The following is a 58,481-nucleotide window of genomic DNA, read 5'->3' as shown; positions in this document are numbered from 1 at the left end:
TTAAAAACTGCTCAGGGTGACACATAACCAGGAACCTATTGGTAGTTTTAACCTTGACTTCATTATGTTGAAGAACACAAGAGACATGTGCTGTAAGATTATTGTCTATGTATGGGGAATGACTTAAGGGGAAGCTATCCGCCTAATGTATTTTAACCCCTAAATCAAGCCTGTCTTAATATCCCATTCCATTCCATATATGACCTTAAAACTCTTTATTTTCAGGGAATGTGATTGGTTTAGATTTTATAGCAGTCCTCTTTCACTTTCCTAGGAACATATTTGCATCATGCATGTAAGTTGATGGTCCGTCACTATCTGTCCTTTCTTGTCCCTTTTTAAAATGGTACGAGCGTAATCAAAGGGATCGGAACAGCTTTTATTTAGCGTAAGCTGGGTTAATTTCTCAATTCTCACATTTTTTCTCTGTGAGATGATCTGGATATTGCTATGAAAACACTTCCTTTTTTAGACTATGGGGAAGGATACCATGTTTCTCTTTTTCAAAAAAAAAACATATACCAGATCTCTGGCAAGCCTATAATTGTTTGTATTCAGAAGAGACATTTAACATTTGCTTTCATTGAAACTTTAGGAAAGATAAAAAGTGTACTTCTCACCTTTTTAGAAGCTGTTTTGAAAGTCTGCTGTTGTGGAAAACTGATACTGATTATATAGGATTGTGGGAAAGGAAATAGAAAGAAGATTGGCATCATAGTTTTATTTGGCTTAAATGATACGGGAAATCCCTTGATAGCAGAGGTCAGACACATTCATATATTTTCAAGGCCAGCAGCCAAACACTTAGATGGCTAGTATTTCATTCAATATGTGAGGCCTAGTGAGGCCACACTTGGAATATTGCTTCTAGTTTTGGTCATCATGATACAAAAAAAGATACTGAGACCCTAGAAAGCATGCAGTGAACAGCAGCAAAGAAGAAAAAGGGTCTGGAAGCTTAACCATTTTATGAACAATTGAGGGAACTAGATATGTCAAAGAGAAGGATTAGGGGTGACATGATAAATGTTTTCCAATACTTGAAGGGGAGCCACAGAGAAGAGGGGATTGACTTATTCTCCAAAGCAGGGGTCTTCAAACTTGGCCCTTTTATGACTTGTGGCCGTCAACTCCCAGAATTCCTCAGCCAGGCACGCGTGCCTTTCTGAGGAATTCTGGGAGTTGACAGCCACAAATCATAAAAGGGCCAAGTTTGAAGGCCCCTGCTCCAAGGGCAGAACAAGAATCAACAGGTTAAAGAAAGATCCTACTTGGAAGTAAGGAGAAATTTCCTAGCAGTGAGACCAATAGGCCAATGGAACAGCTTGCTTCCCAAAGTTGGTGGGTTCTCCATCACTGAAGTTTTTCAAGGAAAGATTGAAAAACCATTTGTTGGGGATAGAATAAGGGGTTGACTTTAAGTAATTCTAAGAAAAAAATGTCAAAATTGGCTTCCCTTAATCTCTCATGCTGCCCTCTGTGTGCAGTCTCCTTTTCTCTCCTTTCATTCTACTCTATTTGTCTTATTCTCATTCTTCTTTTGGCTTCATACCTTTTAATAGTTCTGTCTTCTAGCTTCATTGCAGACTTGTTAAGTGCTACAATTTTAGTTTCATTCCTCCTCCGGCCTTATCTAACCCTTTTTTCATCACAACAGCTTAGGCAATAGCTAGCAGAAAAGTCAGGAGAATAGAAGGATAAGAATAAGAATCTTTTACCAACAGTTACGTCTATCCTCCCCGTCTTAAATCAGGAATGCTGTGATAAGAGCTTTCATTCTAGCCATAATCAAGTCTTTTTTATTATAACGTAAATATTTATTCAAATATTTAAGAGCATTTAAAAATTATTGTCTTTGGGATTCAGTTTTTACTTCATCTGTTCCCCTGATTGTGTGAAACTGAGTTTAAATTACGAATGCTAATCCATTGAAGTAAGTAGGACTGGTGCAATGAATGTCATTTAAATTTTATCAAATTATTGAAAGCTGTTGTGAATCTATTAGCAAAAACTGCCTACGTTAGCTATGAGTTTTCCTCTTTCCTAACAATTTCCACCTGCTATTTGCAATAGAATCGCAAGCCTCAAAAGAGACGACCTAAATCGGGGTTCTTCAAACTTGGCCTTTTTATGACTCATGGAATTCAACTCCCAGAATTCCTCAGCCAGTGTGCCTGGCTGAGGAATTCTGGGAGTTGAAGTCCATGAGTCATAAAAGGGCCGAGTTTGAAGACCCCTGACCTAAATCTTTTCAGGCCTTCTATTCTGGACTAGGGTTCTCCCAAAACAGGGTCCCAAAGAATGTGGAGTACAAGGCTCCACTGAAGCCATAGGTATGTTTACTCTGCCACATTGTAGAAATAGCTGCTTTGGTTAAACATTTCTTTTGTAAAAAATGCATTTTTATCAACAAAAATTTAATAATTGACTCTCCATTTGACCTTTAAGGACTGAAAAAGAATCTGGTGGCAATTTTGACATCAGTTTCTGTGGGCCTCTTAATAACCACTCCAAGCAAAATGAGTGTTCCAGGATGTAATACTGGCACAAATCTCTGAATTAAAAGGAGAAATGGAAAACGAGCATGTTCTCTTAGCCTAGCATTTGTGAATTCAAACTGTCAGCTCTCAGACTGACAGGGGTGTCATTTTCAAGACCAGCCTGTGAGAGTGACAAAGTAATTCTCACACACTTCATCAACTTTTGTAACATGAAAGTAGTTTTGTGTATGGGAATGTTTCCCTCTTAACTCAGAATGTATCTGAATTTGTTCCAGCAAGAATTAGAGTGTTTATCTGTACCAACAGAATAAATAGACTCTTACTTCAATGGGCCATACATGAGGAGTTTGGCATCCTTACAAAGAATTGTTATCCTCTAGCCAGGCTATGATTTCCTTATTCTGTCATAGTCTCAACAGCCCATTTTCCTCAACAAAGTTTTTGGTGCTCCCCCTTTATTATTATTTTTAAACCCTTTGGAGATTATCCCGAGATCTGTTTCTCAAAATAGTACTAAGCATTGAGAAGTGTGTTGCAAATATTCTACCACCACGTTCCCTCAACCCTTGGAAATCTCTGGGCAGAGAAAACATTAGGTGAATTGCATTGCTGTAATATGAAGAAAATTTCTACATGATGTTTATCTTCCTCCCAATAACCTCTTTTTGTTATATAAAAGATAGTTGTCCATTTATATCACAGTTACCAGGGAGAAAAAGTCTTAACTAATATGAAAATATGCAGAAGAGTTCATTTGAGGAGTTTCATTAAAGACAGATTCTTTATCTCTGGTTTCCATTCAGGGGAATGCTATCAGACAAATCCAATAACTGAAGAATTGTAAACTTGATGAATATTACCATGTGTAAGAGTTTTGTAAATATGAGATTTGGATTTTAATGGTATTTATTAACCTTATTTTTTATTATTTTGCAACTGGGGATGGGAAGAGAGATGTTATCTCTGTAAAAGAAAATGGGCAATTCATAAAGAACTGATGTTTTCTTTATAAAAAGAAGGAATACAATCTATGAGTAACTCAAAATGGCTGAATAGTCGTTGATTTAGGGCCATTTATGTTTGATTTAGGTGGCATGGGAGGATCTGCCTAAAGCTAAATTGCCAAGGGATGATTATATAGCCTTGGAATTTGTGGGGTGTATATCACATGCTGTGAAGCATTGGTGAACCTTGGATAGACCTCAAGAAGTGTCCTCAAGTGTTAGTTGAAGTGGGAGAGACATCACCAGCACCAAAAAATAAAAAAGCAGAGATTCTTTATTATACATGGAGAGTCCTCCATCCATACACAAGTGATTAATGGGAAGTAATATTCAATAGCCCTGGAAAGACAGGTGAGACAAGGGTATAGAAGGATGGAGCACTTTCTGTCTAATATTACCTAATAAAATCTAAGATTTTAGATTGATGGGAAGAAAACCCAGTTCGGTATCCTACTTCCCATGGTAGACAATAGGTTTCTTCTCTCACTTTGAAACGTGACATTCCAGTAGAAGCTTTATGATTCAGCTGCTGGAGGAATTATCTTCCTGAATTCAAAACCAACTGAACTAATGGTTGTTACACCTTGGGAGTGTGATTTCCACTGAGAAATAATGAATTCACATCAATGATTTTAAAAGGAATTAGAATACTGCACCAATATTATAAACATAAATGTAGATGGCGTGGATTCAGATTTTTCCACTGGATTCCTTGAGGTTATCACCCATGTTAATTTATTTGCATTTGGATGAAAATGGAAGAATTTTCATACTTCATCAAAACTTCAAGCCTAATTGTGCCCCTCTAGGGTTGCAAGAATAGGTTTTTCTCACCTGAAATGTTTTAACCAAAAATGCCAAATATGTATGAAATATGGGCTCTTTCACCCTTGCGAAAGGCTGGAAGAAAGAGTGAAATAGAAACACTGGGAAACAATATTTTGGAGTATGCACAAAATGCACATTTCTCCAATTAAGGTGTATGAGGCGGTGCTGTTTTGAGATAATGTTAAGAAAGGAGGAGAGTTATAGATTTCTGTAGATTAGTGATAGGCTTCACCATTGCAACCCAGTTGGATCATGGATTGGACAGGTGGACTCTAAAGATTTCAAGCCTGCTTTGTGCGATATTTGGCTTTGTTTTACCCTCCCTACTCTAGATCCCCCATATTAAAACTACAATGTACTGTAGATCAGATATGAAAGGTGAGAAAAGGATCGGCAATCTTGTGATACCACAAATCAACACGGCTTTTATTATTGATTTTTCCCTCCAAGTAGGGCATTACACATTTCAGAGTTGGCTCTGTGGAAAGGATATTCATGCCCAGACATCGTACCCTGTCTCCCTTTGCGAACATGAGTATTATAGTTTGCAGATGATTCAGAGATGAAGAACTTTTCCCTGCAAGGAGGAAAAAAGCGAAAGATACATGAAATTAATCTCATATAATATGTAGCATCTACTATGTTTCTTCTGGGAACTATCCAATGCATGTAAAATTAATGCCATCTGTGCTAGTAAGGATTTGCTCTCAGTTTATATTCTAGTGCAGGGCTCTTCAGACTTGGCCCTTTTATGACTTGTGGTCTTCAACAGGCACACTGGCTGAGGAATTCTGGGAGTTAATCACAAGTCATAAAAGGGCCAAGTTTGAAGACCCCTGCCCTATACCATTCCCACCAACACTGACAGGGCAATTCACTAAAAGCAAACCCCATTCCTCTCTAGCACTGATGGTGTTACCTAATTTGGGTAATGAAATGTCTGCAAGAAAACAACCAAGCTCAGAGAACACCAAGGACTCCTCATTAGCCATTTGGCTTAACATTTTATATCTTTTTTTTGATACTGTATACTTGAAATTTACATCGTGGTGTAAGTTTCTAATAAAAACAGATATTCTAGTGTCTGAACTGAATCTGTTTTGAAGTTTGATCTGCGGTGATCCTTACATGTGCTAGACACTGCTTAATTCTTTGGCAAGTGGGATAAACATTGCATGCTTCAGCTGATCTATAACTACAAGTCGCATATGCCGCAATGCTCACAGTGGAAACATCATGATTACTTAGAAGATCACTTTTAAAGCAAAATAAAGTAGTGTTCATAGCAGTGTCTTAAGATTATTTAAGTTTTGGACTCCATAGTCTCTTGGCTTAAAATTTATATCTAGTTTACCTGTAAGAAACTGGTTGTTCTGCAAGCTGCAGACACATGGGCATGGGACCCAATGTAAGTGTTGCAAGAATGTCAACATTTGTGCCCAGTTCTATGTCTGACTGACTTTTGAGAGTGGCTTGAAAGAAGGAAGTATCCAATTCTGCTTGGAAATCAACAGTCAGTGCACTTCTGTATTGGGAGAAAAAAACAGGTCAGTACTTACACCAGTGGGACACTTTTCTTTTTTTTGAAGTTTGCTTTCTACTCTACAGAAATATAAGAAGATTCCTATTGGATCAGAATAAATATCAATCTGGTATGTCCCATACTGGGGCAACATGGTGGCTCAATGGTTAAGACGTTGACCTTGTCAGCTGGAAAGTTGGCAGCCCAAGTTTGAGACCTGAGCACCATGGGACAGGGTGAGATCCCATTGTCACCCAAGCTCCTGCTTACTTAGCAGTTCAAAACCATAGAAATGCAAGTAGATAAATAAGTACCACTTCAGTGGGAAAGTAACAGTGCTCCATGATGTCATCCTGGGCACACAACCGCAGAGATGTCTTCAGACAGTGCTGGCTCAATGGCCTTGAAGTGGAAATGAGCAACACCCCCTATAGTCAGCAATCTGCAGGGACTCCTTTTACTTTTTATTTCCCATAATGGCCAATTGGAGATCACCAAGCAGAACACGAGGGTATCAGTCTTCTCTTATTGTTACCCAGCAACTGATATTCAGAGAAATGACGTCTCTGATCTAGCCAGTCCCATAAGGCCATCTTCCATAATATTTACTATTGTAACAAGATATAAATTATATAGATTGGATTGATTTGAATATAAAGCTGGAGAAGAAGCAATTAAAAAAACTATGGGCCTCATAGCTGGCTACCTTGTTACAATGGTAAATTTTCCTTGGCGTGACATTAAATACTCTATACATTTCCCCATCTGTTGGACAAAGGCTCCCAAATTCCCATAAAAACATGGTGCTTCAGCAGGAATTCTCAGAGTACGGGTCTAGGTCATTTGAAGGATACCATATTGGCAAAAACGTCCATGATAAATAATAAGGATATCTCAGCAGAAAAAGGGTGGCCAGTCATTTGAGTGGGTTTATTTATTTATTTATGAGACTTATATACCGCTTTAAGTGCAAGCACTCTCTAAGCGGTGTACACCAGTAAGCAATATATATTTACATTGCCCCCAACAATCTGGGTCCTCATTTTACCTACCTCGGAAGGATGGAAGGCTGAGTCAACCTTGAGCCGGTGAGATTTGAACCGCTGACCTGCTGAACACAGTCAGCTAAAGTGGCCTGCAGTACTGCACTCTAACTGCTGCGCCACCTCGGCTCTTTTGCTATCAATGACTATGTAATAAGTATAACCAGAGAACAGAATATCCCTCCTATAGGTTTTCATGAGTTGATATAAAGGCTTGGTTTCATGAACTTTGTCAAATAACCTTCATGAATTTTTCCAAATAAACTATTTCAACTCCTCCCCTCGGGACATCGTTACATAGCATTGCATGCTAAAACAACTAGATACAGAAACAACACAATTTTTTTCCTCATGTCATCACTACTGAACACTTTATTCCCACAGTACGGTCTTATGTCTAAGTATATTTACCCATATAGGACAGCTATATTGCTTTTATCCTTCTCATCTGTTCTACTACCTTCTCTATTGATATCACTATTATGATTATTATCTTTGTTATGATTTTTACTACTTCGTTTTTTTTGCATGTACTCTGAGAGCTTCTGCAATGGAAACTAATTCCTTGTGTGTCCAATCACGGTTGGCCAAATAAAGTTATTCTATTCTATTCTACTCTACTCTACCCTACCCTACCCTACTCTATTCTCATGGTTTAGAGGGGAAATTGGTTCCTATTCACATACCTTGTTTTAATACTTGTATCAAATTCCTGCTCCCATATATTCATGTTGACATCAGCTGAAATATCTAAGCCAAGTCCAACTTGTAGAGTAATCACAGCTTGCAACCCAGATTGAAGTGGAACTGCCTGGAGCAATAACATTCTGTTACTGGATTGTTCAAGTGTTGTCTTGGATATAGTGCAATCACTAAAGATATACAGCCATTCTAAAATAAATCTACTTTCAATGGGTCTTACTTCCAAGTACAGATATAAAAATGTCCAAAGTGGGCGATTCTTAATGACGTAAAAATTTTAGAATTGTCATAAATATCTTATAGAACTAATACCTGTTGATGATCCACCAACAGCAGGTTCCCTTTGACCACGTTCATAGGCTTTCCTGAGCTCATAAACATTTTTGACATTAGATCTGAATATCCATCAAAGAAAGTCACTGGCCGCAGTGGGACATCAAGCAAAATGGCAGACATGCCAGCTTTAAAGTCCAACTGTTCCTCAGCTGCATCTTCACCCAACAATCCTTCAAGCCCTTTTGCTTCAACAACCACCTGTAGCGTGCACAGAAGAATAAAGTGTGATGCACAGTTTTTTTCTATTTATGTTTTGGTATGCTTTTAAAGGCTGGGTAATCTCTTCCAAATTTCTACCAGGTAAACCCATTAAAGACCATTTAGGTCTTCTGCTGATGCCCGCTAGCTTCTCCCCCCCCCCAGAAGTGACACTACTGGTGACAAGCATATGAAAGGCTTTGGTAGAAAGCAAGGATATCTTGCTTCAAACAGCTATCTGGGATCTCCAAACCTGTAGACTTGTGGACTTTAAGACTTGTGGACTTCAATTCACAGAATTCCCTGTGGCTGGCTGAGGAATTCTGGAACTTGAAGTCCACAAGTCTTAAAGTTGACAAGTTTGGAGAACCCTGGTCTAGACTTATTGGATTTCAGCTCCCATCATCTAGGACTACTCATCATGGTGGGTAGTTCATAAAAACAGAAGCCCAAAATATTTGGAAGGCTCCAAAAAAAAGAAGGTAGATCCAAGAAAAGTGTCAGATCAGGAGTATAAACATTGCCACTAAATTATGACATTTAATATGATAAAAAGGCACATTTTTCCAATCTACTTCTAGAATATCATCCTCAATATGCCACTCGGACCAATGTAAATTGGCTTAAAAAAAATCTTCATCACTGTTCCATAGCTAGTGAAGCACTTTAAAATGCAATTGATAAAAATAGTAACATAATTTTAAAACTGATTGGATGAGATCTAGGCAATCAATTGTCTACCCGGTTCCTAGTTAGTATGGACAATCATTCAGTAGATCATTCTGAGAAATCTTGAAATGACTTTATGGATAGAAATATATCCTGTAGAAATTTAATGGGACACTTAAGTAGCTATCAGAAGGTGAAAGGTTGCTAGCAGAAGTCTTCAGAATTGCCTTGAACAGCAGAAGAGACTTTGATCAATTACATAAACCATCAGACCTGAGCTGCTTGGAACTGGTGGCCATGACTTTCAATATCGAAATTAGTGGTGCTCTTTTGAAGTAAACCAAAATCTGAAAACAAGAGTTCCACGCCAAAAGTAGAAGATGCATCTTCAGTGGCTAAAGGGGAAAAGGAGACAGAATTCAATATGAAGGCTGGTGTGAGGCCTTATGCAGCAAATAACATCATTTTTTCAAAAGCTTTTCTAAAGAGAGAACCACATAGGATGTATATACTGTAGTCAGTGGTGGGATTCAAATATCTGAACGAACGGTTCTCTGAGTGGATGCAGGCCTGGGCTGACATCCATGCACTTCTGCGGGCCGTTCTAGGCCTGGGAGGCCTCCTCCATTTATAGATTTATGTATCTTTTAGAAGTTCTGTCTCTCTAGAGTGGATGAACGATTGACAGGAGCAATGAAATTTGACAAAAAGGCTTTAGGGGTGTGTGCAGCCCATGGCAGAGCGCTTTACTAGAGTATTGAAATCCTACAGTTGAGTGATGAATGCAGACATGTGAATCCATCTCAAGTACAATATAAAAATCTCTCACTGTGGAAGTGATTTTGCATAAAAGTACTATATAGGATTTCTGAACAGTGAAATCTTGTGGAGGGGGCTGCTTTTGTTGACATGCAGAGAGAGAGAGAGAGAGAGAGAGGGGATGATGAAGACAGATAGATAAATAGACAGACAGACAGATAGATAAGGATCTAAGCACGGTGAGGCTTGATTAATACTTGGGAAGGAAAGTATCAGAAAATTCCAGGTTTAGGTTAGATTGGGTTGCAAAAAAAATAATTGGAAGAAAATAATAGCAAGATAAAATTTTATTTAATTGCTAAGAAAATTACCCAGACATGTTCCATGAAATCATCAATACTGTAGTTGACTTCAGTTTAAAATAAGTCCTTACTTTAGTTCAGCTTCTTCTTGAAATGTTATTGTGCATATATTTGGACTTAGTGGTTTAGTTAGAGCATTTTTGACAACATTGATACAGCAGGCCTCCATAGATATTTTTGAATATCAAGAGGATTTTCTGTCAGTTTTTTTGAGAGACATGATTAATTAATACCACATTATTCACCTGCTAATAATCCTGAGAAAGAGATGGAACTGCCAACTTTGGGTGAGAAGTAGTGGTAATTATTTATCCTTGGATCCTTCAAGACATCTTTGATCACCTGCCTGGATCAAAAGGAGAGGTGGAGAAAAACAGAAGGAAGCGATGGATGAATTGTAGCAGACAATGTCAAAAAAGACCAGCTGCACTTATTAATATTTTGCCAAAACGTTCTGTGCTCTAAATCCTGATCTCTTTATAAAAGAAAATTATGTTTGGCTATATCAGTGATGGCGAACCTTTTAGAGACCGAGTGCCCAAACTGCAACCCAAAACCCACTTATGTATCGTCAGGTGCCAGGTGGGTGTGGCCCATTGGGTGGGTGTGGCCCATTGGGTGGGTGTGGCTGTGGTGGTAACGGCAGACTGGGTGGGACTAAAAAGTTCAATCAATCAATTCCAACTTTCTGAGATCTTTTTTTTTCCTGCAAGAAGTTGAAATTGATTAATTGAACACACACAGTGTGTTTTTGCACACAGTGTTTTTTGCACACAGTGGTGGAGGCCTAAAGTAAAAGGTTTTATAAAACCCAGTTGAAGGCCTAGGACTGGGGGATGGCGCGTGTGCCCACAGAGAGGGCTCTGAGTGCCACCTGTGGCACCGTGCCATAGGTTCGCCACCACAGGGCTGTATCATTCTCATTGTACTAGACACTACAGCATATCGTAAGAGCCGAGGTGGCGCAGCAGTTAGAGTGCAGTACTGCAGGCCACTTTAGCTGACTGTGTTCAGCAGGTCAGCGGTTCAAATCTCACCGGCTCAAGGTTGACTCAGCCCTCCATCCTTCCAAGGTAGGTAAAATGAGGACCCAGATTGTTGGGGGCAATGTAAATATATATATACATTGCTTACTGATGTACACCGCATAGAGAGTGCTCGCACTTAAAGCGGTATATAAGTCTCATAAATAAATAAATAAATAAATATGTTTACAAGTTTGAAGACCCCTGGCTTAGAGTCTCAAATTCTAAGGAAATGCAGCTATGGGAATAGCAAATATTTCTACCATCTCAAAGAATGGTTGTCAGCAGTGATGTAGAAATATGCCATTGGACTAGTTGATCAAAGATATAGCCTAACATAAAGTTGATTCATATGAGATTTTTTTCTCTAGGCAGCAGAATTATCCATGAGACGTTTTATTGGGTTTAATGTAACAGATTGAAGGAAAGGGTGAAAAGAAATAATACTGGATGTCATGGAGAGGTAATATTAGATATAATTTTATGTAATGACATTCAATATAGTTTACCTGGTTGGATGATTATGAGAAGATATAATGCCTACAATTTTGGACAATATAAATCTTTGCATTTCTGGTGGAAGGTGTCTGCTGGCCAACAGGATATTGATGAAGTCCATGTGTGAGGGATTATTATCCAAGAGGACCTCCGCAGCTGCCAATCTTGAAAATTTTTTATACTTTCTCTGAACTTGATGGAAAATGCGTCTCATTGCCATTTTAACCTGGTGCCAGAAAACAGATACAAACCATAAAATTTTTAGTGCAGTGACAATAATTTGATTTGAATGGCAACTTTTCTGCCATTCAAATGAGCTTAAATCTTGACATTCTATATTTCAAGATATTGTTAAATTCTAGTTTCTACTAGATTTATGCAGCATGGTAAAGGATAATCAGAGCATTATTTATTAGATATTTTAAAATCCCCTTTTTTTGGTTTGATTCAATCAAAGCATGTATATATTTAATCATCCCACCTCCTATTTTCCCTACATCAACAGTCCTATGACTGAGTGGCATGGTGTAGATGCTTGTTCTCAAACTTGGAAGGTTGAGAGTTTGATCTAAATAGTGGCATATGTTTCTCTCTCAGGGGGCAAAGAGAAAATATCTGCTGCGAACTTCATGTAGGTATCAGGAAGGGATTCCAGCCAGTAAATGCTCAGCTCCATCCAGTTGCCCTGACCCCATTCCAAATCAAGAGATTACAGCAGGGGTGTCAAACTGGCGGCCCATGGGCCGGATGCGTCATGCCAAAACTGCGCCCATCCCGGCCATGGCAATGGGGAAAAAGTTGCGATACGTCGCAACACGTCACGTGACGTTGCAAGTTTGACACCCCTGGATTACAGGGTCGTAAAAAGAAAAACAAAGAGTCCTATGACTGGTTCAGATGCACAATGAAGGCCATGTATTATCCAATTCTAGCAAAGCTATTTTCTGAAGTTCTACAGCAGGGGTCTTCAAACGTGGCCCTTTTATGACTTGTGGACTTCAACTCCCAGAATTCCTCAGCTAGGCATGCTGGCTGAGAGTTGAAGTTCACAAGTCATAAAAGGGCCAAGTTTGAAGACCCCTAATCTATTGTAACCTATCTTTAGATTCAACCAGTAGGAGAAACAGTCAGAAGTCCAATCAAAAAGAATTTGCCATAGATGGAAGGTACTGTGGAAATGATGGAATTAATTTCTGATGCAAATCAAATGATCCAATTACTATATATAGGTCCTGGACTTCCTGGCAGAGAATAGCAGCAATGTTTCATTAAAACACTGGTTTTAAAGATTAATTCTTAGCAAGGTTCATTTTAGCAATAGGATATCCCATACCGTGCTTGTGATGTGCTTTGTACTGTATCTCTTTAGAGCTATCACTGCTGCAGCTGAGATGGTGGATGAGCCTTCCTCTGCATAATACAGGAAGGTGGGGATGGATTCTGGGAGCCGAGCGCTTTTCAGAGACCACAGGTGCATCATCTTCCCCCAGTCCGTCTTGGAGCCATGAAGTTTTTTCAAGATGGTTTCCTTTGCAAAGCTGACATCCTAATTTATTTAAGAGATGGAAAGAACGAATCAAAAGGAACCGTTGTGACACCAGTTAAAACTCAAATTGGCAGTCCAGAGTGGAAAGGAGAATATCAACTCACCTCCAGGTCACATTGATCCATCTGACACAATTTGCCCACAAGACTGCCAATGATTATGTTTCCTGTTTCCCAAGTGACTTTATTTAGGTTTTTCTTGTTTAGTCTGTCCTATAAGAAAGAGAGAGAAGGGACAGGACAATGGATGTCTCTTCATTCAAGGGTTTATTAAAGAGGATTGTCATCTTGAATGGAAGCGAACAACTGAAGAATTTGAGGGTTGTTGTTTTTTTTTTGCATTCATCATTTGACTGGGATGATGGTACTTGCTGTATCAAAAGTCTCCAATCTGGAGGCCCTCCAGTAGTACGAACCTCAATTTTCAGAAGGAGAGGTGGTCATTTGGAAGATGCCCAAGTTGGCAACAGCGTGCTAATCTTGACTTGATTCCCAATTGCTAAGTACAGTTGAACCAGATTAGTACTTGGTTCGTAGACCACTAGTGCAGGGATCTTCAAACTTGGCCCTTTTATGACTTGTGGACCTCAACTCCCAGAATTCCTCAGCCAGGCATGCTGGCTGAGGAATTCTGGGAGTTGAAGTCCACAAGTCATAAAAGGGCCAGGTTTGAAGACCCCTGCACTAGAACATTCAAAGGCCTTAAGGAATACTGAGAAGTTAAAGAAACATCCCAGAATATAGCAAGGCAAATCTGACTTTCTGCTAAGAAAACTACATGGATGTATCAATGGAGTTGCCAAGAGCTCAAAGGAGTCTTTATCTTTATAGTTCAGAAAAACGATTTTATGGCAACAAGCACGCATAAATAACGTAGGCTCAACCTGGCAGGAGATCTCAGGTGGACCACACAGCAACTATTCTATTCAACAGTTTTATACAGCAGGGGCCCCCAATCCCTGGGTCACACAGTTGGAGGTGAGTGGCGGAGGAGTAAACCCTACTGTAAACTGCACATGCGTGGGATCTAGGTTGCGTGCTCCTCCTCAAACACACACAGAAACACCAATCCGTGGAAAAATTGTCTTTCATAAAACCAGTCCCTGGGGTAACAAAGTTTGGGGGCCACTGTTATATAGTATATGATTTGGATGAAAATGTGGAAAAGTTGAATATGCCATGGAGCTTGAAAATGTACCTAGTACTATAAGAACAGAATGAAAATTTGTAATGAATTTGGCAAACTGAAAACACTGGGAGAAAACCAACATCATGAAATTCAAGAAGTGTATCTTTGGATTATAATACAGATCTATGCTAGACACCATATTTCAGATCAGTGGTCCCCAACCTTTTGGGCACCAGGGACCGGTTCTGTAGAAAACAATTTTTCTATAGACCAGTGTGTGTGTGTGTGTGTGTGTGTGTGTGTGTGTGTGTGTGTGTGTGTGTGATTTTGCACATTACCTAGATCCTGTGCACGTGCAGCTGAAACTTCACTCACTTATGTAACTTAGTTCATAATGGAACTAGTTCCTAGTTTCTGCAGCCCACAGGTTGGGGAACCCTGTTTCAGACTGAACACTGACATAATGGAGGATATCCAGAGCATGATCAAGATGGCGTGAGATATAAAAATATCTGATGAGTTAGATGTGTTTGGGTTGGAGAATGTTAACAAAAGGACAGCAAATAATCTTCTATTATATGAAACTGAATGGTAAAAGATGGAGAAGATTTGTTTTTTTGAGTGGACCAACTGGAACCAATTGCTAAACATTATTATGCTGAAGATTTTAGTAGACCATTAGGGGAAGAACCTAATCATAATCTATTTCAGTGGAATACATTCTCTTCAGAGATGGGGAACTCTCCTGTCATAGGAAATGTTTAAATGGAGCTGGATAGCTGCTTATCAGAGCTACTATAATATAATTTGTGCAGTGAAGTTTTTACTTGTTTTATTAATCTCATTAAGCTCTATGACATGGAATTATTTTCCTTCAGTGCAGACAGCTCAAATATTTATCAAAAGGTCACCCAGCATTGAATACAAAGCATGGATGTATATATGAGACAACCATAGAAAAATCATTGAGGTACTCTATTTTTGTCAAATTCAGGTATTGAGCAAATTCAATGTATTCCATTCTTCTACGGCAGGGGTCCCCAACCCCCGGGCTGCAGCCCACTACCAGGCTGTGGCCTATTTGGAACTGGGACATGTGAGCTGCGGGCTGGTGTGTGTGCATACATGCACGCAGCTCAACTTGCGCAAATCAAGCTGTGTGCACATGCCTGTGTGTGCTGGCCCGCCACCCATGCAAGTTGAGGTGTGTGTGTTGCACACTGGCCCGCTGTTTCATGACCCGGTTCTCCTCCCTGGGTGGCCAGGCCAGGCCACCAAGCTGCAAAGGGTGGGGATCGCTGTCCTACCATGCTACTTAATATCAGTGTTGCTGTGTAACTTGGGCATCTCACAGCCACATCAGAAGTTTTACCTAGCTCTAGTCATCCATCCATCCATTTGCATTCATTCATTTAACAGTAAAAAGAGATAAAAGCAACATTGAAACATCAAGATATGGACAGAGCAGTACAGAGAAGAGCAGAAGTGACTTGGACTTACGAGCACCAGACTGAAAAGTTCCTTGGAAGGACGAGGAGACAAAGCTGCAGCATAGAGAAAGTTTTCCAAGAAGGACATTTGCTTTATGTGCTTCAAATCCAGAAATTCACCCACTGCTACTAAGGAAGGTGTTGAATGGGCAGCTACTGCAGCTTCAATGTAGAAGGGTCTAAAAATAGGATAAGGCATTTTTTTTAAAAAAAATTGTGGAGATAGCCAGGGGTAGAAGGGACACACAGAATTATTAAGTTTAGGGTTTACCATCAAAGTCTCATTGCACGCACATGAAAAGTGGGGGGGGACTTTGATTACATGCTTGTGGGGTTGGCTTTTTTTTATACTTCCCTGCAAATACCCTGTATAAGTACAACGCCATACACTCATTTCCTAAACTAATTAATTAGCCTTTGCTTTAAATTACTGTAAAAAGCAATGGCAGTACGTTGGATGTAACCTCAGGAAAGAAAAACTAATAACATGGCATTGGCAAAGTTATCACCAGTCAATTGCAAAAGACAGGATACTTGGAGCTGCTTACATCCTGCAAAGATACCCGGAACTCCATCAAACAAGAACATCTCCTTATCCCAGGTCCTTGGGAAGGACCCGATAGGTGGATAAAAATGCTAAATCCAGCCTAAATATCTGGCCGACTGTGCAACAAACCTTAATAGGAGTAATAATTTTCCTTTACTTACAACATGCTCTCTGGAGCTTTCTTCAGTAGTACAAGGATATCTTTCTTCTTGGCACTACGCAGCATCTGCACAACTTTGGAAAAATGCCAAGTAGTTGATGCTTTAGAGTGGTCCAGTTTGATCTTCTTTTTGGCAAATGTTTTCAAGTAGGATTTGAGCTAAAAGAACAAGAACAATTTGCAGCGCCCTCTAGCTAATCAAATATCCTTGGCACTATAAAACTAAGATATTTACACCCTTATCAACAATACAGTACAAGTAGTCCTCGACTTACGTTGATAATTAACCCCAGAATTTATATTGCTAAATGAGAAATTTGTTAAGTGTCCCATTTTATGACTTTTCCTGCCACATTTGTTAAGTGAATCACTGCAGGTGTTAAATTAGTAATCTTGGTTGTTAAGTGAATCTGGATTCCCCATTGACTTTGCTTGTCAAAAGGTCGCAAAACATGACCCTGGGACACTGCAACCATGGTAACTATGAACCAGTTGTTAAGCATCTGAATGTAAATCACACGACCACAGGGATGCTGCAATTGGATTGGATCTCCATTATATTTATAGTGTATTGTACTCTATTTAAACCCCATTCCAACTTCGGTCGGGCTGCTGGAACGTGCTACATCCCACCAGCTGCTGCTTAAACTGTAAGTTTTGGGAGAATCCACCAGGAAAGTAGCAAGGCCCTGATTGGATCTCCATTATATTTATAGTGTATTGTACTCTATTTAAACCCCATTCCAACTTCGGTCGGGCTGCTGGAACGTGCTATTATATAATTAGATAACTAAAAATCACAAACAGTAGCAGTACATTCAGGGCAAGTGTGTCTGACATCCCCTGTATCTAAGATGTCCGGCTTAGTTCAGTGCAACACCTGCTTTGCAGCTGTTTTTCGCAGTACCCTTTTCAAACTTGGAAACTGTCCTATCTGTAAACAAATCACTAGCCTACAAGGACAGATCATTTACCTAGGGTCTGTAATCCGTGCTCTTCGGGCAGAAATTAGGTGTCCAGTTCAGCCCCTCTACTCTAGTAAGCCTCCCTGCTATCAGCCCCCTTTACCACAAAGATCCTGCAGGAAAAGGGCAGTGTGGACAACCGTGGGATCTGGCAGGGTGAGAGCTGTGAACCATAAACACAAAGCTTTCACTGTGTCCCTGCACAACAGCTACAGTGCCCTTGCTGACCTTAACAGGGACATTAAGGAGACTGGTAAAGGTATTTGTGAAGATAACTCAAATAAGCAGGGGATTGTGATCCGAGATGAAGAACTAGATTTTGACAGGGAGAAGTGTGAATCAGGTATTGCACATCAGTCATGCAAGAATAGAAAGGCTCCCAAAAAGAGAAGCTACCTTCTGGTAGGTGATTCAATTATAAGGGATGTAAATTTAGGAAAGGACACAGAGGCTTTGAAAGAGGTCAGGTGTCTTCCAGGTGCTACTGCCAGTAGGGACAAGAAGCGTATTTCTAAAATAATCAAGAATGGCAGCAAGGACTGTGATGTGGAGGCTATTGTACATCTTGGCACTAATGATCTGTCCCAAAAAGATGTACTCTCTGTGCAGAATGATTTCCAGAGCTTGGGGAAGGAACTTAGCAGAATAGGCTGTAGGCTTACTTTCTCAGAGGTTTTACCAGTGTATAAGGAGCAAAACGGAAAAGGCCAGCGCATAGCACAATTCAATATGTGGCTAAAGGAGTGGTGTAAAGGGGAAGGCTTCGGATATATTAGTCACGATGTCAGTAGCTGGTCCAATCAAAAGATGTACAAAAGAGATGGTTTGCATCCATCAAAAAAAGGGACTGAGTTACTCGGCTATAAATTCACAGATTTTCTGGAGGGAAATTTAAACTAAACAGCGGGGACAGGGAGTTAACTGATACGGAACAACCCTGTCCCCGGCAATTTAAAAACTATAGGGCTATCAGTGCATGTAGCATAGATGTGTGTGTGGACAAGAATACCAACCTTGCTACCAATCAAAATGAAGCCTCTAATAGCGAGTGCCACATAAAGTGCACTAACCAAATAGGTGGTAAGACAATAGGGGAACTCAGGCACCACACAGGTTATGTAGAAAGGAAACACAGGGCCACCCACAAAGGACTCAAATGTTTATACACCAATGCACAGAGTATGAACAGCAAACAGGGTGAACTAGAAATTCAGGTTAATGAGGGCAGATACGATATTGTTGCCATTACGGAAACATGGTGGGATGAAACTCACACATGGAACACACAGCTAGAGGGATTTAAATTATTTAAAAGAAACAGACCAAATAAAAGAGGAGGTGGAGTTGCTCTCTATATAAGAAATAACTACATCTCCACAGAAATAGAGTACAACAATGATAAAAACTGTCTTGAATGCATTTGGGTCAATATAAAAGGGGGGGGGAAATGACATTGCCATAGGTGTATACTACAGACCACCCAACCAAACAGAGGAAATAGATGAACTTTTTGCTAGTCAGCTAACTAAGGTATGTAGGAAGCACACCACAATAGTAATGGGGGACTTTAACTACCCTGACATCAACTGGGAGACAAACTCCGCACCAAGTGGAAGATCAAACAGGTTCCTGGCAAACCTAGCAGACAACTTTGTCTCCCAAAAAGTAGAGAAGGGAACTAGGGGATTAGCCATTTTGGATCTAATTCTCACTAACAGAGATGAAATGATAGACGGTGTTGAAGCCATAGGAACCCTGGGAGGAAGTGATCATGCAATATTAGAATTCAACATTATAGAAGCACAACCAATAGAACACAGTCAAACTAGAGTCTTGGACTTCAAGAGAGCTAATTTCAATAAACTTAGAGAGGGCTTGGGAAGGATTCCATGGATGAGAATCCTCAAGGGGAAAACAACTCAAGAAGCTTGGGAAATTTTGAAAAATGAGATAATAAAAGCACAGTCTAGCACAATACCAACAAAGAGGAAAAATAACAGCTCTCAAAAGAAACCAGCATGGCTGCATAAAGAACTCTCTGACAAATTGAAAGATAAAAAGGACAAGTACAGAAAGTGGAAAGAGGGGAACATAACTAAGTCAGAATATCAGCAAATAGCCCGAGCCTGCAAAGATGAAGTGAAGAAAGCCAAGGCTCAAAATGAACTAAGGCTTGCGACCAAAGTCAAAAATAACAAAAAAGCTTCTTTCAACATGTAAAAAACAAGAAAAAAGTGAAGGAAATGATTGGTCCATTAGTGGGTGGAAGTGGCAAGAAGGTGACAAGCAACAGGGAGAAAGCAGAACTATTTAACATTTTTTGCATCTGTCTTTACACAAAGGGAAAAAACAGACCAACCTATCAAAAATAGTGCCATAAAAAACAAAACAGAAACACAAGTTAAGATAGGCAAGAAAATGGTTAGGAGCACCTGTCCAGCCTAGATGAGTTCAAATCGCCAGGACCAGATGGATTACACCCCAGAGTTCTCAAGGAACTGGCAGATGTGATATCGGAGCCACTGAACTATATTTTTCAAAGATCCTGGAACACAGGGGAACTACCAGAGGACTGGAAAAGAGCTGATGTAGTTCCCATCCTCAAAAAAGGAAAAAAAATGGATCCAGGAAATTACAGACCTATCAGCCTGACCTCAATACCTGGGAAGATCCTGGAAAAGATAATCAAACAACGAATCAACGAACACCTAGAGGCAAACAAAGTCATTACTAAAAGCCAACATGGGTTTGTCAAAAATAGATCATGCCAGACAAATCTTATTGCATTCTTTGACCAAGTGACAAAATTAGTGGATCAGAGGAATGCTGTGGACATAATTTACTTGGACTTCAGTAAGGCATTTGATAAAGTAGATCACAACCTACTACTTGACAAGATAGAAAAATGTGGGGTAGACAGAACCACCACCAGATGGATCCGTAGCTGGCTGACCGGCCGTACTCAGCGAGTGGTCCTCAATGGAACTGCATCTATATGGAGGGAAGTGTGTAGTGGGGTGCCCCAGGGCTCTGTTCTGGGCCCAGTACTCTTCAACATCTTCATCAACGATTTGGATGAAGGGATAGATGGGGAACTCATCAAATTTGCAGATGACACCAAGCTGGCAGGAATAGCCAACACTCCAGAAGACAGGCTTCAGGTACAGAAGGATCTGGACAGACTTGAACACTGGGCACTAACTAACAAAATGAAATTCAATGGTGAAAAAAGCAAGGTTCTACATTTAGGCAAGAAAAACCAAATGCACAAGTACAGCATAGGTGGCACCATGCTCAATAGTAGTAACTGTGAGAGGGACCTCGGAGTCCTAGTAGACAATCAGTTAAATATGAGCCAGCAGTGTGCGGCAGCTGCCAAAAAGGCCAACACAGTACTAGGCTGCATTAACAGAGGGATAGAATCAAGATCACGCGAAGTATTAATACCACTCTTCAATGCCTTGGTAAGGCCACACTTGGAATACTGCATCCAGTTTTGGTCACCACGATGTAAAAAAGATGTTGAGACTCTAGAAAGAGTACAGAGAAGAGCAACAAAGATGATTAGGGGACTGGAGGCTAAAACATATAAGGAACGGTTGCTAGAATTGGGTATGTCTAGTTTAACGAAGAGAAGGACAAGGGGGGACATGATAGCAGTATTCCAATATCTCAGGGGCTGCCATAAAGAAGAGGGAATTAAGCTATTTTCCAAAGCACCTGAAGGCAGGACAAGAAGCAACGGGTGGAAACTAATCAAGGAGAGAAGCAACCTAGAACTAAGGAGAAACTTCCTGACAGTGAGAACAATTAATCAGTGGAACAGCTTGCCTCCAGAAGCAGTAAATGCTCCAACACTGGAAGTTTTTAAGAAGAGACTGGACAGCCATTTGTCCGAAATGGTGTAGGGTTTCCTGCCCGAGCAGGGGGTTGGACTAGATGACCTCCAAGGTCCCTTCCAACTTTACTATTATTATTATTATTATTATTAAGTGTGAAAAATGGTCATAAGTTACTTTTTTGAGTGCCGTTGTAACTTTGAACGGGTCACTAAACAAACTGTTGAAAGTCAAGGACTACCTGTATTCAAACCAAGCAAGTCTACATTACATGTGAATGTGTGAAATGTTCTGAGATGGGGTCTGAGTGGGTCAAAAAAAGTCAAGATGGCAGCTCTGACTATACAGTGAAATACTTTTTTTCCTTTGTGCCATATTTGCAATCCATGGGGGGAAAAAAGGATCAGAGTTTCCAATGGTGGTTACCACTGTAACCTTTTTAATCTTCCCTTTGTTGATTCCCCTGTGGTCTGAGAATGTTCATCAGACAGGAATTGCAAGGATTATTATCAGCTGCCTACCTTCGCCTTCTTTGAAGCTTGCTAGCAAGTGCCAAGGCCTGAGGGAGGAGGGACAACTTGGGAGGGGAAGAGTGCTGGAGATAACAATAATAAAGTTGGAAGGGACCTTGGAGGTCATCTAGTCCAACCCCCTGCTCAGGCAGGAAACTCTACACCATTTCAGACAGATGGCTGTCCAGTCCCTTCTTAAAAACTTCCAGTGTTGGAGCATTCACTGCTTCTGGAGGCAGGTTGTTCCACTGGTTAATTGTTCTGTCAGGAAGTTTCTCCTTAGTTCTAGGTTGCTTCTCTCCTTGATTAGTTTCCATCCGCTGCTTCTTGTCCTGCCTTCAGGCGCTTTGGAGAATAGCTTGACTCCCCCTTCTTTGTGGCAGCCCCTGAGATATTGGAACACTGCTATCATGTCCCCCCTCAGGGATGTGAAGGGATCTTGTGTGAAATTGGGGAATATGGACCTTGACAGGAATCAGAGGTGCTAAGCTGAGTCCTCTTCCTCCTTTTCAAGGACACCGACCAGGGAAAGGAATTTGTCCTGGCGCCGGAGGCACCACATTCCCAAAACTTCAGAATGGGACCTGACTGGACTGCTCTCCCAGAGGAGTTTTGGACATCAGGGACTGCGCTCAATACATGCTTTTCATACGGTTTTCCTTCAGAGCGTGCCTTGCTCACGCTGCACTTAACATCTCCAGTAAAAGTACCTTTTCCTTAATGCTTATGGAGTCAAGGATCATTCTTTCCTAGGGAGCAAGTTGGGGCCAGTCTGACAATTATTGTGAACTCCTATAAATCATATAAAAACTATCTTTGCACGTTTTCTGATATGTTCAAAGTAATCTGCCATCGAATGTGAGATGAAGTCAAAAGAAGCATGTCCAAGGAAAGAAAACATTCCCCCTCCAATATTTATACATACATATTATACAGGTGGTCCTCGACTTACGAGCTACCTGAAAAAGGGGACTTATGACCAGAATCCTAAGTTCCCACAATCAGCCCCTGGGGTCACATAATTGCACTTCAGGTGCTCAACAGCATAGCCATCTGTGACATCTTGCAGTCATGTGACCAGGTTTTATGACAGTTTTGCCAAGACCCACTTCAGTTTTGGCAAAAATCATACCATAGCAAATGGTGGGACTGCTTAATGACCTTGGTGTTCACTTATCAACGGCCACAAGAAGTTGTGAAATTGGATCGGTCATGTGACTGAGCTGTTTTAAGATCGTTACAATTTATGACTCCATTATAATCTAACAGGTTCCGTTATGGTCTAACTTAGTGGTTCTCAACCTTTTTAATGCCACGACCCCCAACCCCCAAGACTACTCAACCGGTCATAAGTCGAGGACTACTCAACCGGTCATAAGTTCAGCACCGTTTGCAGAATGGGACTTTTGGCGGGCTCAGCAGGGCAGAGACAGCCTGGACAATTCCTATTGGCTTTTGAAAGCCAATAGAATTAGACTCTATTCAAAAGAGTCTATTCTATTGGCTTTCAAAAGCCAATAGAATAAAAGGGAGTAGCACAGCTAAGGAAAAGGGGGGGGGAAATGGTGGACTGCATTGTTTGGCGACCCCTGTGAAATGGTTGTTCGACCCCAAATGGGGTCCCGACCCATAGGTTGAGAACCACTGGTCTAACTTAACGACTACCTGTATAAAGGAATATGAATTAGGACTGTACATGTTTTAAACCAAGGGCCTTCAAACTTGGCAACTTTAAGACTTATGGACTTCAATTCTCAGAATTCCTCAGCCAGCCTTGGCTGAGGAATTCTGGGAGTTGAAGTCTACAAGTCTACAAGTCTTAAAGTGCCAAGTTTGAAGGCCCCTGTTTTAAACTAATATGGGAGAACTGCTTTGACTTTCCTGTAAATGCAGCAACTCTTTGCTTTTCATTCCAGCATCCTAAATATAAAAAAAGATGATGCTCCTTGAAGAAATCCATTGATTCAAATTACTTCAACTTTTAAAGCATCATCATCATCTTTTTTTGTCAGGAACCCACATAGTCCTGTAAGAAGACCTGCATGTCTCCATGAAGAGTGAGGAAGGACTATGACAGTCTTTGTGAAGGTTTCTTCTAAATCATTTTCGTTAAAGCTTGCACAGCCCTAATCTATACATTATAATTACGTTTTAGGCTTACTTTGGTGTCCTGGCATTCGGGTTTCAGCTCCTGTTACTGATTGCTTGAAAATTATGAAAGGCAGATTTGTCAGATGATATATTTTTTCTATCCTGCTTTATGGAGTAGAAGTTGGTCTCTGACAGAAGGCCACCTGAAGAGACTAGAAGCATTTGAAATGTGGATTTACAGGCGGCTGTTACGTATAAGCTAGGTTGACAAGATCAGAAATGAGGAGGTGATAAGCCGCCTGGGAAAGCTGAGGGAACTCATCAAAACAATTAAAAAAATGAAAATTAGAATATTTCGGAGATGTGATGCGACACCCAGAAAAATACGGCATGCTCCATTTAATCCTCCGGGGAAAGATTGAAGGCAAACGAGGTCCAGGCAAAAGAAGAACATCGTGGCTTCAAAATCTAAGGGACTGGTTTGAACAAAACTCAGCAGCACTTTTTCGTGCAGCTGCTGATAAAAACAGGATGGCCAACATGATCCCCAACCTCCGATAACGGATATGGCACAAGAAGAAGAGATTCAGACGATGTCAGAATAGTGATCTAAACTTAGGTTAAAGTTTCTGTCTCACTCACTGTTGGGCATTCACTGCAGATCCTTTTGAATGGCTGGCTTGTCAGGTCAATGGGCTGAGGCTTTCCCAGGAGAGAGTTCAGTGTTTTCTGAAGATTCTTTCCAGGGAGTTCTTCGGATCCAGGCCTTTGAGTCAGAAACTCCAGATGTTGCCTAGGGAGAGAGGGAAGAGGCTGGCGATTGGCCCTTTGCCTTTACATGCCGGTAGTCCTCAACATACGACCACAATTGAGCCCAAAATTTATGTGGCTAAGTGAAACATTTGCTAAGTGAGTTTTGCCCCATTTTACAATCTTTTTTTTTTTTTGTTAAAAGAATCATTGCAGCTGTGAAGTTAGTAACACGGTTGTTAAGTGAATCTGGCTTCCCCGCTGGCTTTGCTGGTCAGAAGATCACAAAAGGGGATTACATGACCCCGGGGCACTGCAACCGTTGTAAATATGAATCATTGGCCAAGCATCCAAATTTTAGTCAGGTGACCATGAGGATGCTGCAACACTCATGTGAAAAGCAGTCTTAAGTCACTTTTTTCAATGCTGTTGTTAAGTTTGAAGCGTCACTAAATGAACTGTTGTAAATTGAGGACCTCCTGTATTATTGTCTTGTGGACTTTGCATGTTGCATGCAAGGCATGAGAATTGCAACAAAAAGTTGGATGGTTGGGTACTTTCTTGTCAGGTTTGAAGACAGCCATGCCCTCTTCCAGAGTACTCCATTCCAGTACCTTCCTTATTTTTTATTCCCCTTACGAACAGGGAGTTATCACTGTATTTTTGTAGCCATTGAGCGAGCTTGGTCTTCATTTACGTATCTTTGTACCCTCCCCTCAACTACAAGAAGACTTGGGGAACTGAGTTCAGAACGAGGTAGTGTGGATCACTGGATTTTTTACATTACTGAAAAAAAGATAATTTAGAACATAGAGGAAACTTTCTAAAATAGGCATTCCTTCTAAGTGCTTCTGATACAGCACTCAGCCAAACTTGGCTGTATTTGAGAAAGCTAGCAAAGATCAGACCTGGTTAGTATTTGAGTAGGAGATTTCCAGAGTGTAACAGAATGATAGGCTAGACTGGCATGTAAAAACACATCATGGAAGAAAGCAACAGCAAGCCACATATGTACTCTTGTCAAGAAAACTAGAGAATCTAAGCTTGATCAGGGTTTTTATCTTCCATCCTCGTTCTGAACTCAGTTCCCCAAGTCTTCTTGTAGTTGAGGGGAGGGTGCAAAGATATGTAAATGAAGACCAAGCTTGCTCAGTGGCTACAAAAATACAGTGATAACTCCCTGTTCTTAAGAGGAATAAAAAATAAGGAAGGTAATGGAATGGAGCACTCTAGAAGAGGGCATGGCTGTCTTCAAACCTGACAAGAAGTACCCAACCATGCAACATTTTGTTGCAATTCTCACGCCTTGTATGCAACATGCAAAGTCCACAAGACAACAAGAAGGAAGAGATACAGGTAGTCCTCGACTTACAACAGTTCATTTAGTGACCATTCAAACTTACAATAGCATTGAAAAAAGTGACTTAAGACTGTTTTGTGTCCTCTGTGCTTTTCCTGGCATCCTGGCTTCAGCCGCAACGAGCAAGATGACATTTTCTAAAGCTAATTAACAGGGAGTCGTTAATAAGAGATTGGACAACCATTTGTCTGCAATGCTATAGGGTAGGGGTCCCTAACCCCTGGTCCGCACAAACAAGCAAAGCCCCATTTGTGCGCTGCCTGCATCCCATCCGTGGGATGCAAGCAACGCACAAAATCACACACTCTTGAGTCTGTGAAAAAACTTTTCTCCATGGTGCCCCAAAGGTTGGGGACCGTTGCTATAGGATTTCCTGCCTGAGCAGGGGATTGGACCAGCAGACCTCCAACTCTGTTATTCTGTTAAACTTCACCAAGCTGCAGATCAACTGAATGAATCCCTACAAAATTAACCTGGAGGTAATATTGAATCCAACAGAAGACTTTAGGCCTTGATAAATTATATGATTTTCCTCAGACGAGGCTGACTTTATGAGATTTCCTTCCATAACGTAATGGCTTTTACTTGTGGGGTGCCACAGAAGTCCAAAAATCTGTTAAAAGAACAGAAATATTATCATTTTGCATTTTCCAACAGAAGAGAATATATGTAGCTCAGAATTGAACCGAGTTTGGTTGTTTGCTTGCAGATGTTTCATTATTTGATTGGGTAACTTCATCAGAGCTTCAATGTTGTTACCTGGTTAGATAATGAAATGTCTGCAAGTGAACAAGCAAACTCAGGTAGCACCAAACAGTTCACATACTGCATTCTGGCAGGGAGAAATTAAAAAAAAAAAAAAAACCTCAATCCACAGGTTAGTTGATTACATTCAAGCATTACTTTGCTAAAAAAAAAATAGTGTTAATGAATCTGGGTTTGAGCCATAGACTGATAATGGTCAAGAATGTCCTTAAAAATGGCATCTACACCACCAATAACATTTGTTTAGGAAATTACAGGTTGATGGCCAAACCAATTGTTTCTTCTTCCTAGGATCATTGCTTTCCTTCTAGGAGAAGGATAGGATTATAATGTGTTTGTGTGTGTGTGTGGGTGGTGTAACAACAAAAAGTAGGGGCTCTAGGACATGAAGAATGATAGAACATGGCTTCTCATACAGCAATAAATCAGATTAAATAGTATAACTTATTTTAATACCTTTGTACCCAGAGTATCTTTTAATTTGCTCCAAATACATTTTGAAACCCAAAATCAATGTTGATTTAAATATGCTTACAAGCTTGGGCATGTTTGGCATAAGAAATCATAATCATAATCCTGGCTTCTAACTAATGTTAGTGTGGGGGTTAATTTTATTTGTATGTCTGTGAAAAATGAAGGAAATTTTGAGGTTTGTCCACCAACAACTTTTCTGTTCATAGTAAACTAAGATAAACTAGAAATTATGTCATGGTGGAAGTGGCCACGGAGTTCTAATAGACAAACAGTAGTATATCTGAAATATGTATAATACACAATGTGATGAAAAGAAATTGACTTGCTTTGTTAGCTGTGCTGAATCCAAATTTCGGTCTGATGCAGCTCTGTAGGTCTTTTGTTTTCAAAACAGTATCCTTAGAGACAGCATAGGTAACCTGACAGCTCCCAGAAATGTCCTCCTAAACAATAAAAATGGGTATACAGTGATTAAATTAGCAGATGTAACATTAGCCCGTGACATAATTCAAACATCTGTTTTATTTTGTTTTTTAAAGATTTTACCTGTGAAATTTTGGCTATTTTACATGCACTGTGTTAGATCGCTTCTTATAAAACAGATTCTTCTGGGTTGAATTTATATTAAATCCACTTCATTCCAATGTGTTCCAGACTTAGAGATTCCCATAAAAATGCAGGACTGCCTGAAACCGTTTCTCTAGAATCTGGAAATAGTTGTCCTTGCTTTTAAAAATAAAAAGGTATCTGAGAAGGGTAAACCAGTTATGACTTTTTTCTGTATGGAAGGGCAGGAATTGCCCTGTGATCTCATATGTAATTTTAGGTACTTCTTTTGTCATTGGAATTAGCAATACATTTCTATGATAAGTGCTGTTTATTCAGTGTTTAGTTTTCTGTTTCTGGAAGCATAATCTACAATGGTTATATTGGTTTACTCTTGATGAGTTTGCCTTTACCCTAGCTGTGGTTTATATATTTGTTGTCACTGCTTGTTTCTGCTTTGTGCTTTTTAAAAATATTCTTAGCTGTGCAGAGTAATGAATTTAAGGAAAGTAGCCATATAAATGGAAATCATTCGACCAAATAAATGACCATTATAGATTAGTATTGTTCAAATCATCATGAAACTTGCCTAAACCATAATGCCTGACTTATTTCAATGTACGAAAACACTTTTTTAGCCAAGAGTGGTAGATTCAATATTCAGGTAAAATTATGGTAGTCCTCAATTGATAACCAGACATATGACTTACAAAGTTATGACAGAGCCTTGAAAGGTACTTATAACTCTGTACCAAAGTTCTGAGACCCGCCCTCCATGGTCATGTGACTTGAAAACGAGCCTACGTTTACAATTGTTTGCAGCATCCTATGGTCACATGATCATGATTTATGACGTTTTTGCTGAAAACTAGCATTTACTTCCAACTTTTGACAAAAACACCCCATAGCAAACAATGGGTTCCCTTAATCACTACAGACTCATTTAATGATCAGGGCGATTTGCTTAATGACTGCTGTAACAAAGGTCATAAAATCGGGCCAGTGATGTGGTGACCTGCTTTATGACCATTATGACTTATGATTGTAATGGGCAAGCTCCATTATGGTTGTAAGTTTAGGACTACCATTTTTAGATAGATGTCAGAATTGCAGATGCTATACAGTTCAGTGAAACCTTATATCAGACATGTCAAACACAAGGCCGGATGCAGCCTGCGAAGTGGTTTCATGTGGCCCACGAAGCCATCCTGGAAACAGTGAGGGAACGGCCCCCGCTGCCTTGGCCCTGGCCCAGGCTGGCCGGGAGCCAATGTACAATTTTGTGATGGCCATCTATACTGAAATGCATTCAGTCTTAGCTCCACAAGGCCGTTTAGAAATAGCAAGAAACCAGCCCCTGCTGCGTCAGCCCCGCCCCCTGGGTGCATGCTGGGGAGGTGTCACCCTTTGTGAGGAATGAAGAAATGGACCATGCCTTGGCGCTTGCTCCGGTCCCACCCCCCTTCTGCCAGAGACCCTCAGATCTGTCCCACTCCTGCCCAGGCACCCACAGGCACCCTTGACGCGAACAATGTAGAGCTGGCCATGCCCACCCAGTAGGCCACACCCACTCTATCCACGCCCACCCAATAGGCCACACCCACCCTGGCCACACACTCCTGCCCCCACCGAGGGCAACCACAATGCTAATGCGGCCCTCAATGAAATTGAGTTTGACACCCCTGCCTTATATTGTACCTCAGTCATTGTTCCAGAATGGATCTGAAACTGGAGAAGGCTGAGAAGACCTCGCTTCAGTTCCAAAATTAAAGGGTTCTCTTCTTTGGCTACATAGAAAGCTTCAACCTGCAAGATAAAGGTCAGTTTTTACAGGGAAAGGTCAGCTTTTAAAGCTTGGGAAAGAATAACAAAGTGCACAGGAGATTCATGGCAGAAAGAGGCTTTCTCAATTCACTGTGGTCATTCCCTTCCTCTTTCTGCTCCCTCCCTGCGTTAGAGGGGTTAGGTGGGAATTTCAGGACCTATCATCTCAATTCAGCTGGAGGGCAACTGATTGGGGAAGATGAGATGAGAATATGGAGCAATTGATGCATTTGGTAGTAGCAGAATCCAGGAGCTGCCTATTGATATCAATCTTACTCCTATAAAAAAAGGGCAATGCTTGTCCATCTGAAAAAAGGAGTGCCCTCTTACTAAGCACCGTAACATTTTTGTGTATTGAAAGCTAAGATCTCAATATGCAGTCAAGGGTGGATGCCCAGAAAAATATGCTTGAACACAAAACTGAAGGGAAAACAGCATGTAAACAAGTCTGAATGAAAAGGGGCCATCAGCAGTTTGTAGGCAGAGAAATATTTACATACCTTTCCCTTATTCCAATGGAGGAAAAATGGTTGCTGGACTTCGGTAGCGTTCAGTGAGCCTTTTACAGAATGGCCTTTGCTAGTCTGATCCTTCTTTTCCAAATCTTGATTGATGCCTAAGTCATGGAGCTAAGTCCCCCAAATGGGTAGAATAAAATCGGGACACTTCAAATCAACAATGTGCATTAAGAGGTGAAAACTGTGTCATAAAGCAGTATATAAGAATACAGTTTCGAGCAAGGAGGTAGATCAGATTTTAAAAGGAAAAGGAGAACTATAGTTGTATTTAGTCTTAGATGTAGTGTAGAATTAGGCCACAAATAGGCGAAGTGGTGGCACAGAGGCTTAACGATGCTGGAACTGCTGACCAGAAACGGTCCACATGCCAATGGTTCGAGCCCAGCTCTGTGAGATGGAGTGAGCTCCCATCATTCGATCCCCAGCTCCTGCCCACCCAGCAGTTTAAAATCATGCAATATTGCAAGTAGATTAACGGGTACCATTTCAGTGGGAAAAACCTAGCTGTGTTTGTATGTGTGGGTAGCAGAAGCTGGCACTGGACCTGGCTGAACACGAGGCATTGTGACATGAGGTGAGGTGAGGTGAGAATGGCAGAGGAACCCAGAAGAGCCAGCAACACGAACGCCATTAGCTAGCTCAGTGGTTCTCAACCTTTCTAATGCCGCAACCCCATAATACAGTTCCCCATGTTGTGGTGACCCCCAACCACTTATACATCACCGGGTGCCAGGGGCGTGGCCAAAGAAAAGGGGGAAAAATGGCGGACAGCCTTGTTTGGTGACCCCCGTGAAATGGTCGTTCGACCCCAAATGGGGTCCCGACCCACAGGTTGAGAACCACTGAGCTAGCTGGTGTAAAGTTGTTTGCCTGCCCGTGGTGCACCAAGGATAGGCCCGCAAGCGCTGAACAGCATGAACTAGCATTCTAAGCTGTCAGGATTGCATTGTGTGTCTAGCATGTGTAGATTTCCCTGACACTATATGCCATATGTTAAATAAATAAATAATGTTAGGCCACAAATGGTTCAGTCAGAAGCAAGATGGAATGCTGGTATGGAGAACGATCCAAGAGTGCTCATCTTGCAATGATTGTGTTCTCATTTCTTTCTCCTCTTTTTCATCAGTTAAATACTGTGTCATTGTGACAGTGTGTCACCACTGTTCCATTGAGAAGAGTTTTATTATTACACTTACTTTTATAAATGATTTAGATTTGCCTTATACATAATTTGTTTACATCAAGATGCTGACCTGGAAACCAGGAAACTGTGGGGTCTAGTCTGACCTTAGGCATGAAAGCCAGTTGGGTGACTTTCGGCCAGTCACTCTCTTAGACCAACCCACCTCACTGGATTGTTGTTGTGGGGCAAATAGCAGGACGGGGGAGTAATATATATATTTGCTGCCTTGAGTTACTTACAAAGTAATAAAACGTGGCTTAACATTTTAATAAATAAAAGCTAAGTCTTGCTTTTTTGTCAAATAGCTCTTCAGAAGACTAGCGCTGACAGGAAGAAATGTATCATCTGAGTAGAGTTAAATAAAGTTGAAGGGTCTATAGCAGGGGTCTTCAAATTTGGCCCTTTTATGACTTATGGACTTCAACTCCCAGAATTCCTCAGCCAGTGTGCCTGGCTGAGGAATTCTGGGAGTTGAAGTCCACAAGTCATAAAAGGGCCACATTTGAAGACCCCCAATCTATAGAATGGCCATATCTTCCACAGAAGCTGAAAACCAAGAAAGCAGAAAAGCAGAACTAACTTGGATTTGGAGCAGCTGTTCGCCTGCATTGTCGGTGTTGCTCCACAAGAGATTCACATCAACCACAGCTTCTGCTTGGAGCTTGCTTCTTTGCAATGTTGGCCTGGATAGGAAACTTAGTTGGCTGTCTAGTGAGTATCGGTACTGATAGAGAATTCCTGAGCTGAAAGAAAGTGTTTTCAAGTTTCCTGAAAAAAAAAAGAAGAGTCCCATGCTGATGTAACTTGGAAGCTTTTAAATAAGATATTGAGTCATTGATACTATCAATGATATATGATCATTGAGTCATTGAGTCATTGATACATGAGAAAAAACTGGTTAGCTGGATTCACTAATTTTAGTAAGCCATGTTTTCTCTTAATCATACGTTTATTGAAAAAGCTGGATATGATTGGCTTCACGCAAAAGCTAACCCATGAACAAGCATTATGGCATTAAAACACAACATATACATTTTAACATAATGTACTCAGCAACATAGCTTGTTGGAAGAATGGCTGAAGTCTCCTGTAACCTAGTTTTGTGTTACTTCAGAAACTATGTATCAACATTTTACTGTGAAATCCATGCTGAATGCAATGGCTTCCCTAATTACCATCAATAACTATTTAGTTTTAGGAGAAAGTAACACAGATACAGAAAGAAACAACCAACCCTTAAGTGTCTCTAAGTCAGGGGTGTCAAACTCAATTTCATTGAGGGCTGCATCAGCATTGCGGTTGCCCTGGGGGGCCAGGTGGGTGTGGCCAGGGTGGGCATAGGCAGTAGTGCAGACTACTGGGTGGGCGTGGATGGAATGGATGTGGCCTACTGGGTGGGCATAGCCAGCTCTACATCATTCGCATCAAGGATGCCTGTGGGGGCCTGGGCAGGAGTGGGACAGATCTGAGGGTCTCTGGCAGAAGGGAGTGGGACTAGGGCAAGTGCCAAGGCATGGTCCACTGCATGAGCCTCACTATTCCTCTCAGGCCATGTGTGGGGGGGAGGGCTGAATGGTGGCATAGACTGCCTGGAGCCTTGGGCAGCAGAGGTCAAATGCCCAGCCTGGCCCTCAAGCACCCATGGCACCAAACCCAGCCCCACTTCCCCAAGGGTGTGCCCAGGTGCACTTATCTCCTCCTCAAGGCTGCTGCTGCTATGCTTGCTCTCCTTAGCCAGGTTGCTCATGATGAGTACCAGGGCAAAGTCAGAGGGAGGCCCATTCCCTCTCCATGGGAGGAGACCCGGCTTTGTATCCAAAGCTTCCTTAGCAATAGGATGGGAGACCCCCAGGATAGACCAGGAGGAGGGGGCAAGGGGATGGTGAAAGGGCAGCAGGGCAGGACTAAGGCAGGAGTTCCCTCAGACTCTTCCTCTCTTTCCTTCCTTCCTTCCTTCCTTCCTTCCTTCCTTCCTTCCTTCCTTCCTTCCTTCCTTCCTTCCTTCAAGTATAGAGTGGTGGGAAAATATTTGAGATAAGGGAGGGAGAAAAACAGACAAGAAACAAAGCTGGAGAGGTGTCACTTTTCGTGAGGTATGAAGAAATGCACCATCACCTGGAAGTAGCCAGCACATGGCCCTCACCTATTTCACATATCTGGCTTGGTGGGCTCTAGAGAGGATGCCATGAGCAGCGTGAGAGTCAACATTACCTGCACAATGCCACCCAGCCCCTAGCCTGCCCAGTCTCAGCAGGCAACAGGGTGCTCTCCTCACAGTGCTGAGAGGTTGAGCCGGGCGGTGCAAAGCTCGTCAGCTTTGCACTTTGCTGCCTCCTGAAACTGGGCAGACTGGGGGCTAGACAGCATTACATTTCTCATTAGATTCGTGCCACCCGGCTCAGCTCTTGGCGCTGTGAGGAAAGCGCCTCGTTGCTTGCCGAAACCGGGCAAGCTGGGGGCTGGGTGGCCTCCCACTTCTTTTTGGATTTGTGCCGCCCGGCTCAGCTTCTTGACGCTGTGAGGAGAGCACCTTGCTGCCTGCCGAAACCCCTCCCTTGGAGCGCATCAAGCCGGATAGGTGAAGTAGGCGAGGGCCATTTGCTGGCTACTTCTAGGCGATGGTGCATTTCTTCATTCCTCACAAAGGGTGACACCTCCCCAGCATGCACCCAGGTGGCGGGGCCAACGTGGCAGGGGCTGGTTCCTCACTGTTTCCAGACAGCCTTGTGGAGCTAAAACTGAATGTGTTTCGGCATAGATGGCCACCACAAAATTGTACATTGGCTCCCGGCTGGCCTGGGCCAGAGCCAAGGCAGAGGGGGCCGTTCCTTCACTGTTTCCAGGATGGCTTCGCGGGCTACATGAAACCACTTCGTGGGCCACATCTGGCCCCTGGGCCTTGTGTTTGACATTTCTGCCCTATAACATTTCAGACAAGTGACTGTCCAGTCTCTTCTTAAAAGTCTCCAGTGATGCATCCACAACCTCTGAAGGCAAGCCATTCCATTATTGTTCTGCTATTTTGAGCTAATTAGCTCTCATCAGTCAGCCCTACCCTGAGATTCGAACCTGGGCTGCTTGCACGTTAGGCAGCTGTGTTGATACACACACACACACACACACACACACACACACACACACACACACACACTTTTATTTTTTATTTATAGTAAAAAATACATTTTTAAACTATAATAAGTGCCAATGAATTCAGAAGCGAGGTCTGGTAAGAAGGCATGTAGGGGGTTGCACAGCATAGCTTAACACTTTAGGTGTCATTTGTCATCATTCGAAATCCTTTAATTTGATTTGGCCACATCAGTTTTATTTTTCAACATTGGTTGAGACCAAACAATACATTTCGGTCTCAGGGTCCCTTTAATAAATTAAACATTTAGCTTTATTATGCAATGATGCAATTAGGTATTTATAATTTCTCTGAAGCCCACCTTTTCAATGCTCTCAGTTGTTAATTAGCATTTCAATTGGGGGTTTAGGTTTTTCAATTCTATACAATGTCCACAGCAAATCGTGTTTTTGAAGTATCAAAAATAATAGTCACAGAAAGCAACACATGCTCAGAATTTGCAGCACTATTCAGAGGCAAAGCTTTTAATCCAGGGATGTGAAATCAGAAACATCCTTTTTTTAGATCTTACATTATAGAGAGTGGCTGGCATCAGGGGTTTGGGGTAAAAAAAGTGACAATAATTTCCCACAATGTCCAATTTCCTCTTGTGCCCTAAAATAACAATGTTCTGTCTCTTACCTTCTGCTGTAGCAGCTAAGAAAAAGAAAAGCCACCAAGTGTACCGGGAAGCTGCCTGCAACTTCATGGTGTGTTTTGCTGGTGCAAAATTGAGCACACCAATGGGCAACGAATCCAGCCAGGAGGAGGGCAGTGAGGTTGTTCTTTCAAAAGAGACTCAGCCGAACTGAGAGTAACATATCATGTGGGCACAGCCCAGTCTTGCTTCCTATCCCCAAGTTACACATCACAAGGAAAAGCAAATTATTAATAGCTCATAGCCAGTTAAATGAAAAAAGGAAGTATCGAAGGGAGAGAGAGAGAGAGAGAGAGAGAGAGAGAGAGAGAGAGAGAGAGAGAGAGAGAGAGAGAGAGAGAGAGAGAGAGAAAGAGAGAGAGAGCTTCAAATCAAGATAGGTTTGAAACAAAGTGATTTGGGCTCTCTTAGAAACTGTGAGTGTCAATCAGTCTCTCTCCTGAATGGGCCCTTTTTATTCCTTGCACAACCATTGAGACTGCTCCCCCCCCCTCTCCTGCTTTCATCCCCTTCTCTGTCTCAAGAGGGGAATTGACATGGAAACTTTGTAAGCTGTAAAAGGAGGCCTCTCCTTCCCTGGTGTACACGGGGAAAACTCCCTGTGCCTCCCACTAGAATTTAAAAAAGAAAAGGGATTTTTGCAACAAATGCTTTCAGGGAGAAGATGCCATCCCACCAGCCCAGTCCAATACATTTCATTATATCTTCTGCAAGCATTTTTTTTTTTAAGCCAGGGAAGAACAACATACGATTTTCCCTTGACATGTATCCTCCATAAAGGTAGGCCTTGACTTATGACCATGATTAAGCCAAAATATCTGTTTGATAACAAGACAAGTGTTTGTGAGTTTTGCCCCATTCACGATTTTTGTTTTGCCCCAATTGTTAAGCAAATCGCTGTAGTTCTTTAAGTGAATCATGCAGTCATTACGTGAATTTGGCTTTCCCCATTGACTTTGTCAGAAGCCAGCTGGAGAGGTTACAAATGGTGACCCCATGTGAATGTGACAGTTGTCTAGCGCCTGAACTTTAATCACATGACCATGAGGATGTTACAACAGTGGTGTGAAAAACGGTCATGTCACTTTTTTCAGTGTTGTACCTTTGAACAGTCACTAAACCAACGGTTGTAAATCAAGGACTATCTATGGTCACTTATGTTGGCTGATGCTGGCTCTTCCTCCTTCTCCAAATTACTTCATTTGGGAGAAATAAATTTGAGGCAGTACAATGCAGAGTTCGGGGTTTTGTGTAGCATGTTTACACATTTTACTAGAGGAAAGTTGTGTTTGTCTACGAGGGCAAATCATCTGAGTGTAGTAGCACTTTTTCTAACAAATTTATTAAAAAACATAAGCAAATTTATTTTTTTGGGAAAAGGTGCTCCCAGATTCCTTCTGGTTGTTTACATACCTTTCTGATAATAGCTGGTTCTTTTAATCACATTAATTTGCCAAAGTAAGATTAGGAGCTTTTGCTGCCCAATCAAATTTATAAAGAAAAAATAAATCTCTTTGTTAAACTTGTGCAAAATGTTTCAGTCTTAGGGACCCAGATAGAATTGATGTTTAATTGTTTTGGTTTTTAAAAATATTATTTAAAATACAAATAGTCCTCAACTTATAACCATTCATTTAGCGACCGTTTGATGTTACAACAGCACTGAAACAGTGACTTATGACCATTCCTCAGACTTACAACCATTGTAGCAACCCCACGGTCACAGGGTCAAAATTTGGGCAACTTAGCAACAAATGTATGCACTTATGACAGTTGCACTGTCCCAGGGTCATGTGATCACCATTTGCAACCTTCCCAGCCATCTTCTGACAAGCAAAGTCAATGGGGGAAGCTGGATTTGCTTAATGACCATGTGGTTCACTTAAAAACTACTGTCAATCACTTCACAACCATGACAAAAAAGGTCATAAAATCGGTACAACTCAACTTAAAACAGCCTTGCTTAGCAATGGAAATTCTGGCCTGAATTGCGATTGTAAGTCATGGACTACAATACTGGTATAGTTTTATTGTTGTTAGTTGCGAAGTCGTGTCTGACCCATCGCGACCCCATGGACAACGTTCCTCCAGGCCTTCCTGTCCTCTACTATCTTCTGGAGTCCTTTTAAGCTCACTCCTACTGCTTCAGTGACTCCAGTCAGCCACCTCATTCTCTGTCGTCTCCTTCTTCTATTGCCCTCAATCTTTCCCAGCATTAGGCCCTTCTCCAGTGAGTCCTTCCTTCTCATTCAACTTCAGGATCTGGCCTTCTAAAGAGCAGTAGGGGTTGATCTCTTCTAGGACTGACCAGTTTGATCACCTTGCAGTCCAGGGGATAGTTTTAGTTTTATACAAATTTTCAAGGTGGAGATGAAAAATCTTTCTTCCCGCCTAGCTTCCCTCCTGTGTTCATTATTTAGTTTTGTGTGACAAGTATATATAGCACTGGCTAGCTTGCTGTGTAATTCTCACAACCTGAAAACTCCTGGCCTTCCATATGACCTGGCTGCATTATGTTGGAGTGGATATAAGATGCAATTCAACATTGTCTCTTGCATTTGCTTGATCTTCGGTAACTCTTGATAAATCTTTCCATGGCCAGAAAGCAAACTGACTTTAGGAGCCAAAACATTTTTAACACTTCATTTGCTAAGTCTGATCATCATAATTGTGGCAGGACATCAATCCAGTACATACATAAATAAAATAAAGGCAAAGATATAAAGGCAAATTCTGTGAAATACATCCTACCAGCATTCATCAGTAATTTGCCAGAAAAGTTGGGTTTTTATTATGTTAGTTCCTTTTTATTACCTTTTCTACCATTTACCACTACAGTAAATATTAAGATTTATTAGGACAGGATATAGGATGCTCAGATTATAAACAATGTATTTGCTTTTTAACACATACAGTATTATGAATATATTAACAGTATTACAGTAGAAATACTTTCTTTCCATTTTGATTGTTTTGGTTCTTTTCCCTTACTTTTTGTGTTTTAGAGATTTTGGCTGAGAAGTTGACTTCACTTCACTTCATGGGGTTTAGAATATTTTGGTAGTCTTTACTCTAATCATAATTCTAAAAAAAAAAACGTGTTCAGTTTTCTCAATTTTCGAGGCCTCTGTTAAAAATTTGCATTAAGACTCATTTCAGTTTTCCCTGTGCTCTATGGTAGACTTATGCTAGGCCAGGGGTAGGCAACCTTGGCTCTTTTATGACTCGTGGCTGGCTCAGGAATTCTGGGAGTTGAAGTCCACGAGTCATAAAAGAGCCAAGGTTGCCAACCCTGTGCAAGGCTGCCACAAAAAAGAGGGGTGGTATCAATCTATGCTGAGGATTACCGTGCTCTTAAATAAAGAGTATTTCCTTTTTGTTGCATTAAGCAAGACATGGCATAAGATCATGCAGACAAATTTATTTCAACTAAATTTTTTCACATTCATGACCTTGATGGTAGTTGGTTATTATGGAATCTATGGAGAAGACCAAGGCAGGATCCAGAGTGGACTCATGATGGATCATTGTGATCAAACCCTGTAACCACTACTAAATTAGAACATTTATCCAGTATACTATCCTATTCATAATTTCAGTATGGATACACTAAAATTACTTTTAGTGGAAGATATGACCTTAAAGTACGTGTGTATGTGTGTGTATGTATTTTGGGGTCAGCATACGGGTGTGTACAGCTACTTTGGTCCTGGCTGTTCTGCAGAACCTAGTATTGAGCAAAAGTAGATATGATGAAATATATGGGCCCAAGAAAATTAAGGATCTTGTGCTGTGGGGTGTGTGTTGGAGAGAGAGGGGGGAGGAGGGGAGAGAGGGAGAGGGAGAGAGAAAGACAGGGACACTGCTATTTTTCATGTGGAAAAAAGAAGTCCTTTTCTTCACCAATTTCAGATTATTCTTATGTCTCTGCTCCCATCTAGAATAGATTTTAGCTTTTAAAGTTTGCCTCCAATGGCTCCTTCAAAAATGAAAAACATCTTATTCTCTAATGCTTCCAAGCATGAAAATGAGAAAAAAATTCATATAACTTATCTGGTTTAAAAAAAAAAAAAAAAAGCAAAGAGGAGGTGAAGACTATCAGAAGAAGTTGTGGTTCATAGCTATGCCACTTGTAGGATTTGTGCAGTTCTAAAGAGCTCTAGATCAGAGGTCCCCAAACTTTTGGGCACCAGGGACCGGTTACGTGGAGAAAAGTTTTTCCACGGACCGGAGTGTGCGTGGGTTTGTGTGCTTCCTGCATCCCATGGATGGGGCTTGCTTGTGCGGACCAGTTGCTGCCATGCTGCGGCCTGGTACTGATCCACAGACTGGGGGTTGGGGACCCCTGCTCTAGATGATTAATTTTGCTACTTTATTGGTATTTATAGAAAGCGTTGGAGCATTTGCTAATTTTAGCCATGCATAGTACCAAGGTAGAAAATGCAAACAAACTGGTCCAAGTCAAAGATCACTTTGATTAGGTTAATGCTTTTGAACAAGGGCCAACATTCCTTTTATTTTTTCCTCCCAGAGGGAGGCTCTCTAAAAGTTAGACTTCGTTTGGAAATGAACTTACGAAAGGTTTTTTCTTTTTAAGCTCTACCACTCAGGATGCCATTTAAATTCAGTCAAGGTTGATAGGAAGAATAAAGTCACTTAATTAGAGCTCATATCATGCAAACTGAGAAATATTTGGCAAAACTTTCATTTTTTAACAGGCAATCAGATAGGTCAAAAAACATCTCTCAGCTTTTATGTCAAAAGATCCAACTGACCACAAAGATAAGGTTACATTCATACTTTCTCATGCTGGGTTAATTGTTCCTACAGTTCCTATTATTTCCAACCAGCTACTTCTGATAGGAGATAAGGGAAATTATAATTTATACTTGTGGATGGCCCAGATTAAAGAAGACTAACGGATCAGAGATCAGAGCACAAGCTGAAAGCCGAATACATTCCGATATGTATTTAATCTTCTGGCAGCTAAGCAAGCTATAGTTTCCAAAGTGTAAATCTTATTGCATAGCAGAGCTTGCAAGGAAAATGTTGGAGGTTTCAAATCCAATCTCATGGATGTCTATTGTGTCTACCCAACCTGGCATTACCTCTTGTTCTGATGTAGCTGCTTTGTAGTTACTGGTGGTGCTTCCTATTATCCAGGAGAGTATCCTAACCTAATCCTCATATATGAGATAAGACAAGTATCCTCAACTACCAGTTCATGAACTGCCACCAATCCCAGCCTGCCAGGAACTGGCCACACAAGTTAGTGAAGCCCCATCTGCACATGCACAGGATGCAGGCAGTGTGTGAAACCATGCCCTTCCCGGTCCATGGAAAACATGCTCTCCAAGGAAATGGGGAGGCCACTGAAATAAGAGGACCACAAAAAATGTTTTATTACCAGAGAATGAAAAAGTAAACATGAAATTTCTATAATCCATTGTTGTTGTTGTTGTTGTTGTCCTTTTCTTCTTTTTCTTTCTTTCTTTCTTTCTTTCTTTCTTTCTTTCTTTCTTTCTTTCTTCTTCTTCTTCTTATCATCATCATCATCTCATGACAATGTGAAGTCACAGCTGCCAGTTCTTTAGCTGGGGTTGGCATTTATATGCATCAACCTCTCCCAAAAACCTAGGATCTCATAATCTGTTGACGTAATATATGTCTGGATCCAAGCAGTAGGGCTTTTCCAATTGGCAGATAAAATTTTATCAATTTGGAAATCCTGCAATATTTTTAACCTGCTCATTTTCAACTTCTTTTTATCAATGATATATTTTTCATTAGTGGCACAGCATAATCTGTAGAGATGTTCAATTGAATCATTTTGACAACTGTTGTTTTTATTGAAGAAGAAACTTCTTTAAAATGCAAAATAATCAGTGCTGCAAAGAAAAATCAAAATGCAGATCTATTGCTCCAGACAGATTACAAGGTGCTGGAAGTCCGTTACAAACTGCTCAATTTTTGCACAATATCTTCATAAAAGAAGAGATGGGGCACTGTTCAAGTTAAGGTTATAGATCATAATCTTAACAAAGCATATCTTGCCATGCACAACCTGAGTATATGCAAAAATGTTTAATGTATACAGAATTTCTTAACTTCTTCAGAGCAGTAATACAAGATACAATAGTTTAATTAGCACGTTCAGGAAAGAAATAAACAGGTTAGCACACAAACACAAATATTAAGCAGTCTGCCTTTCAATTTATCTATTTCTATAAATTATAGAAGATCCTTGAAAGGTTTAGGAATCTTGGAATCTGAATAAGGAAATCCCCATTAATATTGTTAAGACTCCCAGAGTTATTCTGTGGTAAAATGGGCAGCCAATAAATTGGATAAATACATTTAATAATTCATTAAGGTGCATTCTGGGAAGATTGTTTGAACTTCCCCTACTCCCAATTTGCATAATGAAGGACTAACAGCTCTTTGACCAAATAAAATTGAAATCACCACGTGATGTCCGTCATATTTTGAAATACTTTCTTATTTCTCAGACTCCAAGACTTTTCTTACAGTATCTTACAAATCTGTCTGGGTGAAATTCAGTACATCTTCCCTTCACTGGCATTCTCTACAAACCTTGTTTCTACAACACACAAAAAGCAGGGTAAGATGACATATACATTCCTGTCTGTATGCCGATTTGTTATTGTCTCGAATGAGGCCAATCACTGTTATATCATCTGCAAACTTCAACACTTTAACAGAGGAATCTTTTGAGATGCAGTCATTGGCATATAGAGAGAAATGGAGAGAGTACACAGCCCCTGTGCTAATTGTACAGGTATCCGGTGTTTTTTTTTCTTTAAAAAAAAAAGGTGCCGGAACTCACACATGTCATACAATCCGCCTTGCCTACTCTACAAAGTTCCATCCCAAAAAGGTGCCGGAACTCCGTTCTGGGTGTTCTATGCGAAAAAAAGCCCTGCAGATATCTGATGTGATTTTGCCTAGTTTCACTTGCTGCTTCCTGTCTGTTAGAGATCACTCACAGGTGTGATCAGGCACGGCCTGTTGATTTACTTTAGTGAGAAGAATATCTGGAATGATGGTATTGAATGCTGAACTGAAATCTACAAAAAGGACCCTTGCATAGGTCTTTGGAGATTCAAGATGTTGTAGAATGTAGTGCAGAGCCATATTAACAGCATCATCTGCTGATCTATTTGCATGATAGGCAAATTGCAATGGCACTGAAAAAAGTGACTAATGACCATTTTTCACACTTACAACTGTTGCAGCATCCCTTTGCTCCTGTGATCAAAGTTCAGAGGCTTGGCCACTGACTCATATTTATGATGGTTGCAGTGTCCTGTGTTCACCTTTTGTGATCTTCTGATAAACAAGGTCAATGGAGAAGCCAGATTGACTTAACAACTATGTTACTAAATTAATAACTGCAGAAATTTACTTAACAACTGTGGGAAGAAAAGTTGTAAAATGGGGCAAAACAACTATTTTACTTAGCAATAGAAATTTTGGGCTCAACTGTGGTTGTGAATTGAGGACAACCTGTAGTGTAGAAATTACATAGGATTTGGATGGATTGAGTGATTTGGAAAGTAGATCAGAAAACTAGGACTGATGATAGCTCCTTGTCAAGAATAACGAAGGTTACAAGCCTGGGTTTGCAGGCATGGAAAATGTGAAAATACATTACAGTGTCGTTTCCCAAATTTGCATTCTATGCGTTGGATTTCCTAGGTGTCTCAGTGAGAACTGGTGTGAAATTACATAATTGCATAATAGGAATGATAAGAAATTCCAATCAGAATGAAAATTCTGTTCAACTCTTTCTCTAGGGGTGAGTAGCCCCTGCTGAATTACAGCCATGAAATGGGTCTGTAACTTTTAATAAGCAGATTCAAAAAAGGCTGAAAGAAGTGGATGGTGGAAAGGGCAGAATAGCAGGTCACAATGACCTTCACAGTAGATAACTAGGAAGCTAAATACACATAGGGTTCCATTTCATTTGAGTCCCTGTTACACTATGAAGGACTTTGCCCAAATTATAATTTGGCTGTACTTTATTGAATGGAATCTTTCCACATCAGACAGACAGTTAAATTAGGAAGTTTCATAAACTCTGATTGGGCTGATGTACTGTTAGGTGCCCCGGGGTGCCTGCCAAAGAATCTGTGAATCTTTCCTTTCCATGTTCCTTTTCTTAAAATATAAAATAAGATGTTGGAATAACTAAATGATGCAAAAAAGAGGACATAAAGCTGCTATAAACTACTATGGAAGTAACCTGTAGCATCTGAAAGAACTGAAAGGTTGAAGTAAAGAAAAAAAATTAAGATGGGAATGGTAACTACAGGCAGTCCTTCACGTACGACCACAATTGAGCCCAAATTTTCTGTTGCTAAGTGAGACACTTGTTAAGTGAGTTTTGCCCCATTTTATCTTGCTACAGTTGTTAAGTGAACCACTTAAGTTGTTAAGTTAGTAACACGGTTGTTAATTGAATCTGGCTTCCCCATTGACTCTGCAAGTCAGAAGGTCGCAAAAGGTGATCATATGACCCTGGGACACTGCATCCATCATAAATATGAGACAGTTGTCAAGGCTCTGAATTTTGATCATATGACTGCAATGGTCGCAAGTGTGAAAAATGGTCATAAGTCACTTTTTTGAGTGCCATTGTAACTTCAAATAGTCACTAAAGGAATGTTTGTAAGTCGAGGACGACCTGTACTCGTTCAGAGATGACATCCCATTTCCAGAATCATTTTTAGATCCAGTAATACTTCTGGACCCTGAAAGGGACACGTTCACTTTTCACAGAAAATGAAAATGAGGGATGGATGCATTCCAACATTTTCTTTGGAAGTCTGCCCATTCAACTGGGGTGAGGAGATAAGGGCAGCCAGAATGATAAAGAGACCATAGATAAAGGCGAGGAAGAAGAGCGAGAAGCTAAGTTTCCCACTACAGAGGTTTTATGAATAGAAGACCCAATCTATGGACAGGCATTTTTTGAGAGATGCCCATCTGATGATCTCAAAATTCTGGATTGTCCACCAGTCAGAAATGGTTGAACATTGTATGATATCCACATTTAATTTCATTCCAATGGAAGATATTCAAGTGAGGAACCCTTAGTTTTTTCTCAATCTCCCCTCTGAGGTATAATCATGTTTTTCTTTAAGTTTTCTCAACTGTTTCAGAACTTTTGTTGAGCAGCAGTCATAGGTGTCTGCAAGCCAAAAAACTCAAGATAGCGATGCAATTCAGATTAAAAAAAGGGGGTAGGGCTTCTATTATGCGTCAAGATTGAAAAGTCAAGATTGCAGTTGCCATCTTGACATTTTGGACATTCTCCTGTAGACATCCGCCCAACAATTCTCATCACCAGAATTCACTGTGGCAACATCTCTTATTAAGTATTTAATATGCTTTATTAATGTTTGATAACTCCTCTCCCTCAAAATGTATGAAACTGAACAATTTATTATTCCAGTAATTCTCAATTTGACACTCTCGATTGCATTAAGAGGACAACTTCCAAAATTCCCAGCCATTGAGGCTAGAGCAATTTTGGGACCTGTAGATCCATAAATTTGGATGGCACCAAACTGCCAGATGAAGCAAATACGTTTTGTTTGAAATAAAAGAGCCACAAAGTATTTGATTGCAATATTACTTTTTATTGCTTACACAGCACATCTTACTTCTCAGTAATGCCTAATAGATTTTATGTATCTGATCTAATTTTTTAGTATATCTAGCTTAATTTCTTACACTCCAGCTACATAATCTGGCTTTTTCAGATCTTCTGCACACGAAAGAATGCTAAACCTACATCATAGATGGTGGCTTGTAAGTTAGCAGGGCAATAAAAGGTGGCTACTCTTGTGCTTATGCTTTGCTTGAGATTAGTCGATTCTGGAAAGAGAAGGTAGCATCTCTGCCTTCATTTTTAGCAATGTTTCTGAACATACAATGGAATAATTGGGAGGCAGGAAGATTGAGATGTCCAGTTTCTTCCAAGATCTGTGTTTCTCTCCAAGATTTTTCTGCCTTCAGATCCAGTGAGTGGTAACATGACAACAGAAAGAACATAAAATAGAAACAGAAGAACAAAATAATACAGTACTGTATGAGTTTTTTTAGCATTTCATGGATTTCATTCCAGCCATCTCCAGATACGTTGACCTATAAATCTCATAATTCCCACCCAGGATTCATGCTGAGAAAGATTTCTGCATTCTCTGTCACCACTGTTGTTCTATCATCACTGGCACAACTATGAAATTTTGTGCTCTTTTGAAAAAACATGCTCCCATAGGGCTGTTTGCAGAAAAATCTGGCTGTGTAAATATCAGCATTGCAGTAATCAGCATGGATTTAATATAAGTTAAGTGTTGCAACTTTGTACAGTAGGTCAACATTACAAAATCCTCAATTGGCTTACTAAAGATATAGCTTCCAGAAATGTTGGATTTTCCCCTTCATGCCAATACATCTACAATGGCTTTTTGGGTTGTTGTTCTTTATGTATAAAGGAGGTTTGTGAGCCATCTACTGGTGATGGACAATTGATGAGAAAATGTCCACAGTTTCCTCAACTGATTAGTCTTCAAGAGAAAGCTTTGGTTGCTAGTAGATATTTGCAATTTATAAGACAGAGGTGAATTGAGCTGGCTGTAACAGGTTCTCCACATATTTGACAATTAATTTTGGCACATAATTTCCTCTTTTGATGTAACAAATTCTTTCCAGTTTTTTCACTCTTACTCTCAACCTAACCGTTATTTCAAACTCTTCTGTCCACTAATATATTGTCAATAACATGTCCATATTAATCATTAAAATATTAACTATTGTGCCCAACTATGTAATCCTTTTTCTGATCCAACATTCTTATATCTGGTATGGTTTCAAAATATAAATATAGTTTCAAAATATAAATTCAAAAATATAAGAGATTTTTGGACTGGCTTTTGAGTACAGAATACAGAATTGAAAGGAACCTTGGAGGTCTCCTAATCCACCACCTGCTCAAGCAGGAGACCCTGTACCATTTTGGACAAATAGCTCTCCAATCTCTTCTTAGAAACTTCCAGTGATGGAGCACCCACAACCTCTGGAGGCAAAGCATTCCATTGATTAATTGTTCTCACTGACAAGAAATTTCTCCTTAATTCTAGGTTTGGTCTCTCTTTGTAAGCTTACATCTGTTACTTCTTATCTTGCCCCTCATGTACTAGATTAGATATCCCTGAAGGAGCAGAAATGGCATTGCAAAGTAATTTTGATAGCCTAGTTGTGAATTCTGGTTTACACAGTCTCTCCAGACAAAGAGAGATAGTGGGATTGCCCATCTGCACTTCAAGCAGCTACTCATCATGAAAAGACTGCAGGAGTCATAAAGTTAGGGATTGAAGGATTTCAAACAAGCTGACAGCTGTAATACAGCTTATATGGCGGTAAGATTTGCAAAAGCCTCACTTTCTTAATCACTATCAGATGTAAATATTTTACAGCTATAGAGAGATTTTCTGAGCAACAAAATAAAAAAAAATACACTCAGTGAGTTAGCATTGTTTCTGGAAAAAGAAAAAAAATCTAAATTTTCAGCAAAAAAGTTAAGAAGAATTGAATCTCTTAAAACAGTTAAAGGGAACAGTAGTTTTTGAAAAATTAAAGTTTGGTGAAAGTACTCTTAACATGTTAGAAATAAAGAGACAAATGAACCTGGCCTTGATGAGAAAGTTATTTGTGTAGCATTAAGCAGTGTAGAAAAGACCTTCACGTGCTGCTCCTCCAATGGGATACATGCCATGATCTGCCAGTATGCCCCCCCCCAATTCTATGAAAAATGGGACAAACTTTTCACAAAAGAATTAATCGATATATTTGACATCAGAAGCAAAAAAAGATTAAAATCAAAACATTTTACCTTCCCAGGAGATTTCATAACAGATGCCCATTTTACACAATAGAACTATACCAATATTAGAGTGAGAAACTGCCTAATTCACATATTCAAAATGTTCCAGGCTATTCAGAAAGTCTTAACCAACACAATAGGTTTTTAACTCATTACAATCATATTGACCTGTCATTTGCTTCATGCATAACCTGCACCTGCACACACACCCCTTTTCCACTCTGTACATCACCCCCTTCCTTTAAATCCTACATTGATTTAACCATTCATATGCATTTGGTGAAGTGAGCCGTAGCTAACAAAAGACTTCTAACAGAATTCATTAGTTAGAAAAGCTGCTACTACACTCTAATTTAATTCTTTCACTAAGAATAATTTCAGCTTTACCAGGAAGTTAGATGGCTAGAAGACTGGAAATCGCTTAATTTATCTTTCTTTGCTTTAACACACTGTCCTCACTTTCATTAGCAACCTTATCCTCATACAAGCAAAATTCAAGAACTTGTTTTGAAGACTCTAATCTTTGAATTTTGGAGCTATTTGTAGTTGCACACCTAGCAGCTTAAGACGCACTGGCTTCAGCTAATAATATATTATACCAACCTTCTAACCCTCCAAACTTGGTGCCCTCCAGAGTTGTATGAACTATAATTTTCAAGGTTGATAGCTAACAAAAAAAGTCTAAGCATTGTAATTGCAAAATATCTGGAGGCAGGCAATTGACACAATTAGTATACCCTGAAACTATCTCCTGTACAAATAGTTCAAGCTTCAGTATAGTTACTTCTCACTGAATTGGTTTCCTTCCCTCACACTCAGAGGTTGATGCCACTCCTTAGTAAAGTGGAGTTTTTAATGACATTTAATGACATTAAATTACATTTAATGAAACTTACTGCTTCTTTCTTCTCTGACTCAATAGTAGCACCTTTAGATCTTATGGCAGACTGCTTGCATTTTTCTCTTGATATGTCTGACAAAGGACCTTGTGAGAAGCAAAGAAAGAATGAGTAATCAGTAATGGATAAACATCAGAAGTACAAAAGAAATCTTTTGGCAAACATCTTCTGGGGTCTTTAGAAAAAAGACTCTCGAATATTATATTAGTCACCTATAGCAGGGGTCCCCAACCCTGGTCCACTGACTGGCACGGGTCCACAGCCTGTCAGAAATTGGGTTGCACAAACAAGTGAAGCCCCATCCGTGCATGTGCAGGTTGCAGGCACTGCATGAAACCACGGTCCCCTGGTCCACGGAAAAAACGCTCCTTACAGAATTGGTCCGCGGTGCCCAAATGGTTGGGGGCTGTTGATCTATAGAATTAACTGTTTTCCATAAGGGTCATTCCATGTCAAATGGTCTGGGGGTCCCTGCTCGACCATCATGGATTTTGATGAAATCTGGAGCAAAGTTGGCCGAAAATATGCTTTCCAAACTGCAGGCTTGGGATCCTGAACCAAGAAACCCACCCGTGGCTGGTGTTGCACGGCTATTGGGCGTGCCCCCTATGGCGATGGGGTTGCTGGTTCAAGTGCCTGAACTGGTAGTGACAATGTTACCGTGGACCAACGCAATATAATAATAGTAATGATGTTTATATAAAACAAACAAGACAAAAAAATAATAGAATACATGTGAAGTTGCCATAGCAATTTCCTCAACTTTGTCCCTATTTTTAGGGCTTTATACGTCAGCAATGAAAAACCAACCCTACTTTTTTAGGGGGGTTGAAATATTCTCTTTCTAATGAGAATGATTTAACAGAGTCTCCAGAAGGTCTTTTTTTGTAAAAGCAGACTGAAAATACCCTATTTTGGTGTTTTTACAAAAAACATCAAATTTATGCTCAATTTGTAAACTATTGTAAAGCAGTAGGAGAATGAAATTTTATATTTAAAAAGCTTGTGTTGCTAAGTTATTACATGCAAAGTTTCATGTTTATCATACCTTTCCTTCCAGAGATATAAAAAGCCAAACTTTAAACTTTTTTTTGAGCCACAATATTTTTGGCCAACTTTGCTCCAAATTATCTAGATGGAGATTGCTCATGAGAATGTGTTTATTATTTTGTTTTATAGAGCACAAAAAGTTGTACAAGATGGCCAGGTTTTGTTTCTCTCAACAAAATATTGCCGGAGATATTATGTCTCAAAGTTGCTGGAATCTCAGAGTCATACTGTAGAAGGCTGCAGTGTGGGGTCAAACAAATGACTATATCTCCGCAAGTATTGCATCGGCAAACGTAACACTTTACCAATATTCATTGGGGACATGTGTGCATGTTCACACAAAATTTCATCAAAATCCGTGATGGTCGAACAGGGCACTTTTTTGAAATCAGACCACTTGACATGGAATGACCCATAATTCATTTAAAATTGGGAAATATAATCAGAAAACTGTATCTCACTGATTTTAGCCATGTCATGCGGGGGAACTTACTGGAGAAAGCAATTATGCTTGGAAGAGTTAGCGCTAAAAGGAAACCAGGTTGCCCAAGAACACGGTGGTTGGACACCATCAAAGCTGACACCAGCCAGAGCATAGAAAAACTCAAAGAACTAGTGCAAGATCAGAAGACATGGAGAGACCTGGCCCAGAGAATTGTCAAGAGTCAGACACGACTGAATGGATATCATCATCAATCATCATCATCATCATCATCATCATCTATGTTAGTTGCAAACGTGCATTACTTAAGATATAGTCTTCTAAGGGAGAGCCAGAATTATAATTGAAATTCTTATAGACTGGTGAATTTACAAGAAGCAGTCTCCTGGAATGAATGAAACACACGCACACAGACAGTTGATTCTTTATGTGTCATCAAGTCAATAACATATACTGCACTCTTGGAGAAGGATCGGTCCCTAACCTTGTCCCTCAGGCCTTCCAATATAGATGTAGTCCAGTCATCCATCTTGTTGCTGCTTGTCTTCTTCTTCTTCTTTCCACCTTTTCCAACATAACTGACTTCTTAGGATACGCGCGCACGTGCACACACACACACACACACACACAATCTACTGTTGTGTCCTTTGTTATAAGGTCCACTCTTTTTGCATAGGCTTGCTTAGTTGACAGTCTTAAATGCATGGTGAGGCAATGTTGTTGTTTTCCCCAGCTTGGCTTTTTGCAGAGCTTAATGCTGATTTGGGACTAAGAGAGAGTGCTTGACCCAAAGCCAATCCATGAGCTTCCTTGCCTAAGGGAGAATAAGAATCTGGGCTTCTCCACTCCAATCTAGCACTTCAAATAATATACTCCACTGAATCTCTAGATAGATGAGACCCATCTAGAAATTAGACCTATGCATCTCAATCAAGTGCTGAACAGTTGGATGATTGGATAGACAATAAAAATTAAAGGTTTTACTACTGTTCTTACATTGATTCAAATACATGAAACATATCTGAAATATGTAAATCTGTCATAAAGGCTGTTAGCTTTCAACACATGACAGGTATGTTGCCTATTTAGCACGTGAACGGGCAATATTCTCCTATCTGAGCAATTTGGAAGATAAATTAACTGGTCAAGTTCAAAGGCCACAGGAGAAATGGTTAGTAGTTCAGTCTTGGGATGGGGGCCTAGAATGATTTAAAAATTCTTGAATGATAAAGAAAAACAAACCAACAAAACAAAATAGAGGAATTATGTTGGCAAAATGTGGCAATTTGCCTCTGCATGTAGGTGATACGATCTTGAGACTGCAAAACAGGTGTTGTGGATCACATATGGCATGTTGTTTGTTACTTTGCCAAATTTTGTTTTAACAAATCTGTTTTAATTACATTCCTAATGTATTTATAGTGTAGACAGCTGACAGAGATTCCTGCAAACCACTATATAGTGATATAACTGGGTAGAGAGAGGAAAGGAGCAGAAAGGAGTTGTGGTGGCACAGAATACAATCCTTAGCAGTTGTCAACTATTATTTCTAATTTACATTTTTTAGTGAAGAAATAATGGGAGTGGTTTGAAAAATAACAGAATAACTGAGTTGGAATGGGACAACTTGCCGCAGCCAACTCACTACGGCCTACTCACCATGGCCATTTCACCATGGCCACCTTGCTGCAGGACAACTTGTCACAGTCAACTCACCATGGGACAATTTAACATTTCAGTTTAACTATTTAAAATAAATGAAAAAATATTTTAATTTTTGTCATTCACATTTCATATTGTCCCTTCTTTTGCATCCTTTTTAAAAAAATGATTCTGTCCCACTATTTCTTTGATATTAGTGTAACTCTTGTCCCATAGCGAATTCTCCCGTGAAAGTTGGCCATGGCAAGTTATCCCACAGCGAGTTGGCTGTGTCGAGTTGGCCATGGCGAATTGTCATAGACCCCCCTTCAAGGTCTCCTAGTCCAAGCCAGTGCTTAAGCAGAAGCTGGATCCCAGATCCACATAAGCCAGTCCCAATCAGAGCACCCTGATTACTGTGTTATTCTAGATGTGTTGGATTGCCCATTATTGGGGGTGGTAGTCAGATTATACCCCATCCCTAAATACAGCATAAATGTTTCCATACTAACCTATTGAAAGCTTGGGGATTGGAATAGGCAGTGGATCACCAATTGGCATTTGGATTCCAGGCATCTGAATTTTTATCATTGTCTTCTCTGACCGTTCAGGAGCATAATTCAAACCTGCAAAATAAAAAATATGTCTCTAAACAAAATGTCAAAGAGTGTTGTGGATTTAAAATTGCATAAAATTCCAGGGATTATAGGTTGCTTCATCTGATAATCTTATATGTATACCAATCAGTATAGGGGAAAGAAGGGAGGAGAAGAAAGAGGGAAATGGTTAAAGATATAAGAGAAAGAATTACTGACAAATAGTGACTGTAAGCAAAGCTATAGTTAGGTGTGACACAGAAATTCTTGCCCTGCATTTGTGCGTTGTTTGTTTAATTCATGAGAGAAAGATGCTTGTTGTTAGTTGAGGCTAACACAAGTTGCAGCTCAACAACTTGGGACAAAAGACCTGAATTTACTTTTGAAACAAATCCAATAAGATCCAGATAATCCTTTCAACATTTATTGTATGCATAACCTTCTCTGTTTCAAATTCTGTAACCCTTGAATCCGTTTCAAATTCTGTAACCCTCCAGATTTGCTTTGAGATTTTACAGAAAGAATCTGGTAATACACTTTTCATCTAACAAATGTTATGAAAAGGCATAAGCTTTCATAAAAATTGTTTGGTTATCCAGAGGCAGGTTACATGTCAAGATAGATAAAATTCTCTTAATGTGTCCGGGAAATCTAGCTTCCTTGTGTCAGAGGAGAGCTGTGTTGGTGTATAATGGCAAAAAATCAAAAGTATGATAGCACTCTTTCCTCCTAGCAAATTTTATGAAAAGGCATGGAACTGCGACTACCAAAAGCTTATGTCTTTTCATAATTTTTTTTAATTAGAAAAGGTGCCACCAAACTTCTGATTTTTTTTGTTGTTATTGTGGTGACGTTCAGAATCATGCATGATCGATTCTAGAAAAATCTGCAGTCCATTGTTTGGCACAGAGCTTCAATTTTCAAGGACTACTTGAGGTATTCTCTATGGTGGTACAGATAGAAGCATTGGTGAAGAATAAAAAAACAAAAAATGATTATTTAAATTTTGCTATCCTTAAAACAGCCCCTCCTGTACCATCCTCTCTCCACCTTTTCTAATTTCTCCCCCAATTGTGAATTGCAAGCATATATTTGTAAAGTTGAGTCTGAGGGTTTTCCCCAATTTGAGACTTTTCAGAAAGAGGATTCTGGCATGCCCCCATGTTTAGAGGGAACAAGTAGATAAAGGAGGGCCTTGAGTCCTTCTCCATTTCTCTAGGCCTCCACTGCTTACTAGCCTAACATTCTTCCTCAGAAGCTGCAACATGTGGAAACACTGGTGTAGATTTATTTAAAAAAACAAAAACAAAAAACAACAACAAAAAAACAAAAAAAAAACACTTTATCCCACTTTGTTCCAATTAAAAGTGCCTTGTCAATACACAATTTTTCAAAAGTGTTGCAACATTGTATAATTATTATTTACTTTCTTTTTTAAATTACGTGCTCCTCAAGTTGTGCTTAACTTTTGGTGATTTCAGGTTTTCCCGGAAATAGTACAGAGGTGGTCTGCCTCTGCTTTCCTAGAGGAAATATTTTGATTTTCCATTTTAGTCTAACCGTCCTGGTATTCCACATCTGTCTCCCACTCAAGTGCTAACCAAATCACTCTGTGCTTAGCTTCCAAGCCCAAACAAGATGAGCTACATGCTGCCCCTTAGGTGTTTTTCTATTAAGTTACAGCTATATTATAAAATTCAGAGAACAAAAATATACCCAAAGTTTGAGGCAGATGTGCATAAGATGGGGGTACTTTGAAATACTTACTTTGGATATGGATTACTTGGTGAGAGTTGGTCAAAGAATGCTGTCTGAGACAACCAAATTGAGAAGAGATCTTCAACGAGTGAATATTGAACTGGCCAGGACAATCCAAGGAGATTTGTTTCAGCTTTTCGGCTAAGAGGGTAATATTGTCAGTAAATGGATTCTTCTCTATTTCACTTTCGGTCACCATAGCCTCAGTTCTTGAATTAAAACAAATAATAACAAGGTTGTTATATTCTATGATCCAACAGAAGTCTAAATTTCAGTTTCTCTAAGCCGAATGATTGTTGCTGAGGTTTAGCAACAACCCACATTGACATTGGCAATCTTTATGGGCTTCTTCCAAGTTTGTGTGGTTTATGGGTTGCCGACTGTTGGTCTTAAAGTGAAATTGTATTGACTAAAGATATAGTCTTCAGGGCTACCGCATTCTGAACTGAAAAGTATATAAACATATAAAATCAGCATGATTCAGCCATCTTTAAGCCCCATAAACCTTGACTTTAATCAAATATTTAATGCATTTCTGTTTTTTCTCTTTGAAATCAATTTTGAAAAAAAAAATGAAATTGTTCCTAATCAGACCCTTTTCATTCATTAATTTATTCAATTTTAATACTGCCTTTATTACTTTATAAGTAACTTATTATGTCATGTTATTAATGTTATTACTTATTCATTTCAATGCCGTGGAATTCAGACAGGCTGATAGAATTTCCCCTCTAGAAAATTAACTGAATTATTTTTACTTCTCTCATCCTCCCCCCTGACAAAGGTTTTATTTCTGAAACTTGTACTTACCTAGAGAAAAGGACTGGAGATTATTTAAATGTTGTAGGAAAATGAGCGGTCTGAACGCTTCTGTGTATTTGCAATAAAGATTTAAAATCACAAAAGTTTGCTGTGGTTTTATGGGTAATTCTAGTTGCACAAAGCTGGAACCTGAGACACATAATGCTATCAGCTCCAAAAAATGACAGCTCATGATACTTCTACCGTTTTGATTGATGAACTTATTTACCACTGAAATCATATTTTGAAGATTTGCAAAACTGTTCTTGGTCCTTTGCTATTTCCGCAACATTAAAGTAATTGACAATATAAGCAAAAGTCAAACAGGTAGCTTTGTAAGGAATCATTGAAGCATTATATCTGCCTGATATTGGTTCTGTAGATTTGGTTTCAGAAGCAGAGAACAGGACAATAAAAACATTGCACTGGTTTGTAAAGAATGCACAGCTCAGCGTGACCTGGCTTGGAAATGAAGTTATTACACAGCTTCTTTTGTTTGAAAAGGAGCAAATCTTTGGGGTTAAGATTTGGGGGGGGGGGAGGGGAAAAGGCCAATAGGGAATAAATATCCTATTTCTGGAGAATGAGTGCTGTAAGTTGTCTTTGTCTTTGGAAGCTCTGATGTGGCAAATGGATTGCATGGAAGCATTCCTATTAATATCTGTTTTTGTTAAAGCTCCTGTTATAAAAGTGTCCCATATTACAAATCTATGAAATCACAGAAGATGGAAAAATAAATAAAAGTAAGATCTGCTGGTTAACAAAATACGTTTGGTTCCTTTCTCCTCTGTCACTAAACAGCAGTCCATCAGGCTATCTGACCTATTTCTCCTAGATATCAGAATGGTTATTAAAAGGAAAAGCACCTTATTATCTTCTCCCCTCTTTCTTTCTGATTTGGGAGTGTCTGAGTGGTCCAAAAAGCAAGATGGTGGCCACAATCATGAGATCAAAGTCTTGCTTACTTTTGATGTTTTGTGAGGAAGATTAAAAAAAAGGAGTGGGTTTTTGATTGCATACTTGTGGCCATCTTGGTTAGCCCCCACCCCCATGGACACTCATGTTTCTATTTGTTTTTCCTTATTCGTCATTTTTTTTTTAGATTGCAGGTCCAATTATAGTCCTTGCTAGGTGCTCTTGAAAGCTTTTGGGTTAAAGAGCAGACTAAAAAAGGTTCTGGATAAAATCAATACCTCTTCAGACACATTCATAGAATATGCGACTGAGGATCTGAATCCGTCATCTGAATTCTTATTGAAGAGCTGATTTTATGAAGCTGAATATCTATGGAGATTCTCGGTTATCCAGGTATGGTGGTCCCAAAAGTGCTTTTTTCTTTGAAGACGTTTCACTTCATCCTGGAGTGGAGAGACAATGGCTAAAATGATGACGAATGATGATACACACACATATCACAAATGTACGTACACATACACCCCGTATACACACACCTACGCCCAACTTACATATTGAATATAAGACTCAAATAAACTGCTGAATAGATAGAAGGAATGAAAGAGAGTACAAAGAGGCTTATGGTGGTGCTTTTTAACAAGTTCAAATAACTGTTTTGTCTAGTGCTGCTTTATAATTCAAATTCTTTTCAGCTGTACTTTTAGAAAGTGTTTAAACCAGGAGAAGTGGGTTCTAATCCTGCCTTAGGCACAAAAGCCGGCTGGGTGATTTTGGGCCAGTCACTCTGTCTCAGCTCAATCCTTCTCCCAAAGTGTTGTTCTGGGGAAAATAGGAGGAAGAAGGAATGTGAGGCATATTTGCTGCTTTGAGTTATTTATAAAATAATTAAGGGTGGGATAAAAATCTAATAATTAAATTATAATCTAGATGAACAAAAGGGAAGAAATTATTGTGTTTGTTATTTTTAATGCCATAATCATTAAAACCACAAAAATGCATGTCATGGTAGAGGTTGCTTGTACACATCAGCTTTGCAAGTCCAGCATTTCCCTTATTAAAATAATGCAATTATCTCATGACACACTCAGCAAAATTGGTGCCTTCTATCCATGAAGGGTTGAAATTCCAGCTTTGTTTTTGCATGCTATGTTTATTAAGAACAGGATAGAACAGAATTCTTTATTGGCCAAGTGTGATTGGACACACAAGGAATTTGTCTCCGGTGCAGAAGTTCACATTGTACATATAAACAGCAAGTAATAGGTCATAGGTTATAAATCACAGTTACAATCATTAATCATAAATTACAAACAACAATGGATAAATATTCTCCAATAGGAGAAGATAATAAGAAAGACTAGAAGATTAGACAGAGGAGAAATGAGACAGTGCTGTAGGAATTAAGTGTTCAGCAGAGTGATGGCATGGGGAAAAAACTACAGTAAAACCATCATAGTTGACCATCTCCCTACATTGACCATCTCCCTAAGTTGTCCTAATTTTCACAGACCATATATACACTATATGTACACAAACCAACCTCTCTTTACTGACCACCTCTGTAAGTTGTATCTTGACCACCTGGACCTTGAAACATGGTATTCATTTGCTCTCTGCAACCTGACCAGTTGAGTCTAATCTGCACCAAGAGCAAGAAAGTGAAATTGGTAGCAATGAATTTTTTCAAGAAGAATATCAAAGAATACAATATTTTTGACTTTGATTCGGCAGTAAAGATGACATCTTTAATGTTGCTGAGTGTGGACTCTTTTTCAAGGCGATGCCTGACAGAAGCCTTGTTATGAGGGGTGACAAATGTTAAGAGTGGAAAACTTTCTAAAAAATGTTTCAGTTTTGCTATGTGCTAGCTTGACCGGAGAGAAGCTAAAACTTTTGGTGATTGATAAATCGGCAAAGCCACTCATTCAAGGACCTACAGCCCAAAGATTTTCCCATCACCTGGAAATCTAACAAATCTGAATGGATGACCTATTTGAGTATTGATCGAAAAATGAAAAAGAAGAAACAATCTATTCTCCTTGTAGTGGACAACTGTCCTAAGCCATCCCCAGGTGAACCATCTTAAAAATATGAAACTTAAATTTTTGCCTCCAAACACTACATCAAATATTCAATCTCTTGACCAAGGCATAATCAAAATATTCAAAATTCACTACCAAGCCCAGCTTCTGCAGTGGGTCATTGCTAAAATGCAAAACCCCAACCCTATCCCTGACCCAGAAGCAATTTTCCAATCAGTATTGACTGAGGTACAACCCAGAGGAAAAGTGCTGAAAGCAACTGATGAAGCAGAAGAATTAAGTGAGGAGGACCCAGAAATTGCAGATAGTCATTTGCAGTGGAAAAATGCCTAGATATGCTGAGTGATTTCTTCACTTACCTTCATAAAAAGAATAAGAAACAGACTAAAATTGACTTTTTTTTTCCAGGAAGCATGATCAAACCATGAGAAAACAATACATACGTAAATGTATTGATTTTGTATGATACAGTATTGTGTGAACGATTTTTCTGTGTTTTCACTATGTGTGTTTCTGTATGACATTCTATAATATAAGCTGTACAATAAAATGAGGCACAGAGGGGGGAGGGAATTAGATGAACTATAGGATCCCTTCTAATTCCTACCTCCTGGGATTTAGTATTTACATTTATCTTTTGTTATTACTGGACTTGGATACGAAAACTTTATTATTTTGAACTTTGGTGTTGGAGAAGACTCCTGAGAAAACAAAGGAGAACCAAGAAAGCAAACCAATGGATCATCAAACAAATCAACCCAGAATTTTCAAGCAAGGCACAAATCACCAGGTACAAAATGTTCCTACTTTGAAACCCCTTACGTGACAACCCAGCTCTCTGGAGAAGGCTCTAATGCTGGAAAAGGGGAAAGAAAGAAAAGAAGAGGCTGATCAGCAATAGGTGGATGGATTCAGTTACGGTGATGGAGACATATTAGAAGACCATTAAGGACAGATGTCATGGAGGAAATCCATCCATATGGTTACTAAGAGTCAACCAGGACTTGATGGCACATGATCCATCCGTCTTATTAATTTACTAAATTTGTATGCCCTTGTACATCCATCCATAAATGTAATCCATCCATCCATCCGTTATTATAATTACCATTTAAGTAGGCTGCAGTTAAGCTAAAAGTGATGCAAATCAGCAAGCTCATGCAGGTAAAAACAGAAAGTGTGGGATATTTTTTCAAAACCCAGGAATGCAAGTGACCATCCCAGAGAAACTGTAGCTTCAGCCATTGAAACCTGCTCTCCTGGGGGAGGGAATTATGATCTATTCTAGCTAAATCCAACTTTCTGTTTGCAGGACTGGGCAATTCTACTTCCCAGAGCGTTTCTGTAAGTCGGTCAGGAGGATAATGCCCGTCATTCATCCCAGGATAAAAGGCTAGCCAACCCTCATGCAAAGTTTCAAAGACTTCATTGAAATTGCAGTGACTTACCTAGATTATTTCTTGGCATTACAGGCAGTCCTCAACTTACGAAGACAA

The 58,481-nt window shown here is 39.9% G+C and overlaps 2 protein-coding genes across 6 annotated transcripts; both read right to left on the bottom strand.

The window, feature by feature from the left end:
- Positions 1-4,738: 4,738 nt before the first annotated feature.
- Positions 4,739-35,113, bottom strand: LOC120310110 (microsomal triglyceride transfer protein large subunit-like). Its single transcript, XM_039348152.1, has 18 exons — positions 34,915-35,113; positions 31,726-31,913; positions 29,945-30,073; positions 29,319-29,426; positions 27,401-27,517; positions 26,309-26,448; positions 24,368-24,518; positions 16,320-16,477; positions 15,622-15,790; positions 13,098-13,205; positions 12,781-12,993; positions 11,459-11,673; positions 10,170-10,270; positions 9,077-9,198; positions 7,913-8,134; positions 7,585-7,709; positions 5,688-5,858; positions 4,739-4,910 (listed from the first exon to the last, which is right to left on the bottom strand). Exons 1-18 carry the CDS (start codon positions 34,979-34,981, stop codon positions 4,763-4,765), a joined length of 2,652 nt encoding a protein of 883 aa, XP_039204086.1. The 5' UTR covers positions 34,982-35,113; the 3' UTR covers positions 4,739-4,762.
- A 9,461-nt stretch (positions 35,114-44,574) lies between these two features.
- LOC120310111 lies at positions 44,575-58,472 on the bottom strand. Of its 5 annotated transcripts, XM_039348154.1 has the most exons (6): positions 56,484-58,472; positions 55,222-55,386; positions 53,237-53,436; positions 51,386-51,499; positions 47,738-47,826; positions 44,575-44,995 (listed from the first exon to the last, which is right to left on the bottom strand). In XM_039348154.1, exons 2-6 carry the CDS (start codon positions 55,233-55,235, stop codon positions 44,807-44,809), a joined length of 606 nt encoding a protein of 201 aa, XP_039204088.1. In that variant the 5' UTR covers positions 55,236-55,386; positions 56,484-58,472; the 3' UTR covers positions 44,575-44,806. The 5 variants fall into 5 exon arrangements, with proteins under 5 accessions (XP_039204088.1, XP_039204091.1, XP_039204092.1 ...); XM_039348157.1 differs by having other exon boundaries at positions 44,575-45,020; positions 55,222-58,472; XM_039348158.1 differs by having other exon boundaries at positions 44,575-45,008; positions 55,222-58,472.
- Between the last annotated feature and the right edge of the window lie 9 nt (positions 58,473-58,481).

The sequence above is a fragment of the Crotalus tigris genome, unplaced genomic scaffold (assembly GCF_016545835.1).
Source record: "Crotalus tigris isolate CLP2741 ecotype Arizona unplaced genomic scaffold, ASM1654583v1 scf7180000018124.1459596, whole genome shotgun sequence".
Taxonomy (NCBI): Eukaryota; Metazoa; Chordata; class Lepidosauria; order Squamata; family Viperidae; genus Crotalus; species Crotalus tigris.
The sequence above is the reverse complement of the archived record's forward strand: the minus strand, read 5'-3'. Positions and strand labels throughout refer to the sequence as shown.

What these genes read in the sequence shown, in the direction of transcription:
- LOC120310110 (XM_039348152.1), bottom strand. Translation starts at nt 34,981, where the DNA reads ATGAAGTTGCAGGCAGCTTCCCGGTACACTTGGTGGCTTTTCTTTTTC. An exon ending in ATTCTGGAACAATGACTGAG is followed by an intron (nt 27,518 to 29,318) that starts GTACAATATAAG and finishes TTTATTGTTTAG; the next exon opens with GAGGACATTTCTGGGAGCTG. An exon ending in GATTCAGCACAGCTAACAAA is followed by an intron (nt 26,449 to 27,400) that starts GCAAGTCAATTT and finishes TTCTTTTAACAG; the next exon opens with ATTTTTGGACTTCTGTGGCA.
- LOC120310111 (XM_039348154.1), bottom strand. An exon ending in CCAAGTAATCCATATCCAAA is followed by an intron (nt 51,500 to 53,236) that starts GTAAGTATTTCA and finishes TTTATTTTGCAG; the next exon opens with GTTTGAATTATGCTCCTGAA. An exon ending in AGTCAGAGAAGAAAGAAGCA is followed by an intron (nt 44,996 to 47,737) that starts GTAAGTTTCATT and finishes TTCTTTCTGTTG; the next exon opens with TCATGTTACCACTCACTGGA.